This window comes from Vicugna pacos, unplaced genomic scaffold (genome assembly GCF_048564905.1).
Source record: "Vicugna pacos unplaced genomic scaffold, VicPac4 scaffold_20, whole genome shotgun sequence".
NCBI classification, from domain to species: Eukaryota; Metazoa; Chordata; class Mammalia; order Artiodactyla; family Camelidae; genus Vicugna; species Vicugna pacos.
In genome coordinates, this window is record NW_027328741.1 from 3,391,925 (window position 1) to 3,464,013 (window position 72,089).

Here is a 72,089-nt window from a genome sequence, read left to right on the forward strand (position 1 = left end):
CCATGTGTTGAAAATGGAGGTCAGGAAAACACTGAAGAACAAAAGGGTCTCAGAATCACAAAAGGCAGAATACCAGAAAAGGGGAAGAGAAAGTCTAAAGACGAGCCAAAAGATATCAGAAAACTCAGTGGATGTGATAATATCAGGGCTAAAATTCAGTCCTTAGCAGACTAGATAATGCAGAGGGACGCGTGAATGACTGTGAAGACAGGGGAACAGAAATCCCTCGGTCAGATTCGGACATAGGAAAGCAAGTGCAAAACAATGAAAATATTGCTGTTGTATCCTGGGTTAAGACAGGGCATGAAAGACTAGAATTCATAAGAGTCCCAGATGGAAAAGCAAGAGATAAAGAAATAAAATATGTCTGAAAATTTATCTGTAGAGATATCAGACTGAAACTTGTTGAAAGCCAAGAAAAAATCATCTATGCGAATTCAGGAATTACACAGCATCCAAAGGAGGTGGAATCCCAATAGACCTACCAGCAGCTGTATGATTCCAATCAACAAAGTTCACGAATATCACAGTGATTTAAAATGCACCTGGAGGAAACAACATAGTCACAAGGGATCCTCCAGAGGGGTTTCAGCTTATAACTCGGCAGCAATATTGCAGGACAGGGAGGAGTGCCAGGACACAGACCATATCCTGAAAGGCCAAATGCTGCCACCTAGGGTAGCCTATGCCACATGACCACCATTTCTAATAACGGTAGAGCTAGAGCAATCCACAGACCGGCAAATCATAAAAGAATTCAGCAGTTCAAAACTTCTTCTAAAAGGAAGGTTGAGAATTCTCCCTGGAATAGAAAAGCAGCAAGATGAAATGGAAAGAAGAAAACCATTATTGGAAATGCAAGAAGAGCATGAGTGGCAAAGAAGAAACAAGAAGAAGGCAAGGAGGACATCAAAACCTTAAAGATTGGAGAGGGAAGCAGGAAATCATAGGTGATTGGAAGCACTCTCTTAAGTGAATCAGCTTATTTGACTCTCTGTTTGAAGCGAAAGGAGAGATGCATGTCCTGACGTGTTTGCAAAACAAGCGAGAAGCAGACCAACAAAGAATCAAACCAACAAACATGCACCAAAATGGTACGGTTGGCTGACATATACCATGGGAAACATGATTATTCAAAAGAAATTACTCAAGGTGATGTCAAGGATCATTCAGCACGCATCGACCCAGTATTGCGGCTTGCATGTACTCAGCACACTTGTATTCGGAAATCAGAGGCGTGCATTCATATTCGTAAATATAGATTCATAAGAGCATATCGTGACCTCACCCAAATGCCGATTTGGAATCCAATGGTTTCCTATTCCGTGATGTAGCCTTGTATGTCTTCCAACAGGATGAAGGAATGCCATATTCTACGCTACGTAGAGAAGAATTGTAAGAAGCCTATAACAAAGGCAAGTAGCTCTGCCAAAGTGTACTAAGAGCAAAAGAGACAGACAGTAAAGTGCACATTGGGGTTGGTTTCATTTCTTGGAAATTCAGCCCCCATGAAACCAATAGATCCATGTCCTGAGAGTGTGGGTTTTTCAGCAGAAATCATGCGACGCATATGTAATCCGGTTGTAAGGATATTATAGGAACATAAGTCTCCTTTACTGGGTCTCTGTGTACTGTGAACTCTTAGAAAGTTTAAAGACGTGTGAAACCTTCAACTGAAAAGGGACACACTTCTCTCCATTGGTACTGTGCATACAGATCTGAACAAAAGGAAAGAGGGAAGAAGAAAGGCCCATGGGACGCTAGTGGGCAGAACCACATTTACTTTGGGAACCTCTCGTCGGATGCAGCCCCTCCCCCAACACTGACAAGATGCAGCAGCCATTGGGGATGGCAGTTACCGGTTGGATTCCAGGTGGAATGTTGGTGTGTTCCACGAGGCTTGTTGTGGCTGTTGGATCCTAGGTAACCGGGCCGAGTTCTGTGGGTGGATCAGTGTGATGGAGGGGCTGCAGGCCTCTGTGGAGCTTGGCTTAGGTGTTTGTTCCGGGAAGCTGTGTAAGTTCGAGATACTTCTGCTGCCCAAAGACCTGAGTTCACAGGTCAGTTTCCAGAACCTGAAAGGGCAGACAGTGGAAGATCTGCCTGTCATCAGCTTACTGGTGAGGCTCCGAGGTACTTTCAGACTTGCCCAGTCCTGGTGAAGTCGACTTTAGGGGAGTCACGAAGAGAAGCTGGCCGAAAAGCTGGCTGAACGGATTGAGGAGAGATGCGAACACATGGATGAGAGATGTTCTGCTACAATGGAGAATACAGGCGTGGAGACAGCTGTAGAGGATACCAGGCTCAAAAGACATTCAGGAGACATATTGAACCTCGCTGATACTGGCAGAAACATACGGAGTGCCAACGTGGACTTGAGGAAGTTCCTCAATTCTCTTCTCCAAGAACGGGTCCAAGGTCCCTGACGTGTGCAAGAGAAGAGATGGCAGAGATGAGCAAAACGCTCCTGTTCTTGGAAGAGGTCATGAGAATCCACACGTCCCAAGGGGCCTTCCCAAGCCATTCAGACCAAAATTCACCAAGCCCAGGTAAGCCTTTTCCCAGGTTTGGGCCTAGCTAGCAAGCACTTGCCCTTCCCTCCCCTCCACTCACGCATCCATTTTGAAGGTTCAGTACCTGAGCGGCAATGAAGCCATTAGGTGAAGGGCAAGTCCCTCCTAGAATCAGAGTTCCTCCAGCTTCACACTCTGTGAACAACAGTGAACTCCTTAAAGGTCAAATAGTCTCGGCTGAAATAGATAGGAATTGAATACTTAGCTCACACCTAGAAACGATGGCCTTCCGCTAGATTCAGCAAATGTTGTGTTTATGTCTTCCCTGGGGTGAAGGGAGTGTGGTAAGTGAGGGGAATCTTTGACTGAACTTGAATCTGTATTAGGCCTCAGTTTTTCAAGACAGTATAGGTAAATAGTACAAGTCAGAAAGTGAAGTGTACTGTAAAAGTCGCCAATGACATTAAAGACACAGCTTATGTGGATCGTCTTTCACTTGAGTCAAGCCCCCGGGGGCACTATATCATGTGGGTGCCGACTTGGTTGCGTTAAATGGCTTTACCCAACATGATCGGAAGATTAACTGTTCTCATCACTGATAGAAGAACACCTGGTTCTCCATAGACAAGCATAACTGCAGCAGGGTTCTCCTAGCTATAATGCCTCTAGGTGCTTTTGGATTCAAACCTAAATGTATATATTTGGTTTGTTTCCTCTTGTATTTTCCTAGAGAGGGATGTTACCCCTTGAAATGCCAACATTGGCCAGTAGGTGACAAATAGGACTAAAGGGCACCACATGCCCAAGTGTATCCAAGGTTGGGGGTTATTTCATGTTTCCAATAGTTATTTCATGGTTCCTGTTGGTCTCGGAGGCTTCAACCGTAAAGAGCTGACATGACCCCTTTAACAGTTTGGACTGCTAGTTTGCATTCTATCTGTCTAGGTTTTCCGTAGAGCTGACAAAATGTTACCAAAATTGACAAGTCTGGCTTCTAGGTCGATTTAGTGTGTTTCAAAAAATAACTTGATTTTCGTATAACTCCCAAAACATGGAAATGAATTCTGTTAAAATTCTTAAAGTCTGCAAATGAGATATCAACACATTGTCAAAAAAGATTTCTTTGTACAACCCCTCCCACCACGGCTGTATAGAAACCAAGAGCTAAGCAAATATCACAGTTCTGTGAAATGTATCTGGATAGTGTTGATTCATCGATGCCCAGTTGGCAGAGAAGAAGTGCAACCTGCACTCACGCGCTCCCTTTTACAGAGAAATGTAAAACTCCACTCACCCAGCCTTTGGCACAGGACACTTGCCGAAGAGAGTTCTGTTACTTCCAAAGACAGGATGAGGCCTCAGGACACCTGGAAGCAGGAGAAGGCAAAGCAGGGATTGGAAAACAGGGCAGGGTCTGACCAACAAGGGTGAAACCCTGTTTAACTTGGACACACCCTCTCAAGCGGACAGGAGACATGAGATTGAAGGTGATGTGCTGAGATTTACAAGAGTGCACAGCAGATGCTTGGCTGACAGAACTCAAAGAAACCAGCGCAAAATATCCCCACAGTTGATTCTGAGACCAAGATCCGTGATGCCAAATTACAGTTAGCAGGAGCATCGGTAAGTGAGGTATAGGGCTACGGTTGATGGCATACGCTGAGTCTCAGGGATCTGGAGTGCGTTGTGGGATGTGGTGGGTCTAATCAAGAGAGCAAACCGAACAGTGTACCAATGATAAATCAACCACACTGGTCGCGCGGTTGAGATTACCGATATTTCCCATGGCCACACCCAGTGCATCTGCAGGACCAGGGACCAATTGTGCATTTTGCCAATAGAGCATGTGTGGGGCTGAATCAGAGCTATCGTGCATCTGGTCTGAGGGATCCAGGGGGCCTTGGGTTTGAAATCAGATTGAAAAGCCTTAGGATCTGCTACATTCATAACCTGGGCTGGGATTATGGTTTGGTTTGAGGCACAGGATGCGCAACAGCTCTGTGGTGGCCTTCGTGCACCCGTGCCACAAGGATGATAGGACAAGGTAGAGTGGTCCAAGTCCACAGCGTGAGAAGAGGAAGCATTTCCTTCAGCACTATCTCCCAAAATCGGATGCTACATTTTGGATGGCACCGGCACGGTACGGCAGCGAGGACACCAAGGTCGGTCTGCGGGATCATTCCAGCAGGCCCTGATGTGTGACATCCATGGATGTGCTTCCACTGGTGTTTCAGTAGACAGAGAAGCTCTGGGAAGAACTGCTTTCATTGGGACATTCCCGTGGCACTACAAAGCACAAGCGCACTCTCAGTTTGCTGTTTTGGAAACACTCCAAAATGACATAGAGCAGAATGCAGAGCTGAGAACCTTTAGAATCCTCATTTCCACAAGAGGCCGTGTCCTGCGCACTTTCAGAATTGTGAGATAAGCGTAATCAAAATGAAGTTATGCTAATCGAAATAGTATGGGTTATTCATCACAACAAATGCAACACCAGCAATTGGAGATATACCAGACAACACACACAGGAACAGAATATGGCATCAATGTCTAGGAGAAATTGTCCTCACAGAAATCCCTTGGAATTGCGTAGAGAAAAGAGTCTAAAATTTTCACTTATCATAGCCCTAAAAATCTACATTAGATACCTGATATTACCTGACCAGTAGAGATGAAGAAGTACAGTAAAAGAAATAGGAAGTACCATTTTCAGTTCCAAAGATATTGAAGGCCCAAAAGATAAGCTTTCAAACAACTAGACTACAAAACGCTATGAAGTCCAAGTGTTGAAAATGGAGGTCAGGAAAACACTGAAGAACAAAAGGGTCTCAGAATCACAAAAGGCAGAATACCAGAAAAGGGGAAGAGAAAGTCTTAAGACGAGCCAAAAGATATCAGAAAACTCAGTGGATGTGATAATATCAGGGCTAAAATTCAGTCCTTAGCAGACTAGATAATGCAGAGGGACGCGTGAATGACTGTGAAGACAGGGGAACAGAAATCCCTCGGTCAGATTCGGACATAGGAAAGCAAGTGCAAAACAATGAAAATATTGCTGTTGTATCCTGGGTTAAGACAGGGCATGAAAGACTAGAATTCATAAGAGTCCCAGATGGAAAAGCAAGAGATAAAGAAATAAAATATGTCTGAAAATTTATCTGTAGAAATATCAGACTGAAACTTGTTGAAAGCCAAGACAAAATCACCTATGCGAATTCAGGAATTACACAGCATCCAAAGGAGGTGGAATCCCAATAGACCTACAAGCAGCTGTATGATTCCAATCAACAAAGTTCACGAATATCACAGTGATTTAAAATGCACCTGGAGGAAACAACATAGTCACAAGGGAACCTCAAGAGGGGTTTCAGCTTATAACTCGGCAGCAATATTGCAGGACAGGGAGGAGTGCCAGGACACAGACCATATACTGAATGGCCAAATGCTGCCACCTAGGGTAGCCTATGCCACATGACCACCATTTCTAATAACGGTAGAGCTAGAGCAATCCACAGACCGGCAAATCATAAAAGAATTCAGCAGTTCAAAACTTCTTCTAAAAGGAAGGTTGAGAACACTCCCCGGAATAGAAAAGCAGCAAGATGAAATGGAAAGAAGAAAACCATTATTGGAAATGCAAGAAGAGCATGAGTGGCAAAGAAGAAACAAGAAGAAGGCAAGGAGGACATCAAAACCTTAAAGATTGGAGAGGGAAGCAGGAAATCATAGGTGATTGGAAGCACTCTCTTAAGTGAATCAGCTTATTTGACTCTCTGTTTGAAGCGAAAGGAGAGATGCATGTCCTGACGTGTTTGCAAAACAAGCGAGAAGCAGACCAACAAAGAATCAAACCAACAAACATGCACCAAAATGGTACGGTTGGCTGACATATACCATGGGAAACATGATTATTCAAAAGAAAATACTCAAGGTGATGTCAAGGATCATTCAGCACGCATCGACCCAGTATTGCGGCTTGCATGTACTCAGCACACTTGTATTCGGAAATCAGAGGCGTGCATTCACATTCGTAAATATAGATTCATAAGAGCATATCGTGACCTCACCCAAATGCCGATTTGGAATCCAATGAATTCCTAGTCCGTGATGTAGTCTTGTATGTCTTCCAACAGGATGAAGGAATGCCATATTCTACGCTACGTAGAGAAGAATTGTAAGAAGCCTATAACAAAGACAAGTAGCTCTGCCAAAGTGTACTAAGAGCAAAAGAGACAGACTGTATAGTGCACATTGGGGTTGGTTTCATTTCTTGGAAATTCAGCCCCCATGAAACCAATAGATCCATGTCCTGAGAGTGTGGGTTTTTCAGCAGAAATCATGCGACGCATATGTATTCCGGTTGTACGGATATTATAGGAACATAAGTCTCCTTTACTGGGTCTCTGTGTACTGTGAACTCTTAGAAAGTTTAAAGACGTGTGAAACCTTCAACTGAAAAGGGACACACTTCTCTCCATTGGTACTGTGCATACAGATCTGAACAAAAGGAAAGAGGGAAGAAGAAAGGCCCATGGGACGCTAGTGGGCAGAACCACATTTACTTTAGGAACCTCTCGTCGGATGCAGCCCCTCCCCCAACACTGACAAGCTGCAGCAGCCATTGGGGATGGCAGTTACCGGTTGGATTCCAGGTGGAATGTTGGTGTGTTCCACGAGGCTTGTTGTGGCTGTTGGATCCTAGGTAACCGGGCCGAGTTCTGTGGGTGGATCAGTGTGATGGAGGGGCTGCAGGCCTCTGTGGAGCTTGGCTTAGGTGTTTGGTCCGGGAAGCTGTGTAAGTTCGAGATACTTCTGCTGCCCAAAGACCTGAGTTCACAGGTCAGTTTCCAGAACCTGAAAGGGCAGACAGTGGAAGATCTGCCTGTCATCAGCTTACTGGTGAGGCTCCGAGGTACTTTCAGACTTGCCCAGTCCTGCTGAAGTCGACTTTAGGGGAGTCACGAAGAGAAGCTGGCCGAAAAGCTGGCTGCACGGATTGAGGAGAGATGCGAACACATGGATGAGAGATGTTCTGCTACAATGGAGAATACTGGCGTGGAGACAGCTGTAGAGGATACCAGGCTCAAAAGACATTCAGGAGACATATTGAACCTCGCTGATACTGGCAGAAACATACGGAGTGCCAACGTGGACTTGAGGAAGTTCCTCAATTCTCTTCTCCAAGAACGGGTCCAAGGTCCCTGACGTGTGCAAGAGAAGAGATGGCAGAGATGATCAAAACGCTCCTGTTCTTGGAAGAGGTCGTGAGAATCCACACGTCCCAAGGGGCCTTCCCAAGCCATTCAGACCAAAATTCACCAAGCCCAGGTAAGCCTTTTCCCAGGTTTGGGCCTAGCTAGCAAGCACCTGCCCTTCCCTCCCCTCCACTCACGCATCCATTTTGAAGGTTCAGTACCTGAGTGGCAATGAAGTCATTAGGAGAAGGGCAAGTCCCTCCTAGAATCAGATTTCCTCCAGCTTCACACTCTGTGAACAACAGTGAACTCCTTAAAGGTCAAATAGTCTCGGCTGAAATAGATAGGAATTGAATACTTAGCTCACACCTAGAAACGATGGCCTTCCGCTAGATTCAGCAAATGTTGTGTTTATGTCTTCCCTGGGGTGAAGGGAGTGTGGTAAGTGAGGGGAATCTTTGACTGAACTTGAATCTGTATTAGGCCTCAGTTTTTCAAGACAGTATAGGTAAATAGTACAAGTCAGAAAGTGAAGTGTACTGTAAAAGTCGCCAATGACATTAAAGACACAGCTTATGTGGATCGTCTTTCACTTGAGTCAAGCCCCCGGGGGCACTATATCATGTGGGTGCAGACTTGGTTGCGTTAAATGGCTTTACCCAACATGATCGGAAGATTAACTGTTCTCATCACTGATAGAAGAACACCTGGTTCTCCATAGACAAGGATAAGTGCAGCAGGGTTCTCCTAGCTATAATGCCTCTAGGTGCTTTTGGATTCAAACCTAAATGTATATATTTGGTTTGTTTCCTCTTGTATTTTCCTAGAGAGGGATGTTACCCCTTGAAATGCCAACATTGGCCAGTAGGTGACAAATAGGACTAAAGGGCACCACATGCCCAAGTGTATCCAAGGTTGGGGGTTATTTCATGTTTCCAATAGTTATTCCATGGTTCCTGTTGGTCTCGGAGGCTTCAACCGTAAAGAGCTGACATGACCCCTTTAACAGTTTGGACTGCTAGTTTGCATTCTATCTGTCTAGGTTTTCCGTAGAGCTGACAAAATGTTACCAAAATTGACATGTCTGGCTTCTAGGTCGATTTAGTTTGTTTCAAAAAATAACTTCATTTTCGTATAACTCCCAAAACATGGAAATTAATTCTGTTAAAATTATAAAAGCCTGCAAATGAGATATCAACACAATGTCAAAACAGGTTTCTTTGGACAACCCCTCCCACCACGGTTGTATAGAAACCAAGAGCTAAGCAAATATCACAGTTCTGTGAAATGTATCTGGATAGTGTTGATTCATCGATGCCCAGTTGGCAGAGAAGAAGTGCAACCTGCACTCACGCGCTCCCTTGTACAGAGAAATGTAAAACTCCACTCACCCAGCCTTTGGCACAGGACACATGCCGAAGAGAGGTCTGTTACTTCCAAAGACAGGATGAGGCCTCAGGACACCTGGAAGCAGGAGAAGGCAAAGCAGGGAATGGAAAACAGGGCAGGGTCTGACCAACAAGGGTGAAACCCTGTTTAACTTGGACGCACCCTCTCAAGCGTACAGGAGACATGAGATTGAAAGTGATGTGCTGAGATTTACAAGAGTGCACAGCAGATGCTTGGCTGACAGAACTCAAAGAAACCAGCGCAAAATATCCCCACAGTTGATTCTGAGACCAAGATCCGTGATGCCAAATTACAGTTAGCAGGAGCATCGGTAAGTGAGGTATAGGGCTACGGTTGATGGCATACGCTGAGTCTCAGGGATCTGGAGTGCGTTGTGGGATGTGGTGGGTCTAATCAAGAGAGCAAACCGAACAGTGTACCAATGATAAATCAACCACACTGGTCGCGCGGTTGAGATTACCGATATGTCCCATGGCCACACCCAGTGCATCTGCAGGACCAGGGACCAACTGGGCATTTTGCCAATAGAGCACGTGTGGGGCTGAATCAGAGCTATCGTGCATCTGGTCTGAGGGATCCAGGGGGCCTTGGGTTTGAAATCAGATTGAAAAGCCTTAGGATCTGCTACATTCATAACCTGGGCTGGGATTATGGTTTGGTTTGAGGCACAGGATGCGCAACAGCTCTGTGGTGGCCTTCGTGCACCCGTGCCACAAGGATGATAGGACAAGGTAGAGTGGTCCAAGTCCACAGCGTGAGAAGAGGAAGCATTTCCTTCAGCACTATCTCCCAAAATCGGATGCTACATTTTGGATGGCACCGGCACGGTACGGCAGCGAGGACACCAAGGTCGGTCTGCGGGATCATTCCAGCAGGCCGTGATGTGTGACATCCATGGATGTGCTTCCACTTATGTTTCAGTAGACAGAGAAGCTCTGGGAAGTACTGCTTACATTGGGACATTCCCGTGGCACTACAAAGCACAAGCGCACTCTCAGTTTGCTGTTTTGGAAACACTCCAAAATGACATAGAGCAGAATGCAGAGCTGAGAACCTTTAGAATCCTCATTTCCACAAGAGGCCGTGTCCTGCGCACTTTCAGAATTGTGAGATAAGCGTAATCAAAATGAACTTATGCTAATCGAAATAGTATGGGTTATTCATCACAACAAATGCAACACCAGCAATTGGAGATATACCAGACAACACACAGGAACAGAATATGGCATCAATGTCTAGGAGAAATTGTCCTCACAGAAATCCCTTGGAATTGTGCAGAGACAAGAGTCTAAAATTTTCACTTAACATAGCCCTAAAAATCTACATTTGATACCTGATATTACCTGACCAGTAGAGATGAAGAAGTACAGTAAAAGAAATAGGAAGTACCATTTTCAGTTCCAAAGATATTGAAGGCCCAAAAGATAAGCTTTCAAACAACTAGACTGCAAAACGCTATGCAGTCCATGTGTTGAAAATGGAGGTCAGGAAAACACTGAAGAACAAAAGGGTCTCAGAATCACAAAAGGCAGAATACCAGAAAAGGGGAAGAGAAAGTCTAAAGACGAGCCAAAAGATATCAGAAAACTCAGTGGATGTGATAATATCAGGGCTAAAATTCAGTCCTTAGCAGACTAGATAATGCAGAGGGACGCGTGAATGACTGTGAAGACAGGGGAACAGAAATCCCTCGGTCAGATTCGGACATAGGAAAGCAAGTGCAAAACAATGAAAATATTGCTGTTGTATCCTGGGTTAAGACAGGGCATGAAAGACTAGAATTCATAAGAGTCCCAGATGGAAAAGCAAGAGATAAAGAAATAAAATATGTCTGAAAATTTATCTGTAGAGATATCAGACTGAAACTTGTTGAAAGCCAAGAAAAAATCATCTATGCGAATTCAGGAATTACACAGCATCCAAAGGAGGTGGAATCCCAATAGACCTACCAGCAGCTGTATGATTCCAATCAACAAAGTTCACGAATATCACAGTGATTTAAAATGCACCTGGAGGAAACAACATAGTCACAAGGGATCCTCCAGAGGGGTTTCAGCTTATAACTCGGCAGCAATATTGCAGGACAGGGAGGAGTGCCAGGACACAGACCATATCCTGAAAGGCCAAATGCTGCCACCTAGGGTAGCCTATGCCACATGACCACCATTTCTAATAACGGTAGATCTAGAGCAATCCACAGACCGGCAAATCAAAAAAGAATTCAGCAGTTCAAAACTTCTTCTAAAAGGAAGGTTGAGAATTCTCCCTGGAATAGAAAAGCAGCAAGATGAAATGGAAAGAAGAAAACCATTATTGGAAATGCAAGAAGAGCATGAGTGGCAAAGAAGAAACAAGAAGAAGGCAAGGAGGACATCAAAACCTTAAAGATTGGAGAGGGAAGCTGGAAATCATAGGTGATTGGAAGCACTCTCTTAAGTGAATCAGCTTATTTGACTCTCTGTTTGAAGCGAAAGGAGAGATGCATGTCCTGACGTGTTTGCAAAACAAGCGAGAAGCAGACCAACAAAGAATCAAACAACAAACATGCACCAAAATGGTACGGTTGGCTGACATAAACCATGGGAAACATGATTATTCAAAAGAAAATACTCAAGGTGATGTCAAGGATCATTCAGCACGCATCGACCCAGTATTGCGGCTTGCATGTACTCAGCACACTTGTATTCGGAAATCAGAGGCGTGCATTCATATTCGTAAATATAGATTCATAAGAGCATATCGTGACCTCACCCAAATGCCGATTTGGAATCCAATGGTTTCCTATTCCGTGATGTAGCCTTGTATGTCTTCCAACAGGATGAAGGAATGCCATATTCTACGCTACGTAGAGAAGAATTGTAAGAAGCCTATAACAAAGGCAAGTAGCTCTGCCAAAGTGTACTAAGAGCAAAAGACACAGAGAGTAAAGTGCACATTGGGGTTGGTTTCATTTCTTGGAAATTCAGCCCCCATGAAACCAATAGATCCATGTCCTGAGAGTGTGGGTTTTTCAGCAGAAATCATGCGACGCATATGTAATCCGGTTGTAAGGATATTATAGGAACATAAGTCTCCTTTACTGGGTCTCTGTGTACTGTGAACTCTTAGAAAGTTTAAAGACGTGTGAAACCTTCAACTGAAAAGGGACACACTTCTCTCCATTGGTACTGTGCATACAGATCATAACAAAAGAAAAGAGGGAAGAAGAAAGGCCCATGGGACGCTAGTGGGCAGAACCACATTTACTTTGGGAACCTCTCGTCGGATGCAGCCCCTCCCCCAACACTGACAAGATGCAGCAGCCATTGGGGATGGCAGTTACCGGTTGGATTCCAGGTGGAATGTTGGTGTGTTCCACGAGGCTTGTTGTGGCTGTTGGATCCTAGGTAACCGGGCCGAGTTCTGTGGGTGGATCAGTGTGATGGAGGGGCTGCAGGCCTCTGTGGAGCTTGGCTTAGGTGTTTGGTCCGGGAAGCTGTGTAAGTTCGAGATACTTCTGCTTCCCAAAGACCTGAGTTCACAGGTCAGTTTCCAGAACCTGAAAGGGCAGACAGTGGAAGATCTGCCTGTCATCAGCTTACTGGTGAGGCTCCGAGGTACTTTCAGACTTGCCCAGTCCTGGTGAAGTCGACTTTAGGGGAGTCACGAAGAGAAGCTGGCCGAAAAGCTGGCTGCACGGATTGAGGAGAGATGCGAAAACATGGATGAGAGATGTTCTGCTACAATGGAGAATACAGGCGTGGAGACAGCTGTAGAGGATACCAGGCTCAAAAGACATTCAGGAGACATATTGAACCTCGCTGATACTGGCAGAAACATACGGAGTGCCAACGTGGACTTGAGGAAGTTCCTCAATTCTCTTCTCCAAGAACGGGTCCAAGGTCCCTGACGTGTGCAAGAGAAGAGATGGCAGAGATGAGCAAAACGCTCCTGTTCTTGGAAGAGGTCATGAGAATCCACACGTCCCAAGGGGCCTTCCCAAGCCATTCAGACCAAAATTCACCAAGCCCAGGTAAGCCTTTTCCCAGGTTTGGGCCTAGCTATCAAGCACTTGCCCTTCCCTCCCCTCCACTCACGCATCCATTTTGAAGGTTCAGTACCTGAGCGGCAATGAAGCCATTAGGAGAAGGGCAAGTCCCTCCTAGAATCAGAGTTCCTCCAGCTTCACACTCTGTGAACAACAGTGAACTCCTTAAAGGTCAAATAGTCTCGGCTGAAATAGATAGGAATTGAATACTTAGCTCACACCTAGAAACGATGGCCTTCCGCTAGATTCAGCAAATGTTGTGTTTATGTCTTCCCTGGGGTGAAGGGAGTGTGGTAAGTGAGGGGAATCTTTGACTGAACTTGAATCTGTATTAGGCCTCAGTTTTTTAAGACAGTATAGGTAAATAGTACAAGTCAGAAAGTGAAGTGTACTGTAAAAGTCGCCAATGACATTAAAGACACAGCTTATGTGGATCGTCTTTCACTTGAGTCAAGCCCCCGGGGGCACTATATCATGTGGGTGCCGACTTGGTTGCGTTAAATGGCTTTACCCAACATGATCGGAAGATTAACTGTTCTCATCACTGATAGAAGAACACCTGGTTCTCCATAGACAAGCATAACTGCAGCAGGGTTCTCCTAACTATAATGCCTCTAGGTGCTTTTGGATTCAAACCTAAATGTATATATTTGGTTTGTTTCCTCTTGTATTTTCCTAGAGAGGGATGTTACCCCTTGAAATGCCAACATTGGCCAGTAGGTGACAAATAGGACTAAAGGGCACCACATGCCCAAGTGTATCCAAGGTTGGGGGTTATTTCATGTTTCCAATAGTTATTTCATGGTTCCTGTTGTTCTCGGAGGCTTCAACCGTAAAGAGCTGACATGAACCCTTTAACAGTTTGGACTGCTAGTTTGCATTCTATCTGTCTAGGTTTTCCGTAGAGCTGACAAAATGTTACCAAAATTGACAAGTCTGGCTTCTAGGTCGATTTAGTGTGTTTCAAAAAATAACTTCATTTTCGTATAACTCCCAAAACATGGAAATGAATTCTGATAAAATTCTTAAAGACTGCAAATGAGATATCAACACAATGTCAAAACAGGTTTCTTTGGACAACCCCTCCCACCACGGCTGTATAGAAACCAAGAGCTAAGCAAATATCACATTTCTGTGAAATATATCTGGATAGTGTTGATTCATCGATGCCCAGTTGGCAGAGAAGAAGTGCAACCTGCACTCCCGCGCTCCCTTGTACAGAGAAATTTAAAATTCCACTCACCCAGCCTTTGGCACAGGACACTTGCCGAAGAGAGTTCTGTTACTTCCAAAGACAGGATGAGGCCTCAAGACACCTGGAAGCAGGAGAAGGCAAAGCAGGGAATGGAAACCAGTGCAGGTTCTGACCAACAAGGGTGAAACCCTGTTTAACTTGGACGCACCCTCTCAAGCGGACAGGAGACATGAGATTGAAGGTGATGTGCTGAGATTTACAAGAGTGCACAGCAGATGCTTGGCTGACAGAACTCAAAGAAACCAGCGCAAAATATCCCCACAGTTGATTCTGAGACCAAGATCCGTGATGCCAAATTACAGTTAGCAGGGGCATCGGTAAGTGAGGTATAGGGCTACGGTTGATGGCATACGCTGAGTCTCAGGGATCTGGAATGCGTTGTGGGATGTGGTGGGTCTAATCAAGAGAGCAAACCGAACAGTGTACAAATGATAAATCAACCACACTGGTCACGCAGTTGAGATTACCGATATGTCCCATGGCCACACCCAGTGCATCTGCAGGACCAGGGACCAATTGGGCATTTTGCCAATAGAGCACGTGTGGGGCTGAATCAGAGCTATCGTGCATCTGGTCTGAGGGATCCAGGGGGCCTTGGGTTTGAAATCAAAATGAAAATCCTTAGGATCTGCTACATTCATATCCTGGGCTGGGATTATGGTTTCGTTTGAGGCACAGGATGCGCAACAGCTCTGTGGTGGCCTTCGTGCACCCGTGCCACAAGGATGATAGGACAAGCTAGAGTGGTCCAAGTCCATAGCGTGAGAAGAGGAAGCATTTCCTTCAGCACTATCTCCCAAAAGCGGATGCTACATTTTGGATGGCACCGGCACGGTACGGCAGCGAGGACACCAAGGTCGGTCTGCGGGATCATTCCAGCAGGCCCTGATTTGTGACATCCATGGATGTGCTTCCACTGGTGTTTCAGTAGACAGAGAAGCTCTGGGAAGAACTGCTTTCATTGGGACATTCCCGTGGCACTACAAAGCACAAGCGCACTCTCAGTTTGCTGTTTTGGAAACACTCCAAAATGACATAGAGCAGAATGCAGAGCTGAGAACCTTTAGAATCCTCATTTCCACAAGAGGCCGTGTCCTGCGCACTTTCAGAATTGTGAGATAAGCGTAATCAAAATGAAGTTATGCTAATCGAAATAGTATGGGTTGTTCATCACAACAAATGCAACACCAGCAATTGGAGATATACCAGACAACACACACAGGAACAGAATATGGCATCAATGTCTAGGAGAAATTGTCCTCACAGAAATCCCTTGGAATTGGGTAGAGACAAGAGTCTAAAATTTTCACTTAACATAGCCCTAAAAATCTACATTAGATACCTGATATTACCTGACCAGTAGAGATGAAGAAGTACAGTAAAAGAAATAGGAAGAACCATTTTCAGTTCCAAAGATATTGAAGGCCCAAAAGATAAGCTTTCAAACAACTAGACTGCAAAAGGCTATGCAGACCACGTGTTGAAAATGGAGTCAGGAAAACACTGAAGAACCAAAGGGTCTCAGAATCACAAAAGGCAGAATACCAGAAAAGGGGAAGAGAAAGTCTAAAGACGAGCCAAAAGATATCAGAAAACTCAGTGGATGTGATAATATCAGGGCTAAACTTCAGTCCTTAGCAGACTAGATAATGAAGAGGGACGCGTGAATGACTGTGAAGACAGGGGAACAGAAATCCCTCGGTCAGATCCGGACATAGGAAAGCAAGTGCAAAACAATGAAAATATTGCTGTTGTATCCTGGGTTAAGACAGGGCATGAAAGACTAGAATTCATAAGAGTCCCAGATGGAAAAGCAAGAGATAAAGAAATAAAATATGTCTGAAAATTTATCTGTAGAAATATCAGACTGAAACTTGTTGAAAGCCAAGAAAAAATCATCTATGCGTATTCAGGAATTACACAGCATCCAAGGGAGGTGGAATCCCAATTGACCAACCAGCAGATGTATGATTCCAATCAACAAAGTTCACGAATATCACAGTGACATAAAATGCACCTGGAGGTAACAACATAGTCACAAGGGAACCTCCAGAGGGGATTCAGCTTATAACTCGGCAGCCATATTGCAGGATAGGGAAGAGTGCCAGGACACAGACCATATCCTGAATGGCCAAATGCTGCCACCTAGGGTAGCCTATGCCACATGACCAACATTTCTAATAACGGTAGAGCTAGAGCAATCCACAGACCGGCAAATCATAAAAGAATTCAGCAGTTCAAACTTCTTCTAAAAGGAAGGTTGAGAATACTCCCCGGAATAGAAAAGCAGCAAGATGAAATGGAAAGAAGAAAACCATTATTGGAAATGCAAAAAGAGCATGAGTGGCAAAAAAGAAACAAGAAGGCAAGGAGGACATCAAAACCTTAAAGATTGGAGAGGGAAGCAGGAAATCATAGGTGATTGGAAGCACTCTCTTAAGTGAATCAGCTTATTTGACTCTCTGTTTGAAGCGAAAGGAGAGATGCATGCCCTGACGTGTTTGCAAAACAAGCGAGAAGCAGACCAACAAAGAATCAAACCAACAAACATGCACCAAAATGGTACGGTTGGCTGACATATACCATGGGAAACATGATTATTCAAAAGAAAATACTCAAGGTGATGTCAAGGATCATTCAGCACGCATCGACCCAGTATTGCGGCTTGCATGTACTCAGCACACTTGTATTCGGAAATCAGAGGCGTGCATTCATATTCGTAAATATATGTTCATAAGAGCATATCGTGACCTCACCCAAATGCCGATTTGGATTCCAATGGATTCCTAGTCCGTGATGTAGTCTTGTATGTCTTCCAACAGGATGAAGGAATGCCATATTCTACGCTACGTAGAGAAGAATAGTAAGAAGCCTATAACAAAGGCAAGTAGCTCTGCCAAAGTGTCCTAAGAGCAAAAGAGACAGACAGTAAAGTGCACATTGGGGTTGGTTTCATTTCTTGGAAATTCAGCCCCCATGAAACCAATAGATCCATGTCCTGAGAGTGTGGGTTTTTCAGCAGAAATCATGCGACGCATATGTATTCCGGTTGTACGGATATTATAGGAACATAAGTCTCCTTTACTGGGTCTCTGTGTACTGTGAACTCTTAGAAAGTTTAAAGACGTGTGAAACCTTCAACTGAAAAGGGACACACTTCTCTCCATTGGTACTGTGCATACAGATCTGAACAAAAGGAAAGAGGGAAGAAGAAAGGCCCATGGGACGCTAGTGGGCCGAACCACATTTACTTTAGGAACCTCTCGTCGGATGTAGCCCCTCCCCCAACACTGACAAGATGCAGCAGCCATTGGGGATGGCAGTTACCGGATGGATTCCAGGTGGAATGTTGGTGTGTTCCACGAGGCTTGTTGTGGCTGTTGGATCCTAGGTAACCGGGCCGAGTTCTGTGGGTGGATCAGTGTGATGGAGGGGCTGCAGGCCTCTGTGGAGCTTGGCTTAGGTGTTTGGTCCGGGAAACTGTGTAAGTTCGAGATACTTCTGCTGCCCAAAGACCTGAGTTCACAGGTCAGTTTCCAGAACCTGAAAGGGCAGACAGTGGAAGATCTGCCTGTCATCAGCTTACTGGTGAGGCTCCGAGGTACTTTCAGACTTGCCCAGTCCTGGTGAAGTCGACTTTAGGGGAGTCACGAAGAGAAACTGGCCGAAAAGCTGGCTGCACGGATTGAGGAGAGATGCGAACACATGGATGAGAGATGTTCTGCTACAATGGAGAATACTGGCGTGGAGACAGCTGTAGAGGATACCAGGCTCTAAAGACATTCAGGAGACATATTGAACCTCGCTGATACTGGCAGAAACATACGGAGTGCCAACGTGGACTTGAGGAAGTTCCTCAATTCTCTTCTCCAAGAACGGGTCCAAGGTCCCTGACGTGTGCAAGAGAAGAGATGGCAGAGATGATCAAAACGCTCCTGTTCTTCGAAGAGGTCGTGAGAATCCACACGTCCCAAGGGGCCTTCTCAAGCCATTCAGACCAAAATTCACCAAGCCCAGGTAAGCCTTTTCCCAGGTTTGGGCCTAGCTAGCAAGCACTTGCCCTTCCCTCCCCTCCACTCACGCATCCATTTTGAAGGTTCAGTACCTGAGCGGCAATGAAGCCATTAGGAGAAGGGCAAGTCCCTCCTAGAATCAGAGTTCCTCCAGCTTCACACTCTGTGAACAACAGTGAACTCCTTAAAGGTCAAATAGTCTCGGCTGAAATAGATAGGAATTGAATACTTAGCTCACACCTAGAAACGATGGCCTTCCGCTAGATTCAGCAAATGTTGTGTTTATGTCTTCCCTGGGGTGAAGGGAGAGTGGTAAGTGAGGGGAATATTTGACTGAACTTGAATCTGTATTAGGCCTCAGTTTTTCAAGACAGTATAGGTAAATAGTACAAGTCAGAAAGTGAACTTTACTGTAAAAGTCGCCAATGACATAAATGACACAGTTTATGTGGATCGTCGTTCAAGTGAGTCAAGCCCACGGGGGCACTATATCATGTGGGTGCAGACTTGGTTGCGTTAAATGGCTTTACCCAACATGATCGGAAGATTAACTGTTCTCATCACTGATACAAGAACACCTGGTTCTCCATAGACAAGCATAACTGCAGCAGGGTTCTCCTAGATATAATGCATCTAGGTCCTTTTGGATTCAAACCTAAATGTATATATTTGGTTTGTTTCCTCTTGTATTTTCCTAGAGAGGGATGTTACCCCTTGAAATGCCGACATTGACCAGTAGGTGACAAATAGGACTAAAGGGCACCACATGCCCTATTGTATCCAAGGTTGGGGGTTATTTCATGTTTCCAATAGTTATTTCATGGTTCCTGTTGGTCTCGGAGGCTTCAACCATAAAGAGATGACATGACCCCTTTAAAAGTTTGGACTGCTAGTTTGCATTCTATTTGTCTAGGTTTTCCGTAGAGCTGACAAAATGTTACCAAAATTGACAAGTCTGGCTTCTAGGTCGATTTAGTGTGTTTCAAAAAATAACTTCATTTTCGTATAACTCCCAAAACATGGAAATGAATTCTGTTAAAATTCTTAAAGACTGCAAATGAGATATCAACACAATGTCAAAAGAGATTTCTTTGGACAACCACTCCCACCACGGCTGTATAGAAACCAAGAGCTAAGCAAATATCACATTTCTGTGAAATGTATCTGGATAGTGTTGATTCATCGATGCCCAGTTGGCAGAGAAGAAGTGCAACCTGCACTCACGCGATCCCTTGTACAGAGAAATGTAAAACTCCACTCACCCAGCCTTTGGCACAGGACACTTACCGAAGACAGGTCTGTTACTTCCAAAGACAGGATGAGGCCTCAGGACACTGGAAGCAGGAGAAGGCAAAGCAGGTAATGGAAACCAGGGCAGGGTCTGACCAAAAAGGGTGAAACCCTGTTTAACGTGGACGCACCCTCTCAAGCGGACAGGAGACATGAGATTGAAGGTGATGTGCTGAGATTTACAAGAGTGCACAGCAGATGCTTGGCTGACAGAACTCAAAGAAACCAGCGCAAAATATCCCCACAGTTGATTCTGAGACCAAGATCCGTGATGCCAAATTACAGTTAGCAGGAGCATCGGTAAGTGAGGTATAGGGCTACGGTTGATGGCATACGCTGAGTCTCAGGGATCTGGAGTTCGTTGTGGGATGTGGTGGGTCTAATCAAGAGAGCAAACCGAACAGTGTACCAATGATAAATCAACCACACTGGTCGCGCGGTTGAGATTACCGATATATCCCATGGCCACACCCAGTGCATCTGCAGGACCAGGGACCAATTGGGCATTTTGCCAATAGAGCACGTGTGGGGCTGAATCAGAGCTATTGTACATATGGTCTGAGGGATCCAGGGGGCCTTGTGTTTGAAATCAGAATGAAAAGCCTTAGGATCTGCTACATTCATAACCTGGGCTGGGATTATGGTTTGGTTTGAGGCACAGGATGCGCAACAGCTCTGTGGTGGCCTTCGTGCACCCGTGCCACAAGGTTGATAGGACAAGGTAGAGTGGTCCAAGTCCACAGCGTGAGAAAAGGAAGCATTACCTTCAGCACTATCTCCCAAAATCGGATGCTACATTTTGGATGGCACCGGCACGGTACGGCAGCGAGGACACCAAGGTCGGTCTGCGGGATCATTCCAGCAGGCCCTGATTTGTGACATCCATGGATGTGCTTCCACTGGTGTTTCAGTAGACAGAGAAGCTCTGGGAAGAACTGCTTTCATTGGGACATTCCCGTGGCACTACAAAGCACAAGCGCACTCTCAGTTTGCTGTTTTGGAAACACTCCAAAATGACATAGAGCAGAATGCAGAGCTGAGAACCTTTAGAATCCTCATTTCCACAAGAGGCCATGTCCTGCGCACTTTCAGAATTGTGAGATAAGCGTATTCAAAATGAAGATATGCTAATGGAAATAGTATGGGTTGTTCATCACAACAAATGCAACACCAGCAATTGGAGATATACCAGACAACACACACAGGAACAGAATATGGCATCAATGTCTAGGAGAAATTGTCCTCACAGAAATCCCTTGGAATTGCGTAGAGACAAGAGTCTAAAATTTTCACTTAACATAGCCCTAAAAATCTACATTAGATACCTGATATTACCTGACCAGTAGAGATGAAGAAGTACAGTAAAAGAAATAGTAAGTACCATTTTCAGTTCCAAAGATATTGAAGGCCCAAAAGATAAGCTTTCAAACAACTAGACTGCAAAACGCTATGCAGTCCAAGTGTTGAAAATGGAGGTCAGGAAAACACTGAAGAACAAAAGGGTCTCAGAATCACAAAAGGCAGAATACCAGAAAAGGGGAAGAGAAAGTCTAAAGACGAGCCAAAAGATATCAGAAAACTCAGTGGATGTGATAATATCAGGGCTAAAATTCAGTCCTTAGCAGACTAGATAATGCAGAGGGACGCGTGAATGACTGTGAAGACAGGGGAACAGAAATCCCTCGGTCAGATTCGGACATAGGAAAGCAAGTGCAAAACAATGAAAATATTGCTGTTGTATCCTGGGTTAAGACAGGGCATGAAAGACTAGAATTCATAAGAGTCCCAGATGGAAAAGCAAGAGATAAAGAAATAAAATATGTCTGAAAATTTATCTGTAGAAATATCAGACTGAAACTTGTTGAAAGCCAAGACAAAATCATCTATGCGAATTCAGGAATTACACAGCATCCAAAGGAGGTGGAATCCCAATAGACCTACAAGCAGCTGTATGATTCCAATCAACAAAGTTCACGAATATCACAGTGATTTAAAATGCACCTGGAGGAAACAACATAGTCACAAGGGAACCTCCAGAGGGGTTTCAGCTTATAACTCGGCAGCAATATTGCAGGACAGGGAGGAGTACCAGGACACAGACCATATCCTGAATGGCCAAAGGCTGCCACCTAGGGTAGCCTATGCCACATGACCACCATTTCTAATAACGGCAGAGCTAGAGCAATCCACAGACCGGCAAATCATAAAAGAATTCAGCAGTTCAAAACTTCTTCTAAAAGGAAGGTTGAGAACACTCCCCGGAATAGAAAAGCAGCAAGATGAAATGGAAAGAAGAAAACCATTATTGGAAATGCAAGAAGAGCATGAGTGGCAAAGAAGAAACAAGAAGAAGGCAAGGAGGACATCAAAACCTTAAAGATTGGAGAGGGAAGCAGGAAATCATAGGTGATTGGAAGCACTTTCTTAAGTGAATCAGATTATTTGACTCTCTGTTTGAAGCGAAAGGAGAGATGCATGTCCTGACGTGTTTGCAAAACAAGCGAGAAGCAGACCAACAAAGAATCAAACCAACAAACATGCACCAAAATGGTACGGTTGGCTGACATATACCATGGGAAACATGATTATTAAAAAGAAAATACTCAAGGTGATGTCAAGGATCATTCAGCACGCATCGACCCAGTATTGCGGCTTGCATGTACTCAGCACACTTGTATTCGGAAATCAGAGGCGTGCATTCATATTCGTAAATATAGATTCATAAGAGCATATCGTGACCTCACCCAAATGCCGATTTGGAATCCAATGGATTCCTAGTCCGTGATGTAGTCTTGTATGTCTTCCAACAGGAGGAAGGAATGCCATATTCTACGCTACGTAGAGAAGAATTGTAAGAAGCCTATAACAAAGGCAAGTAGCTCTGCCAAAGTGTACTAAGAGCAAAAGAGACAGACAGTAAAGTGCACATTGGGGTTGGTTTCATTTCTTGGAAATTCAGCCCCCATGAAACCAACAGATCCATATCCTGGGAGTGTGGGTTTTTCAGCAGAAATCATGCGACGCATATGTATTCCGGTTGTACGGATATTATAGGAACATAAGTCTCCTTTACTGGGTCTCTGTGTACTGTGAACTCTTAGAAAGTTTAAAGACGTGTGAAACCTTCAACTGAAAAGGGACACACTTCTCTCCATTGGTACTGTGCATACAGATCTGAACAAAAGGAAAGAGGGAAGAAGTAAGGCCCATGGGACGCTAGTGGGCAGAACCACATTTACTTTAGGAATCTCTCTTCGGATGCAGCCCCTCCCCCAACAATGACAAGATGCAGCAGCCATTGGGGATGGCAGTTACCGGTTGGATTCCAGGTGGAATGTTGGTGTGTTTCACGAGGCTTGTTGTGGCTGTTGGATCCTAGGTAACCGGGCCGAGTTCTGTGGGTGGATCAGTGTGATGGAGGGGCTGCAGGCCTCTGTGAAGCTTGGCTTAGTTGTTTGATCCGGGAAGCTGTGTAAGTTCGAGATACTTCTGCTGCCCAAAGACCTGAGTTCACAGGTCAGTTTCCAGAACCTGAAAGGGCAGACAGTGGAAGATCTGCCTGTCATCAGCTTACTGGTGAGGCTCCGAGGTACTTTCAGACTTGCCCAGTCCTGGTGAAGTCGACTTTAGGGGAGTCACGAAGAGAAGCTGGCCGAAAAGGTGGCTGCACGGATTGAGGAGAGATGCGAACACATGGATGAGAGATGTTCTGCTACAATGGAGAATACTGGCGTGGAGACAGGTGTAGAGGATACCAGGCTCAAAAGACATTCAGTAGACATATTGAACCTCGCTGATACTGGCAGAAACATACGGAGTGCCAACGTGGACTTGAGGAAGTTCCTCAATTCTCTTCTCCAAGAACGGGTCCAAGGTCCCTGACGTGTGCAAGAGAAGAGATGGCAGAGATGATCAAAACGCTCCTGTTCTTGGAAGAGGTCGTGAGGATCCACACGTCCCAAGGGGCCTTCCCAAGCCATTCAGACCAAAATTCACCAAGCCCAGGTAAGCCTTTTCCCAGGTTTGGGCCTAGCTAGCAAGCACTTGCCCTTCCCTCCCCTCCACTCACGCATCCATTTTGAAGGTTCAGTACCTGAGCGGCAATGAAGCCATTAGGAGAAGGGCAAGTCCCTCCTAGAATCAGAGTTCCTCCAGCTTCACACTCTGTGAACAACAGTGAACTCCTTAAAGGTCAAATAGTCTCGGCTGATATAGATAGGAATTGAATACTTAGCTCACACCTTGAAACGATGACCTTCCGCTAGATTCAGCAAATGTTGTGTTTATGTCTTCCCTGGGGTGAAGGGAGTGTTGTAAGTGAGGGGAATCTTTGACTGAACTTGAATCTGTATTAGGCCTCAGTTTTTCAAGACAGTATAGGTAAATAGTACAAGTCAGAAAGTGAAGTGTACTGTAAAAGTCGCCAATGACATTAAAGACACAGCTTATGTGGATCGCCTTTCACTTGAGTCAAGCCGCCGGGGGCACTATATCATGTGGGTGCAGACTTGGTTGCGTTAAATGTCTTTACCCAACATGATCGGAAGATTAACTCTTCTCATCACTGATAGAAGAACAGCTGTTTCTCCATAGACAAGCATAACTGCAGCAGGGTTCTCCTAGCTATAATGCCTATAGGTGCCTCTGGATTCAAACCTAAATATATATATTTGGTTTGTTTCCTCTTGTATTTTCCTAGAGAGGGATGTTACCCCTTGAAATGCCAACATTGGCCAGTAGGTGACAAATAGGACTAAAGGGCACCACATGCCCAAGTGTATCCAAGGTTGGGGGTTATTTCATGTTTCCAATAGTTAATTCATGGTTCCAGTTGGTCTCGGAGGCTTCAACCGTAAAGAGCTGACATGAACCCTTTAACAGTTTGGACTGCTAATTTGCATTCTATCTGTCTAGGTTTTCCGTAGAGCTGACAAAATGTTACCAAAATTGACAAGTCTGGCTTCTAGGTCGATTTAGTGTGTTTCAAAAAATAACTTCATTTTCGTATAACTCCCAAAACATGGAAATGAATTCTGTTAAAATTCTTAAAGACAGCAAATGAGATATCAACACAATGTCAAAAGAGATTTCTTTGGACAACCCCTCCCACCACGGCTGTATAGAAACCAAGAGCTAAGCAAATATCACATTTCTGTGAAATGTATCTGGATAGTGTTGATTCATCGATGCCCAGTTGGCAGAGAAGAAGTGCAACCTGCACTCACGCGCTCCCTTGTACAGAGAAATGTAAAACTCCACTCACCCAGTCTTTGGCACAGGACACTTGCCGAAGAGAGGTCTGTTACTTCCAAAGACAGGATGAGGCCTCAGGACACCTGGAAGCAGGAGAAGGCAAAGCAGGGAATGGAAACCAGGGCAGGGTCTGACCAACAAGGGTGAAACCCTGTTTAACTTGGACGCACCCTCTCTAGCGGACAGGAGACATGAGATTGAAGGTGATATGCTGAGATTTACAAGAGTGCACAGCAGATGCTTGGCTGACAGAACTCCAAGAAACCAGCGCAAAATATCCCCACAGTTGATTCTGAGACCAAGATCCGTGATGCCAAATTACAGTTAGCAGGAGCATCGGTAAGTGAGGTATAGGGCTACGGTTGATGGCATACGCTGAGTCTCAGGGATCTGGAGTGCGTTGTGGGATGTGGTGGGTCTAATCAAGAGAGCAAACCGAACAGTGTACCAATGATAAATCAACCACACTGGTCGCGCGGTTGAGATTACCGATATGTCCCATGGCCACACCCAGTGCATCTGCAGGACCAGGGACCAATTGGGCATTTTGCCAATAGAGCACGTGTGGGGCTGAATCAGAGCTATTGTGCATCTGGTCTGAGGGATCCAGGGGGCCTTGTGTTTGAAATCAGAATGAAAAGCCTTAGGATCTGCTACATTCATAACCTGGGCTGGGATTATTGTTTGGTTTGAGGCACAGGATGCGCAACAGCTCTGTGGTGGCCTTCGTGCACCCGTGCCACAAGGATGATAGGACAAGGTAGAGTGGTCCAAGTCCACAGCGTGAGAAGAGGAAGCATTTCCTTCAGCACTATCTCCCAAAATCGGATGCTACATTTTGGATGGCACCGGCACGGTACGGCAGCGAGGACACCAAGGTCGGTCTGCGGGATCATTCCAGCAGGCCCTGATTTGTGACATAAATGGATGTGTTTCCACTGGTGTTTCAGTAGACAGAGAAGCTCTGGGAAGAACTGCTTTCATTGGGACATTCCCGTGGCACTACAAAGCACAAGCACACTCTCAGTTTGCTGTTTTGGAAACACTACAAAATGACATAGAGAAGAATGCAGAGCTAAGAAACTTTAGAATCCTCATTTCCACAAGAGGCCGTGTCCTGCGCACTTTCAGAATTGTGAGATAAGCGTAATCAAAATGAAGTTATGTTAATCGAAATAGTATGGGTTATTCATCACAACAAATGCAACACCAGCAATTGGAGATATACCAGACAACACACACAGGAACAGAATATGGCATCAATGTCTAGGAGAAATTGTCCTCACAGAAATCCCTTGGAATTGCGTAGAGACAAGAGTCTAAAATTTTCACTTAACATAGCCCTAAAATTCTACACTATATACCTGATATTACCTGACCAGAAGAGATGAAGAAGTACAGTATAAGAAACAGGAAGTACCATTTTCAGTTCCAAAGATATTGAAGGCCCAAAAGAGAAGCTTTCAAACAACTAGACTGCAAAACGCTATGCAGTCCAAGTGTTGAAAATGGAGGTCAGGAAAACACTGAAGAACAAAAGGGTCTCAGAATCACAAAAGGCAGAATACCAGAAAAGGGGAAGTGAAAGTCTAAAGACGAGCCAAAAAATATCAGAAAACTCAGTGGATGTGATAATATCAGGGCTAAAAATCAGTCCCTAGCAGACTAGATAATGCAGAGGGACGCGTGAATGACTGTGAAGACAGGGGAACAGAAATCCCTCGGTCAGATTCGGACATAGGAAAGCAAGTGCAAAACAATGAAAATATTGCTGTTGTATCCTGGGTTAAGACAGGGCATGAAAGACTAGAATTCATAAGAGTCCCAGATGGAAAAGCAAGAGATAAAGAAATAAAATATGTCTGAAAATTTATCTGTAGAAATATCAGACTGAAACTTGTTGAAAGCCAAGAAAAAATCATCTATGCGAATTCAGGAATTACACAGCATCAAAAGGAGGTGGAATCCCAAAAGACCTACAAGCAGCTGTATGATTCCAATCAACAAAGTTCACGAATATCACAGTGATTTAAAATGCACCTGGAGGAAACAACATAGTCACAAGGGAACCTCCAGAGGGGTTTCAGCTTATAACTCGGCAGCAATATTGCAGGACAGGGAGGAGTGCCAGGACACAGACCATAACCTGAATGGCCAAATGCTGCCACCTAGGGTAGCCTATGCCACATGACCACCATTTCTAATAACGGCAGAACTAGAGCAATCCACAGACCGGCAAATCATAAAAGAATTCAGCAGTGCAAAACTTCTTCTAAAAGGAAGGTTGAGAATACACCCCGGAATAGAAAAGCAGCAAGATGAAGTGGAAAGAAGAAAACCATTATTGGAAATGCAAGAAGAGCATGAGTGGCAAAGAAGAAACAAGAAGAAGGCAAGGAGGACATCAAAACCTTAAAGATTGGAGAGGGAAGCAGGAAATCATAGGTGATTGGAAGCAGTCTCTTAAGTGAATCAGCTTATTTGACTCTCTGTTTGAAGCGAAAAGAGAGATGCATGTCCTGACGTGTTTGCAAAACAAGCGAGAAGCAGACCAACAAAGAATCAAACCAACAAACATGCTCCAAAATGGTACGGTTGGCTGACATATACCATGGGAAACATGATTATTCAAAAGAAAATACTCAAGGTGATGTAAAGGATCATTCAGCACGCATCGACCCAGTATTGCGGCTTGCATGTACTCAGCACACTTGTATTCGGAAATCAGAGGCGTGCATTCATATTCGTAAATATAGATTCATAAGAGCATATCGTGACCTCACCCAAATGCCGATTTGGAATCCAATGGATTCCTAGTCCGTGATGTAGTCTTGTATGTCTTCCAACAGGACGAAGGAATGCCATATTCTACGCTACGTAGAGAAGAATTGTAAGAAGCCTATAACAAAGGCAAGTAGCTCTGCCAAAGTGTACTAAGAGCAAAAGAGACAGACAGTAAAGTGCACATTGGGGTTGGTTTCATTTCTTGGAAATTCAGCCCCCATGAAAGTAATAGATCCATGTCCTGAGAGTGTGGGTTTTTCAGCAGAAATCATGCGACGCATATGTATTCCGGTTGTACGGATATTATAGGAACATAAGTCTCCTTTACTGGGTCTCTGTGTACTGTGAACTCTTAGAAAGTTTAAAGACGTGTGAAACCTTCAACTGAAAAGGGACACACTTCTCTCCATTGGTACTGTGCATACAGATCTGAACAAAAGGAAAGAGGGAAGAAGAAAGGCCCATGGGACTCTAGTGGGCAGAACCACATTTACTTTAGGAACCTCTCGTCGGATGCAGCCCCTCCCCCAACACTGACAAGATGCAGCAGCCATTGGGGATGGCAGTTACCGGTTGGATTCCAGGTGGAATGTTGGTGTGTTCCACTAGGCTTGTTGTGGCTGTTGGATCCTAGGTAACCGGGCCGAGTTCTGTGGGTGGATCAGTGTGATGGAGGGGCTGCAGGCCTCTGTGGAGCTTGGATTAGGTGTTTGTTCCGGGAAGCTGTGTAAGTTCGAGATACTTCTGCTGCCCAAAGACCTGAGTTCACAGGTCAGTTTCCAGAACCTGAAAGGGCAGACAGTGGAAGATCTGCCTGTCATCAGCTTACTGGTGAGGCTCCGAGGTACTTTCAGACTTGCCCAGTCCTGGTGAAGTCGACTTTATGGGAATCACGAAGAGAAGCTGGCCGAAAAGCTGGCTGCACGGATTGAGGAGAGATGCGAACACATGGATGAGAGATGTTCTGCTACAATGGAGAATACTGTCGTGGAGACAGCTGTAGAGGATACCAGGCTCAAAAGACATTCAGGAGACATATTGAACCTCGCTGATACTGGCAGAAACATACGGAGTGCCAACGTGGACTTGAGGAAGTTCCTCAATTCTCTTCTCCAAGAAGGGGTCCAAGGTCCCTGACGTGTGCAAGAGAAGAGATGGCAGAGATGATCAAAACGCCCCTGTTCTTGGAAGAGGTCGTGAGAATCCACACGTCATAAGGGGCCTTCCCAAGCCATTCAGACCAAAATTCACCAAGCCCAGGTAAGCCTTTTCCCAGGTTTGGGCCTAGCTAGCAAGCACTTGCCCATCCCTCCCCTCCACTCACGCATCCATTTTGAAGGTTCAGTACCTGAGCGGCAATGAAGCCATTAGGAGAAGGACAAGTCCCTCCTAGAATCAGAGTTCCTCCAGCTTCACACTCTGTGAACAACAGTGAACTCCTTAAAGGTCAAATATTCTCGGCTGAAATAGATAGGAATTGAATACTTAGCTCAAACCTAGAAATGATGGCCTTCCGCTAGATTCAGCAGATGTTGTGTTTATGTCTTCCCTGGGGTGAAGGGAGTGTGGTAAGTGAGGGGAATCTTTGACTGAACTTGAATCTGTATTAGGCCTCAGTTTTTCAAGACAGTATAGGTAAATAGTACAAGTCAGAAAGTGAAGTGTACTGTAAAAGTCGCCAATGACATTAAAGACACAGCTTATGTGGATCGTCTTTCACTTGAGTCAAGCCCCCGGGGGCACTATATCATGTGGGTGCAGACATGGTTGCGTTAAATGGCTTTACCCATCATGATCGGAAGATTAACTGTTCTCATCACTGATAGAAGAACACCTGGTTCTCCATAGACAAGCATAACTGCAGCAGGGTTCTCCTAGCTACAATGCCTCTAGGTGCTTTTGGATTCAAACCTAAATGTATTTATTTGGTTTGTTTCCTCTTGTATTTTCCTAGAGAGGGATGTTACCCCTTGAAATGCCAACATTGGCCAGTAGGTGACAAATAGGACTAAAGGGCACCACATGCCCAAGTGTATCCAAGGTTGGGGGTTATTTCATGTTTCCAATAGTTATTTCATGGTTCCTGTTGGTCTCGGAGGCTTCAACCGTAAAGAGCTGACATGACCCCTTTAACAGTTTGTTCTGCTAGTTTGCATTCTATCTATCTAGGTTTTCCGTAGAGCTGACACAATGTTACCAAAATTGACAAGTCTGGCTTCTAGGTCGATTTAGTGTGTTTCAAAAAATAACTTCATTTTCGTATAACTCCCAAAACATGGAAATGAATTCTGTTAAAATTCTTAAAGACTGCAAATGAGATATCAACACAATGTCAAAACAGGTTTCTTTGGACAACCCCTCCCACCACGGCTGTATAGAAACCAAGAGCTAAGCAAGTATCACATTTCTGTGAAATGTATCTGGATAGTGTTGATTCATCGATGCCCAGTTGGCAGAGAAGAAGTGCAACCTGCACTCACGCGCTCCATTGTACAGAGAAATGTAAAACCCCACTCACCCAGCCTTTGGCACAGGACACTTGCCGAAGAGAGTTCTGTTACTTCCAAAGACAGGATGAGGCCTCAGGACACCTGGAAGCAGGAGAAGGCAAAGGAGGGAATGGAAACCAGTGCAGGGTCTGACCAACAAGGGTGAAACCCTGTTTAACTTGGACGCACCCTCTCAAGCGGACAGGAGGCATGAGATTGAAGGTGATGTGCTGAGATTTACAAGAGTGCACAGCAGATGCTTGGCTGACAGAACTCAAAGAAACCAGCGCAAAGTATCCCCACAGTTGATTCTGAGACCAAGATCCGTGATGCCAAATTACAGTTAGCAGGGGCATCGGTAAGTGAGGTATAGGGCTACGGTTGATGGCATACGCTGAGTCTCAGGGATCTGGAGTGCGTTGTGGGATGTGGTGTGTGTAATCAAGAGAGCAAACTGAACAGTGTACCAATGATAAATCAACCACACTGGTCGCGCGGTTGAGATTACCGATATTTCCCAAGGCCACACCCAGTGCATCTGCAGGACCAGGGACCAATTTGGCATTTTGCCAATAGAGCACTTGTGGGGCTGAATCAGAGCTATCGTGCATCTGGTCTGAGGGATCCAGGGGGCCTTGGGTTTGAAATCAGAATGAAAAGCCTTAGGATCTGCTATATTCATAACCTGGGCTGGGATTATGGTTTGGTTTGAGGCACAGGATGCGCAACAGCTCTGTGGTGGCCTTCGTGCACCCGTGCCACAAGGATGATAGGACAAGGTAGAGTGGTCCAAGTCCACAGCGTGAGAAGAGGAAGCATTTCCTTCAGCACTATCTCCCAAAATCGGATGCTACATTTTGGATGGCACCGGCACGGTACGGCAGCGAGGACACCAAGGTCGGTCTGCGGGATCATTCCAGCAGGCCCTGATTTGTGACATCCATGGATGTGCTTCCACTGGTGTTTCAGTAGACAGAGAAGCTCTGGGAAGAACTGTTTTCATTGGGACATTCCCGTGGCACTACAAAGCACAAGCGCACTCTCAGTTTGCTGGTTTGGAAACACTCCAAAATGACATAGAGCAGAATGCAGAGCTGAGAACCTTTAGAATCCTCATTTCCACAAGAGGCCGTGTCCTGCGCACTTTCAGAATTGTGAGATAAGCGTAATCAAAATGAAGTTATGCTAATCGAAATAGTATGGGTTGTTCATCACAACAAATGCAACACCAGCAATTGGAGATATACCAGACAACACACACAGGAACAGAATATGGCATCAATGTCTAGGAGAAATTGTCCTCACAGAAATCCCTTGGAATTGCGTAGAGACAAGAGTCTAAAATTTTCACTTAACATAGCCCTAAAAATCTACATTAGATTCCTGATATTACCTGACCAGTAGAGATGAAGAAGTACAGTAAAAGAAATAGGAAGTACCATTTTCAGTTCCAAAGATATTGAAGGCCCAATATATAAGCTTTCAAACAACTAGACTGCAAAACGCTATGCAGTCCAAGTGTTGAAAATGGAGGTCAGGGAAACACTGAAGAACAAAAGGGTCTCAGAATCACAAAAGGCAGAATACCAGAAAAGGGGAAGAGAAAGTCTAAAGACGAGCCAAAAGATATCAGAAAACTCAGTGAATGTGATAATATCAGGGCTAAAATTCAGTCCTTAGCAGACTAGATAATGCAGAGGGACGCGTGAATGACTGTGAAGACAGGGGAACAGAAATCCCTCGGTCAGATTCGGACATAGGAAAGCAAGTGCAAAACAATGAAAATATTGCTGTTGTATCCTGGGTTAAGACAGGGCATGAAAGACTAGAATTCATAAGAGTCCCAGATGGAAAAGCAAGAGATAATGAAATAAAATATGTCTGAAAATTTATCTGTAGAAATATCAGACTGAAACTTGTTGAAAGCCAAGAAAAAATCATCTATGCGAATTCAGGAATTACACAGCATCCAAAGGAGGTGGAATCCCAATAGACCTACAAGCAGCTGTATGATTCCAATCAACAAAGTTCACGAATATCACAGTGATTTAAAATGCACCTGGAGGAAACAACATAGTCACAAGGGAACCTCCAGAGGGGTTTCAGCTTATAACTCGGCAGCAATATTGCAGGACAGGGAGGAGTGCCAGGACACAGACCATATCCTGAATGGCCAAAGGCTGCCACCTAGGGTAGCCTATGCCACATGACCACCATTTCTAATAACGGTAGAGCTAGAGCAATCCACAGACCGGCAAATCATAAAAGAATTCAGCAGTTCAAAACTTCTTCTAAAAGGAAGGTTTAGAAATAATCCCCGGAATAGAAAAGCAGCAAGATGAAATGGAAAGAAGAAAACCATTATTGGAAATGCAAGAAGAGCATGAGTGGCAAAGAAGAAACAAGAAGAAGGCAAGGAGGACATCAAAACCTTAAATATTGGAGAGGGAAGCAGGAAATCATAGGTGATTGGAAGCACTCTCTTAAGTGAATCAGCTTATTTGACTCTCTGTTTGAAGCGAAAGGAGAGATGCATGTCCTGACGTGTTTGCAAAACAAGCGAGAAGCAGACCAACAAAGAATCAAACCAACAAACATGCAGCAAAATGGTACGGTTGGCTGACATATACCATGGGAAACATGATTATTCAAAAGAAAATACTCAAGGTGATGTCAAGGATCATTCAGCACGCATCGACCCAGTATTGCGGCTTGCATGTACTCAGCACACTTGTATTCGGAAATCAGAGGCGTGCATTCATATTCGTAAATATAGATTCATAAGAGCATATCGTGACCTCACCCAAATGCCGATTTGGAATCCAATGGATTCCTAGTCCGTGATGTAGTCTTGTATGTCTTCCAACAGGAGGAAGGAATGCCATATTCTACGCTACGTAGAGAAGAATTGTAAGAAGCCTATAACAAAGGCAAGTAGCTCTGCCAAAGTGTACTAAGAGCAAAAGAGACAGACAGTAACGTGCACATTGGGGTTGGTTTCATTTCTTGGAAGTTCAGCCCCCATGAAACCAATAGATCCATGTCCTGAGAGTGTGGGTTTTTCAGCAGAAATCATGCGACGCATATGTATTCCGGTTGTACGGATATTATAGGAACATAAGTCTCCTTTACTGGGTCTCTGTGTACTGTGAACTCTTAGAAAGTTTAAAGACGTGTGAAACCTTCAACTGAAAAGGGACACACTTCTCTCCATTGGTACTGTGCATACAGATCTGAACAAAAGGAAAGAGGGAAGAAGAAAGGCCCATGGGACGCTAGTGGGCAGAACCACATTTACTTTAGGAACCTCTCGTCGGATGCAGCCCCTCCCCCAACACTGACAAGATGCAGCAGCCATTGGGGATGGCAGTTACCGGTTGGATTCCAGGTGGAATGTTGGTGTGTTCCACGAGGCTTGTTGTGGCTGTTGGATCCTAGGTAACCGGGCCGAGTTCTGTGGGTGGATCAGTGTGATGGAGGGGCTGCAGGCCTCTGTGGAGCTTGGCTTAGGTGTTTGGTCCGGGAAGCTGTGTAAGTTCGAGATACTTCTGCTGCCCAAAGACCTGAGTTCACAGGTCAGTTTCCAGAACCTGAAAGGGCAGACAGTGGAAGATCTGCCTGTCATCAGCTTACTGGTGAGGCTCCGAGGTACTTTCAGACTTGCCCAGTCCTGGTGAAGTCGACTTTAGGGGAGTCACGAAGAGAAGCTGGCCGAAAAGCTGGCTGCACGCATTGAGGAGAGATGCGAACACATGGATGAGAGATGTTCTGCTACAATGGAGAATACTGGCGTGGAGACAGCTGTAGAGGATACCAGGCTCAAAAGACATTCAGGAGATATATTGAACCTCGCTGATACTGGCAGAAACATACGGAGTGCCAACGTGGACTTGAGGAAGTTCCTCAATTCTCTTCTCCAAGAACGGGTCCAAGGTCCCTGACGTGTGCAAGAGAAAAGATGGCAGAGATGATCAAAACGCTCCTGTTCTTGGAAGAGGTCGTGAGAATCCACACGTCCCAAGGGGCCTTCCCAAGCCATTCAGACCAAAATTCACCAAGCCCAGGTAAGCCTTTTCCCAGGTTTGGGCCTAGCTAGCAAGCACTTGCCCTTCCCTCCCCCACACTCACGCATCCATTTTGAAGGTTCAGTACCTGAGCGGCAATGAAGCCATTAGGAGAAGGGCAAGTCCCTCCTAGAATCAGAGTTCCTCCAGCTTCACACTCTGTGAACAACAGTGAAGTCCTTAAAGGTCAAATAGTCTCGGCTGAAATAGATAGGGATTGAATAATTAGCTCACACCTAGAAACTATGGCCTTCCGCTAGATTCAGCAAATGTTGTGTTTATGTCTTCCCTGGGGTGAAGTGAGTGTGGTAAGTGAGGGGAATCTTTGACTGAACTTGAATCTGTATTAGGCCTCAGGTTTTCAAGACAGTATAGGTAAATAGTACAAGTCAGAAAGTGAAGTGTACTGTAAAAGTCGACAATGACATTAAAGACACAGCTTATGTGGATCGTCTTTCACTTGAGTCAAGCCCCCGGGGGCACTATATCATGTGGGTGCAGACTTGGTTGCGTTAAATGGCTTTACACAACATGATCGGAAGATTAACTGTTCTCATCACTGATAGAAGAACACCTGGTTCTAAATAGACAAGCATAACTGCAGCAGGGTTCTCCTAGCTATAATGCCTCTAGGTGCTTTTGGATTCAAACCTAAATGTATATATTTGGTTTGTTTCCTCTTGTATTTTCCTAGAGAGTGATGTTACCCCTTGAAATGCCAACATTGGCCAGTAGGTGACAAATAGGACTAAAGGTCACCACATGGCCAAGTGTATCCAAGGTTGGGGGTTATTTCATGTTTCCAATAGTTATTTCATGGTTCCTGTTGGTCTCGGAGGCTTCAACCGTAAAGAGCTGACATGACCCCTTTAACAGTTTGGACTGCTAGTTTGCATTCTATCTGTCTAGGTTTTCCGTAGAGCTGACAAAATGTTACCAAAATTGACAAGTCTGGCTTCTAGGTCGTTTTAGTGTGTTTCAAAAAATAACTTCATTTTCGTATAACTCCCAAAACATGGAAATGAATTCTGTTAAAATTCTTAAAGACTGCAAATGAGATATCAACACAATGTCAAAACAGGTTTCTTTGGACAACCCCTCCCACCACGGCTGTATAGAAACCAAGAGCTAAGCAAATATCACATTTCTGTGAAATGTATCTGGATAGTGTTGATTCATCGATGCCCAGTTGGCAGAGAAGAAGTGCAACCTGCACTCACGCGCTCACTTGTACAGAGAAATATAAAACTCCACTCACCCAGCCTTTGGCACAGGACACTTGCCGAAGAGAGGTCTGTTACTTCCAAAGACAGGATGAGGCCTCAGGACACCTGGAAGCAGGAGAAGGCAAAGCAGGGAATGGAAACCAGTGCAGGGTCTGACCAACAAGGGTGAAACCCTGTTTAACTTGGACGCACCCTCTCAAGCGGACAGGAGGCATGAGATTGAAGGTGATGTGCTGAGATTTACAAGAGTGCACAGCAGATGCTTGGCTGACAGAACTCAAAGAAACCAGCGCAAAATATCCCCACAGTTGATTCTGAGACCAAGATCCGTGATGCCAAATTACAGTTAGCAGGGGCATCGGTAAGTGAGGTATAGGGCTACGGTTGATGGCATACGCTGAGTCTCAGGGATCTGGAGTGCGTTGTGGGATGTGGTGGTTCTAATCAAGAGAGCAAACCGAACAGTGTACCAATGATAAATCAAACACACTGGTCGCGCGGTTGAGATTACCGATATGTCCCATGGCCACACCCAGTGCATCTGCAGGACCAGGGACCAATTGGGCATTTTGCCAATAGAGCACGTGTGGGGCTGAATCAGAGCTATCGTGCATCTGGTCTGAGGGATCCAGGGGGCCTTGGGTTTGAAATCAGAATGAAAAGCCTTAGGATCTGCTACATTCATAACCTGGGCTGGGATTATGGTTTGGTTTGAGGCACAGGATGCGCAACAGTTCTGTGGTGGCCTTCGTGCACCCGTGCCACAAGGATGATAGGACAATGTAGAGTGGTCCAAGTCCACAGCGTGAGAAGAGGAAGCATTTCCTTCAGCACTATCTCCCAAAATCGGATGCTACATTTTGGATGGCACCGGCACGGTACGGCAGCGAGGACACCAAGGTCGGTCTGCGGGATCATTCCAGCAGGCCCTGATTTGTGACATTCATGGATGTGCTTCCACTGGTGTTTCAGTAGACAGAGAAGCTCTGGGAAGAACTGCTTTCATTGGGACATTCCCGTGGCACTACAAAGCACAAGCGCACTCTCAGTTTGCTGTTTTGGAAACACTCCAAAATGACATAGAGCAGAATGCAGAGCTGAGAACCTTTAGAATCCTCATTTCCACAAGAGGCCGTGTCCTGCGCACTTTCAGAATTGTGAGATAAGCGTAATCAAAATGAAGTTATGCTAATCGAAATAGTATGGGTTGTTCATCACAACAAATGCAACACCAGCAATTGGAGATATACCAGACAACACACACAGGAACAGAATATGGCATCAATGTCTAGGAGAAATTGTCCTCACAGAAATCCCTTGGAATTGCGTAGAGACAAGAGTCTAAAATTTTCACTTAAAATAGCCCTAAAAATCTACATTAGATACCTGATATTACCTGACCAGTAGAGATGAAGAAGTACAGTAAAAGAAATAGGAAGTACCATTTTCAGTTCCAAAGATATTGAAGGCCCAATATATAAGCTTTCAAACAACTAGAGTGCAAAACACTATGCAGTCCAAGTGTTGAAAATGGAGGTCAGGAAAACACTGAAGAACAAAAGGGTCTCAGAATCACAAAAGGCAGAATACCAGAAAAGGGGAAGAGAAAGTCTAAAGACGAGCCAAAAGATATCAGAAATCTCAGTGGATGTGATAATATCAGGGCTAAATTTCAGTCCTTAGCAGACTAGATAATGCAAAGGGACGCGTGAATGACTGTGAAGACAGGGGAACAGAAATCCCTCGGTCAGATTCGGACATAGGAAAGCAAGTGCAAAACAATGAAAATATTGCTGTTGTATCCTGGGTTAAGACAGGGCATGAAAGACTAGAATTCATAAGAGTCCCAGATGGAAAAGCAAGAGATAAAGAAATAAATTATGTCTGAAAATTTATCTGTAGAAATATCAGACTGAAACTTGTTGAAAGCCAAGAAAATATCATCTATGCGAATTCAGGAATTACACAGCATCCAAAGGAGGTGGAATCCCAAGAGACCTACAAGCAGCTGTATGATTCCAATCAACAAAGTTCACGAATATCACAGTGATTTAAAATGCACCTGGAGGAAACAACATAGTCACAAGGGAACCTCCAGAGGGGTTTCAGCTTATAACTCGGCAGCAATATTGCAGGACAGGGAGGAGTGCCAGGACACAGTCCATACCTGAACGGCCAAATGCTGCTACCTAGGGTAGCCTAAGCCACATGACCACCATTTCTAATTACGGCAGAGCTAGAGCAATCCACAGACCGGCAAATCATAAAAGAATTCAGCAGTTCAAAACTTCTTCTAAAAGGAAGGTTGAGAATACTCCCCGGAATAGAAAAGCAGCAAGATGAAATGGAAAGAAGAAAACCATTATTGGAAATGCAAGAAGAGCATGAGTGGCAAAGAAGAAACAAGAAGAAGGCAAGGAGGACATCAAAACCTTAAAGATTGGAGAGGGAAGCAGGAAATCATAGGTGATTGGAAGCACTCTCTTAAGTGAATCAGCTAATTTGACTCTCTGTTTGAAGCGAAAGGAGAGATGCATGTCCTGACGGGTTTGCAAAACAAGCGAGAAGCAGACCAACAAAGAATCAAACCAACAAACATGCACCAAAATGGTACGGTTGGCTGACATATACCATGGGAAACATGATTATTCAAAAGAAAATACTCAAGGTGATGTCAAGGATCATTCAGCACGCATCGACCCAGTATTGCGGCTTGCATGTACTCAGCACACTTGTATTCGGAAATCAGAGGCGTGCATTCATATTCGTAAATATAGATTCATAAGAGCATATCGTGACCTCACCCAAATGCCGATTTGGAATCCAATGGATTCCTAGTCCGTGATGTAGTCTTGTATGTCTTCCAACAGGATGAAGGAATGATATATACTACGCTACGTAGAGAAGAACTGTAAGAAGCCTATAACAAAGGCAAGTAGCTCTGCCAAAGTGTACTAAGAGCAAAAGAGACAGACAGTAAAGTGCACATTGGGGTTGGTTTCATTTCTTGGAAATTCAGCCCCCATGAAACCAATAGTTCCATGTCCTGAGAGTGTGGGTTTTTCAGCAGAAATCATGCGACGCATATGTATTCCGGTTGTACGGATATTATAGGAACATAAGTCTCCTTTACTGGGTCTCTGTGTACTGTGAACTCTTAGAAAGTTTAAAGACGTGTGAAACCTTCAACTGAAAAGGGACACACTTCTCTCCATTGGTACTGTGCATACAGATCTGAACAAAAGGAAAGAGTGAAGAAGAAAGGCCCATGGGACGCTAGTTGGCAGAACCACATTTAATTTAGGAACCTCTCGTCGGATGCAGCCCCTCCCCCAACACTGACAAGATGCAGCAGCCATTGGAGATGGCAGTTACCGGATGGATTCCAGGTGGAATGTTGGTGTGTTCCACGAGGCTTGTTGTGGCTGTTGGATCCTAGGTAACCGGGCCGAGTTCTGTGGGTGGATCAGTGTGATGGAGGGGCTGCAGGCCTCTGTGGAGCTTGGCTTAGGTGTTTGGTCCGGGAAGCTGTGTAAGTTCGAGATACTTCTGCTGCCCAAAGACCTGAGTTCACAGGTCAGTTTCCAGAACCTGAAAGGGCAGACAGTGGAAGATCTGCCTGTCATCAGCTTACTGGTGAGGCTCCGAGGTACTTTCAGACTTGCCCAGTCCTGGTGAAGTCGACTTTAGGGGAGTCACGAAGAGAAGCTGGCCGAAAAGCTGGCTGCACGGATTGAGGAGAGATGCGAACACATGGATGAGAGATGTTCTGCTACAATGGAGAATACTGGCGTGGAGACAGCTGTAGAGGATACCAGGCTCAAAAGACATTCAGGAGACATATTGAACCTCGCTGATACTGGCAGAAACATACGGAGTGCCAACGTGGACTTGAGGAAGTTCCTCAATTCTCTTCTCCAAGAACGGGTCCAAGGTCCCTGACGTGTGCAAGAGAAGAGATGGCAGAGATGATCAAAACGCTCCTGTTCTTGGAAGAGGTCGTGAGAATCCACACGTCCCAAGGGGCCTTCCCAAGCCATTCAGACCAAAATTCACCAAGCCCAGGTAAGCCTTTTCCCAGGTTTGGGCCTAGCTAGCAAGCACTTGCCCTTCCCTCCCCTCCACTCACGCATCCATTTTGAAGGTTCAGTACCTGAGCGGCAATGAAGCCATTAGGAGAAGGGCAAGTCCCTCCTAGAATCAGAGTTCCTCCAGCTTCACACTCTGTGAACAACAGTGAACTCCTTAAAGGTCAAATAGTCTCGGCTGAAATAGATAGGAATTGAATATTTAGCTCACACCTAGAAACGATGGCCTTCCGCTAGATTCAGCAAATGTTGTGTTTATGTCTTCCCTGGGGTGAAGGGAGAGTGGTAAGTGAGGGGAATCTTTGACTGAACTTGAATCTGTATTAGGCCTCAGTTTTTCAAGACAGTATAGGTAAATAGTACAAGTCAGAAAGTGAAGTGTACTGTAAAAGTCGCCAATGACATTAAAGACACAGCTTATGTGGATCGTCTTTCACTTGAGTCAAGCCCCCGGGGGCACTATATCATGTGGGTGCAGACTTGGTTGCGTTAAATGGCTTTACCCAACATGATCGGAAGATTAACTGTTCTCATCACTGATAGAAGAACACCTGGTTCTCCATAGACAAGCATAAGTGCAGCAGGGTTCTCCTAGCTATAATGCCTCTAGGTGCTTTTGGATTCAAACCTAAATGTATATATTTGGTTTGTTTCCTGTTGTATTTTCCTAGAGAGGGATGTTACCCCTTGAAATGCCAACATTGGCCAGTAGGTTACAAATAGGACTAAAGGGCACCACATGCCCAAGTGTATCCAAGGTTGGGGGTTATTTCATGTTTCCAATAGTTATTTCATGGTTCCTGTTGGTCTCGGAGGCTTCAACCGTAAAGAGCTGACATGACCCCTTTAACAGTTTGGACTGCTTGTTTGCATTCTATCTGTCTAGGTTTTCCGTAGAGCTGACAAAATGTTACCAAAATTGACAAGTCTGGCTTCTAGGTCGATTTAGTGTGTTTCAAAAAATAACTTCATTTTCGTATAACTCCCAAAACATGGAAATGAATTCTGTTAAAATTCTTAAAGACTGCAAATGAGATATCAACACAATGTCAAAAAAGCTTTCTTTGGACAACCCCTCCCACCACGGCTGTATAGAAACCAAGAGCTAAGCAAATATCACATTTCTGTGAAATGTATCTGGATAGTGTTGATTCATCGATGCCCAGTTGGCAGAGAAGAAGTGCAACCTGCACTCACGCGCTCCCTTGTACAGAGAAATGTAAAATTCCACTCACCCAGCCTTTGGCACAGGACACTTGCCGAAGATAGGTCTGTTACTTCCAAAGACAGGATGAGGCCTCAAGACACCTGGAAGCAGGAGAAGGCAAAGCAGGGAATGGAAACCAGGGTAGGATCTGACCAACAAGGGTGAAACCCTGTTTAACTTGGACGCAACCTCTGAAGCGGACAGGAGACATGAGATTGAAGGTGATGTGCTGAGATTTACAAGAGTGCACAGCAGATGCTTGGCTGACAGAACTCAAAGAAACCAGCGCAAAATATCCCCACAGTTGATTCTGAGACCAAGATCCGTGATGCCAATTTACAGTTAGCAGGAGCATCGGTAAGTGAGGTATAGGGCTACGGTTGATGGCATACACTGAGTCTCAGGGTTCTGGAGTGCGTTGTGGGAATTGGTGGGTCTTATCAAGAGAGCAAACCGAACAGTGTACCAATGATAAATCAACCACACTGGTCGCGCGGTTGAGATTACCGATATGTCCCATGGGCACACCCAGTGCATCTGCAGGACCAGGGACCAATTGGGCATTTTGCCAATAGAGCACGTGTGGGGCTGAATCAGAGCTATCGTGCAACAGTTCTCAGGGATCCAGGGGGCCTTGGGTTTGAAATCAGAATGAAAAGCCTTAGGATCTGCTACATTCATAACCTGGGCTGGGATTATGGTTTGGTTTGAGGCACAGGATGCGCAACATCTCTGTGGTGGCCTTCGTGCACCCGTGCCACAAGGATGATAGGACAAGGTAGAGTGGTCCAAGTCCACAGCGTGAGAAGAGGAAGCATTTCCTTCAGCACTATCTCCCAAAATCGGATGTTACATTTTGGATGGCACCGGCACGGTACGGCAGCGAGGACACCAAGGTCGGTCTGCGGGATCATTCCAGCAGGCCCTGATTTGTGACATCCATGGATGTGCTTCCACTGGTGTTTCAGTAGACAGAGAAGCTCTGGGAAGAACTGCTTTCATTGGGACATTCCCGTGGCACTACAAAGCACAAGCGCACTCTCAGTTTGCTGTTTTGGAAACACTCCAAAATGACATAGAGCAGAATGCAGAGCTGAGAACCTTTAGAATCCTCATTTCCACAAGAGGCCGTGTCCTGCGCACTTTCAGAATTGTGAGATAAGCGTAATCAAAATGAAGTTATGCTAATCGAAATAGTATGGGTTGTTCATCACAACAAATGCAACACCAGCAATTGGAGATATACCAGACAACACACACAGGAACAGAATATGGCATCAATGTCTAGGAGAAATTGTCCTCACAGAAATCCCTTGGAATTGCGTAGAGACAAGAGTCTAAAATTTTCACATAACATAGCCCTAAAAATCTACATTAGATACCTGATATTACCTGACCAGTAGAGATGAAGAAGTACAGTAAAAGAAATAGGAAGTACCATTTTCAGTTCCAAAGATATTGAAGGCCCAAAAGATAAGCTTTCAAACAACTAGACTGCAAAAGGCTATGCAGTCCACGTGTTGAAAATGGAGTCAGGAAAACACTGAAGAACAAAAGGGTCTCAGAATCACAAAAGGCAGAATACCAGAAAAGGGGAAGAGAAAGTCTAAAGACGAGCCAAAAGATATCAGAAATCTCAGTGGATGTGATAATATCAGGGCTAAATTTCAGTCCTTAGCAGACTAGATAATGCAAAGGGACGCGTGAATGACTGTGAAGACAGGGGAACAGAAATCCCTCGGTCAGATTCGGACATAGGAAAGCAAGTGCAAAACAATGAAAATATTGCTGTTGTATCCTGGGTTAAGACAGGGCATGAAAGACTAGAATTCATAAGAGTCCCAGATGGAAAAGCAAGAGATAAAGAAATAAATTATGTCTGAAAATTTATCTGTAGAAATATCAGACTGAAACTTGTTGAAAGCCAAGAAAATATCATCTATGCGAATTCAGGAATTACACAGCATCCAAAGGAGGTGGAATCCCAAGAGACCTACAAGCAGCTGTATCATTCCAATCAACAAAGTTCACGAATATCACAGTGATTTAAAATGCACCTGGAGGAAACAACATAGTCACAAGGGAACCTCCAGAGGGGTTTCAGCTTATAACTCGGCAGCAATATTGCAGGACAGGGAGGAGTGCCAGGACACAGTCCATACCTGAACGGCCAAATGCTGCTACCTAGGGTAGCCTAAGCCACATGACCACCATTTCTAATTACGGCAGAGCTAGAGCAATCCACAGACCGGCAAATCATAAAAGAATTCAGCAGTTCAAAACTTCTTCTAAAAGGAAGGTTGAGAATACTCCCCGGAATAGAAAAGCAGCAAGATGAAATGGAAAGAAGAAAACCATTATTGGAAATGCAAGAAGAGCATGAGTGGCAAAGAAGAAACAAGAAGAAGGCAAGGAGGACATCAAAACCTTAAAGATTGGAGAGGGAAGCAGGAAATCATAGGTGATTGGAAGCACTCTCTTAAGTGAATCAGCTAATTTGACTCTCTGTTTGAAGCGAAAGGAGAGATGCATGTCCTGACGGGTTTGCAAAACAAGCGAGAAGCAGACCAACAAAGAATCAAACCAACAAACATGCACCAAAATGGTACGGTTGGCTGACATATACCATGGGAAACATGATTATTCAAAAGAAAATACTCAAGGTGATGTCAAGGATCATTCAGCACGCATCGACCCAGTATTGCGGCTTGCATATACTCAGCACACTTGTATTCGGAAATCAGAGGCGTGCATTCATATTCGTAAATATAGATTCATAAGAGCATATCGTGACCTCACCCAAATGCCGATTTGGAATCCAATGGATTCCTAGTCCGTGATGTAGTCTTGTATGTCTTCCAACAGGACGAAGGAATGCCATATTCTACGCTACGTAGAGAAGAATTGTAAGAAGCCTATAACAAAGGCAAGTAGCTCTTCCAAAGTGTACTAAGAGCAAAAGAGACAGACAGTAAAGTGCACGTTGGGGTTGGTTTCATTTCTTGGAAATTCAGCCCCCATGAAACCAATAGATCCATGTCCTGAGAGTGTGGGTTTTTCAGCAAAAATCATGCGACGCTTATGTCTTCCGGTTGTACGGATATTATAGGAACATAAGTCTCCTTTACTGGGTCTCTGTGTACTGTGAACTCTTAGAAAGTTTAAAGAAGTGTGAGACCTTCACCGGAAAAGGGACACACTTCTCTCCATTGGTACTGTGCATAGAGATCTGAACAAAAGGAAAGAGGGAAGAAGAAATGCCCATGGGACGCTAGTGGGCAGAACCACATTTACTTTAGGAACCTCTCGTCGGATGCAGCCCCTCCCCCAACACTGACAAGATGCAGCAGCCATTGGGGATGGCAGTTACCGGTTGGATTCCAGGTGGAATGTTGGTGTGTTCCACGAGGCTTGTTGTGGCTGTTGGATCCTAGGTAACCGGGCCGAGTTCTGTGGGTGGATCAGTGTGATGGAGGGGCTGCAGGCCTCTGTGGAGCTTGGCTTAGGTGTTTGGTCCGGGAAGCTGTGTAAGTTCGAGATACTTCTGCTGCCCAAAGACCTGAGTTCACAGGTCAGTTTCCAGAACCTGAAAGGGCAGACAGTGGAAGATCTGCCTGTCATCAGCTTACTGGTGAGGCTCCGAGGTACTTTCAGACTTGCCCAGTCCTGGTGAAGTCGACTTTAGGGGAGTCACGAAGAGAAGCTGGCCGAAAAGCTGGCTGCACGCATTGAGGAGAGATGCGAACACATGGATGAGAGATGTTCTGCTACAATGGAGAATACAGGCGTGGAGACAGCTGTAGAGGATACCAGGCTCAAAAGACATTCAGGAGACATATTGAACCTCGCTGATACTGGCAGAAACATACGGAGTGCCAACGTGGACTTGAGGAAGTTCCTCAATTCTCTTCTCCAAGAACGGGTCCAAGGTCCCTGACGTGTGCAAGAGAAGAGATGGCAGAGATGATCAAAACGCTCCTGTTCTTGGAAGAGGTCGTGAGAATCCACACGTCCCAAGGGGCCTTCCCAAGCCATTCAGACCAAAATTCACCAAGCCCAGGTAAGCCTTTTCCCAGGTTTGGGCCTAGCTAGCAAGCACTTGCCCTTCCCTCCCCTCCACTCACGCATCCATTTTGAAGGTTCAGTACCTGAGCGGCAATGAAGCCATTAGGAGAAGGGCAAGTCCCTCCTAGAATCAGAGTTCCTCCAGCTTCACACTCTGTGAACAACAGTGAAATCCTTAAAGATCAAATAGTCTCGGCTGAAATAGATAGGAATTGAATACTTAGCTCACACCTAGAAACGATGGCCTTCCGCTAGATTCAGCAAATGTTGTGTTTATGTCTTCCCTGGGGTGAAGGGAGTGTGGTAAGTGAGGGGAATCTTTGACTGAACTTGATTCTGTATTAGGCCTCAGTTTTTCAAGACAGTATAGGTAAATAGTACAAGTCAGAAAGTGAAGTGTACTGTAAAAGTCGCCAATGACATTAAAGACACAGCTTATGTGGATCGTCTTTCACTTGAGTCAAGCCCCCGGGGGCACTATATCATGTGGGTGCAGACTTGGTTGCGTTAAATGGCTTTACCCAACATGATCGGAAGATTAACTGTTCTCATCACTGATAGAAGAACACCTGGTTCTCCATAGACAAGCATAACTGCAGCAGGGTTCTCCTAGCTATAATGCCTCTAGGTGCTTTTGGATTCAAACCTAAATGTATATATTTGGTTTGTTTCCTCTTGTATTTTCCTAGAGAGGGATGTTACCCCTTGAAATGCCAACATTGGCCAGTAGGTGACAAATAGGACTAAAGGGCACCACATGCCCAAGTGTATCCAAGGTTGGGGGTTATTTCATGTTTCCAATAGTTATTTCATGGTTCCTGTTGGTCTCGGAGGCTTCAACCGTAAAGAGCTGACATGACCCCTTTAACAGTTTGGACTGCTAGTTTGCATTGTATCTGTCTAGGTTTTCCGTAGTGCTGACAAAATTTTACCAAAATTGACAAGTCTGGCTTGTAGGTCGATTTAGTGTGTTTCAAAAAATAACTTCATTTTCGTATAACTCCCAAAACATGGAAATGAATTCTGTTAAAATTCTTAAAGATTGCAAATGAGATATCAACACAATGTCAAAACAGGTTTCTTTGGACAACCACTCCCACCACGGCTGTATAGAAACCAAGAGCTAAGCAAATATCACATTTCTGTGAAATGTATCTGGATAGTGTTGATTCATCGATGCCCAGTTGGCAGAGAAGAAGTGCAACCTGCACTCACGCGCTCGCTTGTACAGAGAAATGTAAAACTCCACTCACCCAGCCTTTGGCACAGGACACTTGCCGAAGAGAGGTCTGTTAATTCCAAAGACAGGATGAGGCCTCAGGACACCTGGAAGCAGGAGAAGGCAAAGCAGGGAGTGGAAACCAGTGCAGGGTCTGACCAACAAGGTTGAAACCCTGTTTAACTTGGACGCACCCTCTCAAGCGGACAGGAGACATGAGATTGAAAGAGATGTGCTGAGATTTACAAGAGAGCACAGCAGATGCTTGGCTGACAGAACTCAAAGAAACCAGCGCAAAATATCCCCACAGTTGATTCTGAGACCAAGATCCGTGATGCCAAATTACAGTTAGCAGGGGCATCGGTAAGTGAGGTATAGGGCTACGGTTGATGGCATACGCTGAGTCTCAGGGATCTGGAGTGCGTTGTGGGATGTGGTGGGTCTAATCAAGAGAGCAAACCGAACAGTGTACCAATGATAAATCAACCACACTGGTCGCGCGGTTGAGATTACCGATATGTCCCATGGCCACACCCAGTGCATCTGCAGGACCAGGGACCAATTGGGCATTTTGCCAATAGAGCACGTGTGGGGCTGAATCAGAGCTATCGTGCATCTGGTCTGAGGGATCCAGGGGGCCTTGGGTTTGAAATCAGAATGAAAAGCCTTACGATCTGCTACATTCATAACCTGGGCTGGGATTATGGTTTGGTTTGAGGCACAGGATGCGCAACAGCTCTGTGGTCGCCTTCGTGCATCCGTGCCACAAGGATGATAGGACAAGGTAGAGTGGTCCAAGTCCACAGCGTGAGAAGAGGAAGCATTTCCTTCAGCACTATCTCCCAAAATCGGATGCTACATTTTGGATGGCACCGGCTCGGTACGGCAGCGAGGACACCAAGGTCGGTCAGCGGGATCATTCCAGGAGGCCCTGATGTGTGACATCCATGGATGTGCTTCCAATGGTGTTTCAGTAGACAGAGAAGCTCTGGGAAGAACTGCTTTCATTGGGACATTCCCGTGGCACTACAAAGCACAACCGCACTCTCAGTTTGCTGGTTTGGAAACATTCCAAAATGACATAGAGCAGAATGCAGAGCTGAGAACCTTTAGAATCCTCATTTCCACAAGAGGCCATGTCCTGCGCACTTTCAGAATTGTGAGATAAGCGTAATTAAAATGAAGTTATGCTAATCGAAATAGTATGGGTTGTTCATCACAACAAATGCAACACCAGCAATTGGAGATATACCAGACAACACACACAGGAACAGAATATGGCATCAATGTCTAGGAGAAATTGTCCTCACAGAAATCCCTTGGAATTGCGTAGAGACAAGAGTCTAAAATTTTCACTTAACATAGCCCTAAAAATCTACATTAGATACCTGATATTACCTGACCAGTAGAGATGAAGAAGTACAGTAAAAGAAATAGGAAGTACCATTTTCAGTTCCAAAGATATTGAAGGCCCAAAAGATAAGCTTTCTAACAACTAGACTGCAAAACGCTATGCAGTCCAAGTGTTGAAAATGGAGGTCAGGAAAACACTGAAGAACAAAAGGGTCTCAGAATCACAAAAGGCAGTATACCAGAAAAGGGGAAGAGAAAGTCTAAAGACGAGCCAAAAGATATCAGAAAACTCAGTGTATGTGATAATATCAGGGCTAAAATTCAGTCCTTAGCCGGCTAGATAATGCAGAAGGACGCGTGAATGACTGTGAAGACAGGGGAACAGAAATCCCTCGGTCAGATTCGGACATAGGAAAGCAAGTGCAAAACAATGAAAATATTGCTGTTGTATCCTGGGTTAAGACAGGGCATGAAAGACTAGAATTCATAAGAGTCCCAGATGGAAAAGCAAGAGATAAAGAAATAAAATATGTCTGAAAATTTATCTGTAGAAATATCAGACTGAAACTTGTTGAAAGCCAAGAAAAAATCATCTATGCGAATTCAGGATTTACACAGCATCCAAAGGAGGTGGAATCCCAATAGACCTACCAGCAGCTGTATGATTCCAATCAACAAAGTTCACGAATATCACAGTGATTTAAAATGCACCTGGAGGAAACAACATAGTCACAAGGGAACCTCCAGAGGGGTTTCAGCTTATAACTCGGCAGCATTATTGCAGGACAGGGAGGAGTGCCAGGACACAGACCATATCCTGAATGGCCAAAGGCTGCCACCTAGGGTAGCCTATGCCACATGACCACCATTTCTAATAACGGCAGAGCTAGAGCAATCCACAGACCGGCAAATCATAAAAGAATTCAGCAGTTCAAAACTTCTTCTAAAAGGAAGGTTGAGAATACTCCCCGGAATAGAAAAGCAGCAAGATGAAATGGAAAGAAGAAAACCATTATTGGAAATGCAAGAAGAGCATGAGTGGCAAAGAAGAAACAAGAAGAAGGCAAGGAGGACATCAAAACCTTAAAGATTGGAGAGGGAAGCAGGAAATCATAGGTGATTGGAAGCACTCTCTTAAGTGAATCAGCTTATTTGACTCTCTGTTTGAAGCGAAAGGAGAGATGCATGTCCTGACGTGTTTGCAAAACAAGCGAGAAGCAGACCAACAAAGAATCAAACCAACAAACATGCACCAAAATGGTACGGTTGGCTGACATATACCATGGGAAACATGATTATTCAAAAGAAAATACTCAAGGTGATGTCAAGGATCATTCAGCACGCATCGACCCAGTATTGCGGCTTGCATGTACTCAGCACACTTGTATTCGGAAATCAGAGGCGTGCATTCATATTCGTAAATATAGATTCATAAGAGCATATCGTGACCTCACCCAAATGCCGATTTGGAATCCAATGGATTCCTAGTCCTTGATGTAGTCTTGTATGTCTTCCAACAGGATGAAGGAATGCCATATTCTACGCTACGTAGAGAAGAATTGTAAGAAGCCTATAACAAAGGCAAGTAGCTCTGCCAAAGTGTACTAAGAGCAAAAGAGACAGACAGTAAAGTGCACATTGTGGTTGGTTTAATTTCTTGGAAATTCAGCCCCCATGAAACCAATAGATCCATGTCCTGAGAGTGTGGGTTTTTCAGCAGAAATCATGCGACGCATATGTATTCCGGTTGTACGGATATTATAGGAACATAAGTCTCCTTTACTGGGTCTCTCTGTACTGTGAACTCTTAGAAAGTTTAAAGACGTGTGAAACCTTCAACTGAAAAGGGACACACTTCTCTCCATTGGTACTGTGCATACAGATCTGAACAAAAGGAAAGAGGGAAGAAGAAAGGCCCATGGGACGCTAGTGGGCAGACCACATTTACTTTAGGAACCTCTCGTCGGATGCAGCCCCTCCCCCAACACTGACAAGATGCAGCAGCCATTGGGGATGGCAGTTACCGGTTGGATTCCAGGTGGAATGTTGGTGTGTTCCACGAGGCTTGTTGTGGCTGTTGGATCCTAGGTAACCGGGCCGAGTTCTGTGGGTGGATCAGTGTGATGGAGGGGCTGCAGGCCTCTGTGGAGCTTGGCTTAGGTGTTTGGTCCGGGAAGCTGTGTAAGTTCGAGATACTTCTGCTGCCCAAAGACCTGAGTTCACAGGTCAGTTTCCAGAACCTGAAAGGGCAGACAGTGGAAGATCTGCCTGTCATCAGCTTACTGGTGAGGCTCCGAGGTACTTTCAGACTTGCCCAGTCCTGGTGAAGTCGACTTTAGGGGAGTCACGAAGAGAAGCTGGCCGAAAAGCTGGCTGCAAGGATTGAGGAGAGATGCGAACACATGGATGAGAGATGTTCTGCTACAATGGAGAATACTGGCGTGGAGACAGCTGTAGAGGATACCAGGCTCAAAAGACATTCAGGAGACATATTGAACCTCGCTGATACTGGCAGAAACATACGGAGTGCCAACGTGGACTTGAGGAAGTTCCTCAATTCTCTTCTCCAAGAACGGGTCCAAGGTCCCTGACGTGTGCAAGAGAAGAGATGGCAGAGATGATCAAAACGCTCCTGTTCTTGGAAGAGGTCGTGAGAATCCACACGTCCCAAGGGGCCTTCCCAAGCCATTCAGACCAAAATTCACCAAGCCCAGGTAAGCCTTTTCCCAGGTTTGGGCCTAGCTAGCAAGCACTTGCCCTTCCCTCCCCTCCACTCACGCATCCATTTTGAAGGTTCAGTACCTGAGCGGCAATGAAGCCATTAGGAGAAGGGCAAGTCCCTCCTAGAATCAGAGTTCCTCCAGCTTCACACTCTGTGAACAACAGTGAACTCCTTAAAGGTCAAATAGTCTCGGCTGAAATAGATAGGGATTGAATACATAGCTCACACCTAGAAACGATGGCCTTCCGCTAGATTCAGCAAATGTTGTGTTTATGTCTTCCCTGGTGTGAAGGGAGTGTGGTAAGTGAGGGGAATCTTTGACTGAACTTGAATCTGTATTAGGCCTCAGTTTTTCAAGACAGTATAGGTAAATAGTACAAGTCAGAAAGTGAACTGTACTGTAAAAGTCGCCAATGACATTAAAGACACAGCTTATGTGGATCGTCTTTCACTTGAGTCAAGACCCCGGGGGCACTATATCATGTGGGTGCAGACTTGGTTGCGTTAAATGGCTTTACCCAACATGATCGGAAGATTAACTGTTCTCATCACTGATAGAAGAACACCTGGTTCTCCATAGACAAGCATAAGTGCAGCAGGGTTCTCCTAGCTATAATGCCTCTAGGTGCTTTTGGATTCAAACCTAAATGTATATATTTGGTTTGTTTCCTCTTGTATTTTCCTAGAGAGGGATGTTACCCCTTGAAATGCCAACATTGGCCAGTCGGTGACAAATAGGACTAAAGGGCACCACATGCCCAAGTGTATCCAAGGTTGGGGGTTATTTCATGTTTCCAATAGTTATTTCATGGTTCCTGTTGGTCTCGGAGGCTTCAACCGTAAAGAGCTGACATGACCCCTTTAACAGTTTGGACTGCTAGTTTGCATTCTATCTGTCTAGGTTTTCCGTAGAGCTGACAAAATGTTACCAAAATTGACAAGTCTGGCTTCTAGGTCGATTTAGTGTGTTTCAAAAAATAACTTCATTTTCGTATAACTCCCAAAACATGGAAATGAATTCTGTTAAAATTCTTAAAGACTGCAAATGAGATATCAACACAATGTCAAAACAGGTTTCTTTGGACAACCCCTCCCACCACGGCTGTATAGAAACCAAGAGCTAAGCAAATATCACATTTCTGTGAAATGTATCTGGATAGTGTTGATTCATCAATGCCCAGTTGGCAGAGAAGAAGTGCAACCTGCACTCACGCGCTCCCTTGTACAGAGAAATGTAAAACTCCACTCACCCAGCCTTTGGCACAGGACACTTGCCGAAGAGAGGTCTGTTACTTCCAAAGACAGGATGAGGCCTCAGGACACCTGGAAGCAGGAGAAGGCAAAGCAGGGAATGGAAACCAGTGCAGGGTCTGACCAAAAATTGATACCCTGTTTAACTTGGACGCACCCTCTCAAGCGGACAGGAGACATGAGATTGAAGGTGATGTGCTGAGATTTACAAGAGTGCACAGCAGATGCTTGGCTGACAGAACTCAAAGAAACCAGCGCAAAATATCCCCACAGTTGATTCTGAGACCAAGATCCGTGATGCCAAAATACAGTTAGCAGGGGCATCGGTAAGTGAGGTATAGGGCTACGGTTGATGGCATACGCTGAGTCTCAGGGATCTGGAGTGCGTTGTGGGATGTGGTGGGTCTAATCAAGAGAGCAAACCGAACAGTGTACCAATGATAAATCAACCACACTGGTCGCGCGGTTGAGATTACCGATCTGTCCCATGGCCACACCCAGTGCATCTGCAGGACCAGGGACCAATTGGGCATTTTGCCAATAGAGCACGTGTGGGGCTGAATCAGAGCTATCGTGCATCTGGTCTGAGGGATCCAGGGGGCCTTGGGTTTGAAATCAGAATGAAAAGCCTTAGGATCTGCTACATTCATAACCTGGGCTGGGATTATGGTTTGGTTTGAGGCACAGGATGCGCAACAGCTCTGTGGTGGCCTTCGTGCACCCGTGCCACAAGGATGATAGGACAAGCTAGAGTGGTCCAAGTCCACAGCGTGAGAAGAGGAAGCATTACCTTCAGCACTATCTCCCAAAATCGGATGCTACATTTTTGATGGCACCGGCACGGTACGGCAGCGAGGACACCAAGGTCGGTCTGCGGGATCATTCCAGCAGGCCCTGATGTGTGACATCCATGGATGTGCTTCCACTGGTGTTTCAGTAGACAGAGAAGCTCTGGGAAGGACTGCTTTCATTGGGACATTCCCGTGGCACTACAAAGCACAAGCGCACTCTCATTTTGCTGTTTGGAAACACTCCAAAATGACATAGAGCAGAATGCAGAGCTGAGAACCTTTAGAATCCTCATTTCCACAAGAGGCCGTGTCCTGCACACTTTCAGAATTGTGAGATAAGCCTAATCAAAATGAAGTTATGCTAATCGAAATAGTATGGGTTGTTCATCTCAACAAATGCAACACCAGCAATTGGAGATATACCAGACAACACACACAGGAACAGAATATGGCATCAATGTCTAGGAGAAATTGTCCTCACAGAAATCCCTTGGAATTGTATAGAGACAAGAGTCTAAAATTTTCACTTAACATAGCCCTAAAAATCTACATTAGATACCTGATATTACCTGACCAGTAGAGATGAAGACGTACAGTAAAAGAAACAGGAAGTACCATTTTCAGTTCCAAAGATATTGAAGGCCCAAAAGATAAGCTTTCAAACAACTAGACTGCAAAACGCTATGCAGTCCAAGTGTTGAAAATGGAGGTCAGGAAAACACTGAAGAACAAAAGGGTCTCAGAATCACAAAAGGCAGAATACCAGAAAAGGGGAAGAGAAAGTCTAAAGACGAGCCAAAAGATATCAGAAAACTCAGTGGATGTGATAATATCAGGGCTAAAATTCAGTCCTTAGCAGACTAGATAATGCAGAGGGACGCGTGAATGACTGTGAAGACAGGGGAACAGAAATCCCTCGGTCAGATTCGGACATAGGAAAACAAGTGCAAAACAATGAAAATATTGCTGTTGTATCCTGGGTTAAGACAGGGCATGAAAGACTAGAATTCATAAGAGTCCCAGATGGAAAAGCAAGAGATAAAGAAATAAAATATGTCTGAAAATTTATCTGTAGAAATATCAGACTGAAACTTGTTGAAAGCCAAGAAAAAATCATCTATGCGAATTCAGGAATTACACAGCATCCAAAGGAGGTGGAATCCCAATAGACCTACCAGCAGCTGTATGATTCCAATCAACAAAGTTCACGAATATCACAGTGATTTAAAATGCACCTGGAGGAAACAACATAGTCACAAGGGAACCTCCAGAGGGGTTTCAGCTTATAACTCGGCAGCAATATTGCAGGACAGGGAGGAGTGCCAGGACACAGACCATATCCTGAATGGCCAAAGGCTGCCACCTAGGGTAGCCTATGCCACATGACCACCATTTCTAATAACGGCAGAGCTAGAGCAATCCACAGACCGGCAAATCATAAAAGAATTCAGCAGTTCAAAACTTCTTCTAAAAGGAAGGTTGAGAATACTCCCCGGAATAGAAAAGCAGCAAGATGAAATGGAAAGAAGAAAACCATTATTGGAAATGCAAGAAGAGCATGAGTGGCAAAGAAGAAACAAGAAGAAGGCAAGGAGGACATCAAAACCTTAAAGATTGGAGAGGGAAGCAGGAAATCATAGGTGATTGGAAGCACTCTCTTAAGTGAATCAGCTTATTTGACTCTCTGTTTGAAGCGAAAGGAGAGATGCATGTCCTGACGTGTTTGCAAAACAAGCGAGAAGCAGACCAACAAAGAATCAAACCAACAAACATGCAGCAAAATGGTACGGTTGGCTGACATATACCATGGGAAACATGATTATTCAAAAGAAAATACTCAAGGTGATGTCAAGGATCATTCAGCACGCATCGACCCAGTATTGCGGCTTGCATGTACTCAGCACACTTGTATTCGGAAATCAGAGGCGTGCATTCATATTCGTAAATATAGATTCATAAGAGCATATCGGGACCTCACCCAAATGCCGATTTGGAATCCACTGGATTCCTAGTCCGTGATGTAGTCTTGTATGTCTTCCAACAGGATGAAGGAATGCCATATTCTACGCTACGTAGAGAAGAATTGTAAGAAGCCTATAACAAAGGCAAGTAGCTCTGCCAAAGTGTACTAAGAGCAAAAGAGACAGACAGTAAAGTGCACATTGGGGTTGGTTTCATTTCTTGGAAATTCAGCCCCCATGAAACCAATAGATCCATGTCCTGAGAGTGTGGGTTTTTCAGCAGAAATCATGCGACGCATATGTATTCCGGTTGTACGGATATTATAGGAACATAAGTCTCCTTTACTGGGTCTCTGTGTTCTGTGAACTCTTAGAAAGTTTAAAGACGTGTGAAACCTTCAACTGAAAAGGGACACACTTCTCTCCATTGGTACTGTGCATACAGATCTGAACAAAAGGAAAGAGGGAAGAAGAAAGGCCCATGGGACGCTAGTGGGCAGAACCACATTTACTTTGGGAACCTCTCGTCGGATGCAGCCCCTCCCCCAACACTGACAAGATGCAGCAGCCATTGGGGATGGCAGTTACCGGTTGGATTCCAGGTGGAATGTTGGTGTGTTCCACGAGGCTTGTTGTGGCTGTTGGATCCTAGGTAACCGGGCCGAGTTCTGTGGGTGGATCAGTGTGATGGAGGGGCTGCAGGCCTCTGTGGAGCTTGGCTTAGGTGTTTGGTCCGGGAAGCTGTGTAAGTTCGAGATACTTCTGCTGCCCAAAGACCTGAGTTCACAGGTCAGTTTCCAGAACCTGAAAGGGCAGACAGTGGAAGATCTGCCTGTCATCAGCTTACTGGTGAGGCTCCGAGGTACTTTCAGACTTGCCCAGTCCTGGTGAAGTCGACTTTAGGGGAGTCACGAAGAGAAGCTGGCCGAAAAGCTGGCTGCACGGATTGAGGAGAGATGCGAACACATGGATGAGAGATGTTCTGCTACAATGGAGAATACTGGCGTGGAGACAGCTGTAGAGGATACCAGGCTCAAAAGGCATTCAGGAGACATATTGAACCTCGCTGATACTGGCAGAAACATACGGAGTGCCAACGTGGACTTGAGGAAGTTCCTCAATTCTCTTCTCCAAGAACGGGTCCAAGGTCCCTGACGTGTGCAAGAGAAGAGATGGCAGAGATGATCAAAACGCTCCTGTTCTTGGAAGAGGTCGTGAGAATCCACACGTCCCAAGGGGCCTTCCCAAGCCATTCAGACCAAAATTCACCAAGCCCAGGTAAGCCTTTTCCCAGGTTTGGGCCTAGCTAGCAAGCACTTGCCCTTCCCTCCCCTCCACTCACGCATCCATTTTGAAGGTTCAGTACCTGAGCGGCAATGAAGCCATTAGGAGAAGGGCAAGTCCCTCCTAGAATCAGAGTTCCTCCAGCTTCACACTCTGTGAACAACAGTGAACTCCTTAAAGGTCAAATAGTCTCGGCTGAAATAGATAGGAATTGAATACATAGCTCACACCTAGAAACGATGGCCTTCCGCTAGATTCAGCAAATGTTGTGTTTATGTCTTCCCTGGGGTGAAGGGAGTGTGGTAAGTGAGGGGAATCTTTGACTGAACTTGAATCTGTATTAGGCCTCAGTTTTTCAAGACAGTATAGGTAAATAGTACAAGTCAGAAAGTGAAGTGTACTGTAAAAGTCGCCAATGTCATTAAAGAAACAGCTTATGTGGATCGTCTTTCACTTGAGTCAAGCCCCCGGGGGCACTATATCATGTGGGTGCAGACTTGGTTGCGTTAAATGGCTTTACCCAACATGATCGGAAGATGAACTGTTCTCATCACTGATAGAAGAACACCTGGTTCTCCATAGACAAGCATAAGTGCAGGAGGGTTCTCCTAGCTATAATGCCTCTAGGTGCTTTTGGATTCAAACCTAAATGTATATATTTGGTTTGTTTCCTCTTGTATTTTCCTAGAGAGGGATGTTAGCCTTGAAATGCCAACATTGGCCAGTCGTTGACAAATAGGACTAAAGGGCACCACATGCCCAAGTGTATCCAAGGTTGGGGGTTATTTCATGTTTCCAATAGTTATTTCATGTTTCCTGTTGGTCTCGGAGGCTTCAACCGTAAAGAGCTGACATGACCCCTTTAGCAGTTTGGACTGCTTGTTTGCATTCTATCTGTCTAGGTTTTCCGTAGAGCTGACAAAATGTTACCAAAATTGACAAGTCTGGCTTCTAGGTCGATTTAGTGTGTTTCAAAAAATAACTTCACTTTCGTATAACTCCCAAAACATGGAAATGAATTCTGTTAAAATTCTTAAAGACTGCAAATGAGATATCAACACAATGTCAAAACAGGTTTCTTTGGACAACCCCTCCCACCACGGCTGTATAGAAACCAAGAGCTAAGCAAATATCACATTTCTGTGAAATGTATCTGGATAGTGTTGATTCATCGATGCCCAGTTGGCAGAGAAGAAGTGCAACCTGCACTCACGCGCTCCCTTGTACAGAGAAATGTAAAACTCCACTCACCCAGCCTTTGGCACAGGACACTTGCCGAAGAGAGGTCTGTTAATTCCAAAGACAGGATGAGGCCTCAGGACACCTGGAAGCAGGAGAAGGCAAAGCAGGGAATGGAAACCAGTGCAAGGTCTGACCAACAAGGGTGAAACCCTTTTTGACTTGGACGCACCCTCTCAAGCGGACAGGAGACATGAGATTGAAGGTGATGTGCTGAGATTTACAAGAGTGCACAGCAGATGCTTGGCTGACAGAACTCAAAGAAACCAGCGCAAAATATCCCCACAGTTGATTCTGAGACCAAGATCCGTGATGCCAAATTACAGTTAGCAGGAACATCGGTAAGTGAGGTATAGGGCTACGGTTGATGGCATACGCTGAGTCTCAGGGATCTGGAGTGCGTTGTGGGATGTGGTGGGTCTAAACAAGAGAGCAAACCGAAAAGTGTACCAATGATAAATCAACCACACTGGTCACGCGGTTGAGATTACCGATATGTCCCATGGCCACACCCAGTGCATCTGCAGGACCAGGGACCAATTGTGCATTTTGCCAATAGAGCACGTGTGGGGCTGAATCAGAGCTATCGTGCATCTGGTCTGAGGGATCCAGGGGGCCTTGGGTTTGAAATCAGAATGAAAAGCCTTAGGATCTGCTACATTCATAACCTGGGCTGGGATTATGGTTTGGTTTGAGGCACAGGATGCGCAACAGCTCTGTGGTGGCCTTCGTGCACCCGTGCCACAAGGATGATAGGACAAGCTAGAGTGGTCCAAGTCCACAGCGTGAGAAGAGGAAGCATTTCCTTCAGCACTATCTCCCAAAATCGGATGCTACATTTTGGATGGCACCGGCACGGTACGGCAGCGAGGACACCAAGGTCGGTCTGCGGGATCATTCCAGCAGGCCCTGATGTGTGACATCCATGGATGTGCTTCCACTGGTGTTTCAGTAGACAGAGAAGCTCTGGGAAGAACTGCTTTCATTGGGACATTCCCGTGGCACTACAAAGCACAAGCGCACTCTCAGTTTGCTGTTTTGGAAACACTCCAAAATGACATAGAGCAGAATGCAGAGCTGAGAACCTTTAGAATCCTCATATCCACAAGAGGCCGTGTCCTGCGCACTTTCAGAATTGTGAGATAAGCGTAATCAAAATGAAGTTATGCTAATCGAAATAGTATGGGTTGTTCATCACAACAAATGCAACACCAGCAATTGGAGATATACCAGACAACACACACAGGAACAGAATAGGGCATCAATGTCTAGGAGAAATTGTCCTCACAGAAATCCCTTGGAATTGCGTAGAGACAAGAGTCTAAAATTTTCACTTAACATAGCCCTAAAAATCTACATTAGATACCTGATATTACCTGACCAGTAGAGATGAAGAATTACAGTAAAAGAAATAGGAAGTACCATTTTCAGTTCCAAAGATATTGAAGGCCCAAAAGATAAGCTTTCAAACAACTAGACTGCAAAACGCTATGCAGTCCAAGTGTTGAAAATGGAGGTCAGGAAAACACTGAAGAACCAAAGGGTCTCAGAATCACAAAAGGCAGAATACCAGAAAAGGGGAAGAGAAAGTCTAAAGACGAGCCAAAAGATATCAGAAAACTCAGTGGATGTGATAATATCAGGGCTAAAATACAGTCCTTAGCAGACTAGATAATGCAGAGGGACGCGTGAATGACTGTGAAGACAGGGGAACAGAAATCCCTCGGTCAGATTCGGACATAGGAAAGCAAGTGCAAAACAATGAAAATATTGCTGTTGTATCCTGGGTTAAGACAGGGCATGAAAGACTAGAATTCATAAGAGTCCCAGATGGAAAAGCAAGAGATAAAGAAATAAAATATGTCTGAAAATTTATCTGTAGAAATATCAGACTGAAACTTGTTGAAAGCCAAGAAAAAATCATCTATGCGAATTCAGGAATTACACAGCATCCAAAGGAGGTGGAATCCCAATAGACCTACCAGCAGCTGTATGATTCCAATCAACAAAGTTCACGAATATCACAGTGATTTAAAATGCACCTGGAGGAAACAACATAGTCACAAGGGAACCTCCAGAGGGGTTTCAGCTTATAACTCGGCAGCAATATTGCAGGACAGGGAGGAGTGCCAGGACACAGACCATATCCTGAATGGCCAAAGGCTGCCACCTAGGGTAGCCTATGCCACATGACCACCATTTCTAATAACGGCAGAGCTAGAGCAATCCACAGACCGGCAAATCATAAAAGAATTCAGCAGTTCAAAACTTCTTCTAAAAGGAAGGTTGAGAATACTCCCCGGAATAGAAAAGCAGCAAGATGAAATGGAAAGAAGAAAACCATTATTGGAAATGCAAGAAGAGCATGAGTGGCAAAGAAGAAACAAGAAGAAGGCAAGGAGGACATCAAAACCTTAAAGATTGGAGAGGGAAGCAGGAAATCATAGGTGATTGGAAGCACTCTCTTAAGTGAATCAGCTAATTTGACTCTCTGTTTGAAGCGAAAGGAGAGATGCATGTCCTGACGTGTTTGCAAAACAAGCGAGAAGCAGACCAACAAAGAATCAAACCAACAAACATGCAGCAAAATGGTACGGTTGGCTGACATATACCATGGGAAACATGATTATTCAAAAGAAAATACTCAAGGTGATGTCAAGGATCATTCAGCACGCATCGACCCAGTATTGCGGCTTGCATGTACTCAGCACACTTGTATTCGGAAATCAGAGGCGTGCATTCATATTCGTAAATATAGATTCATAAGAGCATATCGGGACCTCACCCAAATGCCGATTTGGAATCCACTGGATTCCTAGTCCGTGATGTAGTCTTGTATGTCTTCCAACAGGATGAAGGAATGCCATATTCTACGCTACGTAGAGAAGAATTGTAAGAAGCCTATAACAAAGGCAAGTAGCTCTGCCAAAGTGTACTAAGAGCAAAAGAGACAGACAGTAAAGTGCACATTGGGGTTGGTTTCATTTCTTGGAAATTCAGCCCCCATGAAACCAATAGATCCATGTCCTGAGAGTGTGGGTTTTTCAGCAGAAATCATGCGACGCATATGTATTCCGGTTGTACGGATATTATAGGAACATAAGTCTCCTTTACTGGGTCTCTGTGTACTGTGAACTCTTAGAAAGTTTAAAGACGTGTGAAACCTTCAACTGAAAAGGGACACACTTCTCTCCATTGGTACTGTGCATACAGATCTGAACAAAAGGAAAGAGGGAAGAAGAAAGGCCCATGGGACGCTAGTGGGCAGAACCACATTTACTTTGGGAACCTCTCGTCGGATGCAGCCCCTCCCCCAACACTGACAAGATGCAGCAGCCATTGGGGATGGCAGTTACCGGTTGGATTCCAGGTGGAATGTTGGTGTGTTCCACGAGGCTTGTTGTGGCTGTTGGATCCTAGGTAACCGGGCCGAGTTCTGTGGGTGGATCAGTGTGATGGAGGGGCTGCAGGCCTCTGTGGAGCTTGGCTTAGGTGTTTGTTCCGGGAAGCTGTGTAAGTTCGAGATACTTCTGCTGCCCAAAGACCTGAGTTCACAGGTCAGTTTCCAGAACCTGAAAGGGCAGACAGTGGAAGATCTGCCTGTCATCAGCTTACTGGTGAGGCTCCGAGGTACTTTCAGACTTGCCCAGTCCTGGTGAAGTCGACTTTAGGGGAGTCACGAAGAGAAGCTGGCCGAAAAGCTGGCTGCACGGATTGAGGAGAGATGCGAACACATGGATGAGAGATGTTCTGCTACAATGGAGAATACTGGCGTGGAGACAGCTGTAGAGGATACCAGGCTCAAAAGGCATTCAGGAGACATATTGAACCTCGCTGATACTGGCAGAAACATACGGAGTGCCAACGTGGACTTGAGGAAGTTCCTCAATTCTCTTCTCCAAGAACGGGTCCAAGGTCCCTGACGTGTGCAAGAGAAGAGATGGCAGAGATGATCAAAACGCTCCTGTTCTTGGAAGAGGTCGTGAGAATCCACACGTCCCAAGGGGCCTTCCCAAGCCATTCAGACCAAAATTCACCAAGCCCAGGTAAGCCTTTTCCCAGGTTTGGGCCTAGCTAGCAAGCACTTGCCCTTCCCTCCCCTCCACTCACGCATCCATTTTGAAGGTTCAGTACCTGAGCGGCAATGAAGCCATTAGGAGAAGGGCAAGTCCCTCCTAGAATCAGAGTTCCTCCAGCTTCACACTCTGTGAACAACAGTGAACTCCTTAAAGGTCAAATAGTCTCGGCTGAAATAGATAGGAATTGAATACATAGCTCACACCTAGAAACGATGGCCTTCCGCTAGATTCAGCAAATGTTGTGTTTATGTCTTCCCTGGGGTGAAGGGAGTGTGGTAAGTGAGGGGAATCTTTGACTGAACTTGAATCTGTATTAGGCCTCAGTTTTTCAAGACAGTATAGGTAAATAGTACAAGTCAGAAAGTGAAGTGTACTGTAAAAGTCGCCAATGTCATTAAAGAAACAGCTTATGTGGATCGTCTTTCACTTGAGTCAAGCCCCCGGGGGCACTATATCATGTGGGTGCAGACTTGGTTGCGTTAAATGGCTTTACCCAACATGATCGGAAGATTAACTGTTCTCATCACTGATAGAAGAACACCTGGTTCTCCATAGACAAGCATAAGTGCAGCAGGGTTCTCCTAGCTATAATGCCTCTAGGTGCTTTTGGATTCAAACCTAAATGTATATATTTGGTTTGTTTCCTCTTGTATTTTCCTAGAGAGGGATGTTAGCCTTGAAATGCCAACATTGGCCAGTCGTTGACAAATAGGACTAAAGGGCACCACATGCCCAAGTGTATCCAAGGTTGGGGGTTATTTCATGTTTCCAATAGTTATTTCATGTTTCCTGTTGGTCTCGGAGGCTTCAACCGTAAAGAGCTGACATGACCCCTTTAGCAGTTTGGACTGCTAGTTTGCATTCTATCTGTCTAGGTTTTCCGTAGAGCTGACAAAATGTTACCAAAATTGACAAGTCTGGCTTCTAGGTCGATTTAGTGTGTTTCAAAAAATAACTTCACTTTCGTATAACTCCCAAAACATGGAAATGAATTCTGTTAAAATTCTTAAAGACTGCAAATGAGAGATCAACACAATGTCAAAACAGGTTTCTTTGGACAACCCCTCCCACCACGGCTGTATAGAAACCAAGAGCTAAGCAAATATCACATTTCTGTGAAATGTATCTGGATAGTGTTGATTCATCGATCCCCAGTTGGCAGAGAAGAAGTGCAACCTGCACTCACGCGCTCCCTTGTACAGAGAAATGTAAAACTCCACTCACCCATCCTTTGGCACAGGACACTTGCCGAAGAGAGGTCTGTTACTTCCAAAGACAGGATGAGGCCTCAGGACACCTGGAAGCAGGAGAAGGCAAAGCAGGGAATGGAAACCAGTGCAAGGTCTAACCAACAAGGGTGAAACCCTGTTTGACTTGAACGCACCCTCTCAAGCGGACAGGAGACATGAGATTGAAGGTGATGTGCTGAGATTTACAAGAGTGCACAGCAGATGCTTGGCTGACAGAACTCAAAGAAACCAGCGCAAAATATCCCCACAGTTGATTCTGAGACCAAGATCCGTGATGCCAAATTACAGTTAGCAGGAGCATCGGTAAGTGAGGTATAGGGCTACGGTTGATGGCATACGCTGAGTCTCAGGGATCTGGAGTGCGTTGTGGGATGTGGTGGGTCTAAACAAGAGAGCAAACCGAACAGTGTACCAATGATAAATCAACCACACTGGTCACGCGGTTGAGATTACCGATATGTCCCATGGCCACACCCAGTGCATCTGCAGGACCAGGGACCAATTGTGCATTTTGCCAATAGAGCACGTGTGGGGCTGAATCAGAGCTATCGTGCATCTGGTCTGAGGGATCCAGGGGGCCTTGGGTTTGAAATCAGAATGAAAAGCCTTAGGATCTGCTACATTCATAACCTGGGCTGGGATTATGGTTTGGTTTGAGGCACAGGATGCGCAACAGCTCTGTGGTGGCCTTCGTGCACCCGTGCCACAAGGATGATAGGACAAGCTAGAGTGGTCCAAGTCCACAGCGTGAGAAGAGGAAGCATTTCCTTCAGCACTATCTCCCAAAATCGGATGCTACATTTTGGGTGGCACCGGCACGGTACGGCAGCGAGGACACCAAGGTCGGTCTGCGGGATCATTCCAGCAGGCCCTGATGTGTGACATCCATGGATGTGCTTCCACTGGTGTTTCAGTAGACAGAGAAGCTCTGGGAAGAACTGCTTTCATTGGGACATTCCCGTGGCACTACAAAGCACAAGCGCACTCTCAGTTTGCTGTTTTGGAAACACTCCAAAATGACATAGAGCAGAATGCAGAGCTGAGAACCTTTAGAATCCTCATTTCCACAAGAGGCCGTGTCCTGCGCACTTTCAGAATTGTGAGATAAGCGTAATCAAAATGAAGTTATGCTAATCGAAATAGTATGGGTTGTTCATCACAACAAATGCAACACCAGCAATTGGAGATATACCAGACAACACACACAGGAACAGAATATGGCATCAATGTCTAGGAGAAATTGTCCTCACAGAAATCCCTTGGAATTGCGTAGAGACAAGAGTCTAAAATTTTCACTTAACATAGCCCTAAAAATCTACATTAGATACCTGATATTACCTGACCAGTAGATATGAAGAATTACAGTAAAAGAAATAGGAAGTACCATTTTCAGTTCCAAAGATATTGAAGGCCCAAAAGATAAGCTTTCAAACAACTAGACTGCAAAACGCTATGCAGTCCAAGTGTTGAAAATGGAGGTCAGGAAAACACTGAAGAACCAAAGGGTCTCAGAATCACAAAAGGCAGAATACCAGAAAAGGGGAAGAGAAAGTCTAAAGACGAGCCAAAAGATATCAGAAAACTCAGTGGATGTGATAATATCAGGGCTAAAATACAGTCCTTAGCAGACTAGATAATGCAGAGGGACGCGTGAATGACTGTGAAGACAGGGGAACAGAAATCCCTCGGTCAGATTCGGACATAGGAAAGCAAGTGCAAAACAATGAAAATATTGCTGTTGTATCCTGGGTTAAGACAGGGCATGAAAGACTAGAATTCATAAGAGTCCCAGATGGAAAAGCAAGAGATAAAGAAATAAAATATGTCTGAAAATTTATCTGTAGAAATATCAGACTGAAACTTGTTGAAAGCCAAGAAAAAATCATCTATGCGAATTCAGGAATTACACAGCATCCAAAGGAGGTGGAATCCCAATAGACCTACCAGCAGCTGTATGATTCCAATCAACAAAGTTCACGAATATCACAGTGATTTAAAATGCACCTGGAGGAAACAACATAGTCACAAGGGAACCTCCAGAGGGGTTTCAGCTTATAACTCGGCAGCAATATTGCAGGACAGGGAGGAGTGCCAGGACACAGACCATATCCTGAATGGCCAAAGGCTGCCACCTAGGGTAGCCTATGCCACATGACCACCATTTCTAATAACGGCAGAGCTAGAGCAATCCACAGACCGGCAAATCATAAAAGAATTCAGCAGTTCAAAACTTCTTCTAAAAGGAAGGTTGAGAATACTCCCCGGAATAGAAAAGCAGCAAGATGAAATGGAAAGAAGAAAACCATTATTGGAAATGCAAGAAGAGCATGAGTGGCAAAGAAGAAACAAGAAGAAGGCAAGGAGGACATCAAAACCTTAAAGATTGGAGAGGGAAGCAGGAAATCATAGGTGATTGGAAGCACTCTCTTAAGTGAATCAGCTAATTTGACTCTCTGTTTGAAGCGAAAGGAGAGATGCATGTCCTGACGTGTTTGCAAAACAAGCGAGAAGCAGACCAACAAAGAATCAAACCAACAAACATGCACCAAAATGGTACGGTTGGCTGACATATACCATGGGAAACATGATTATTCAAAAGAAAATACTCAAGGTGATGTCAAGGATCATTCAGCACGCATCGACCCAGTATTGCGGCTTGCATGTACTCAGCACAGTTGTATTCGGAAATCAGAGGCGTGCATTCATATTCGTAAATATAGATTCATAAGAGCATATCGGGACCTCACCCAAATGCCGATTTGGAATCCACTGGATTCCTAGTCCGTGATGTAGTCTTGTATGTCTTCCAACAGGATGAAGGAATGCCATATTCTACGCTACGTAGAGAAGAATTGTAAGAAGCCTATAACAAAGGCAAGTAGCTCTGCCAAAGTGTACTAAGAGCAAAAGAGACAGACAGTAAAGTGCACATTGGGGTTGGTTTCATTTCTTGGAAATTCAGCCCCCATGAAACCAATAGATCCATGTCCTGAGAGTGTGGGTTTTTCAGCAGAAATCATGCGACGCATATGTATTCCGGTTGTACGGATATTATAGGAACATAAGTCTCCTTTACTGGGTCTCTGTGTACTGTGAACTCTTAGAAAGTTTAAAGACGTGTGAAACCTTCAACTGAAAAGGGACACACTTCTCTCCATTGGTACTGTGCATACAGATCTGAACAAAAGGAAAGAGGGAAGAAGAAAGGCCCATGGGACGCTAGTGGGCAGAACCACATTTACTTTAGGAACCTCTCGTCGGATGCAGCCCCTCCCCCAACACTGACAAGATGCAGCAGCCATTGGGGATGGCAGTTACCGGTTGGATTCCAGGTGGAATGTTGGTGTGTTCCACGAGGCTTGTTGTGGCTGTTGGATCCTAGGTAACCGGGCCGAGTTCTGTGGGTGGATCAGTGTGATGGAGGGGCTGCAGGCCTCTGTGGAGCTTGGCTTAGGTGTTTGGTCCGGGAAGCTGTGTAAGTTCGAGATACTTCTGCTGCCCAAAGACCTGAGTTCACAGGTCAGTTTCCAGAACCTGAAAGGGCAGACAGTGGAAGATCTGCCTGTCATCAGCTTACTGGTGAGGCTCCGAGGTACTTTCAGACTTGCCCAGTCCTGGTGAAGTCGACTTTATGGGAGTCACGGAGAGAAGCTGGCCGAAAAGCTGGCTGCACGCATTGAGGAGAGATGCGAACACATGGATGAGAGATGTTCTGCTACAATGGAGAATACAGGCGTGGAGACAGCTGTAGAGGATACCAGGCTCAAAAGACATTCAGGAGACATATTGAACCTCGCTGATACTGGCAGAAACATACGGAGTGCCAACGTGGACTTGAGGAAGTTCCTCAATTCTCTTCTCCAAGAACGGGTCAAAGGTCCCTGACGTGTGCAAGAGAAGAGATGGCAGAGATGATCAATACGTTCCTGTTCTTGGAAGAGGTCTTGAGAATCCACACGTCCCAAGGGGCCTTCCCAAGCCATTCAGACCAAAATTCACCAAGCCCAGGTAAGCCTTTTCCCAGGTTTGGGCCTAGCTAGCAAGCACTTGCCCTTCCCTCCCCTCCACTCACGCATCCATTTTGAAGGTTCAGTACCTGAGCGGCAATGAAGCCATTAGGAGAAGGGCAAGTCCCTCCTAGAATCAGAGTTCCTCCAGCTTCACACTCTGTGAACAACAGTGAACTCCTTAAAGTTCAAATAGTCTCGGCTGAAATAGATAGGAATTGAATACATAGCTCACACCTAGAAACGATGGCCTTCTGCTAGATTCAGCAAATGTTGTGTTTATGTCTTCCCGGGGGTGAAGGGAGTGTGGTAAGTGAGGGGAATCTTTGACTGAACTTGAATCTGTATTAGGCCTCAGTTTTTCAAGACAGTATAGGAAAATAGTACAAGTCAGAAAGTGAAGTTTACTGTAAAAGTCGCCAATGACATTAAAGACACAGCTTATGTGGATCGTCTTTCACTTGAGTCAAGCCCCCGGGGGCACTATATCATGTGGGTGCAGACTTGGTTGCGTTAAATGGCTTTACCCAACATGATCGGAAGATTAACTGTTCTCATCACTGATAGAAGAACACCTGGTTCTCCATAGACAAGCATAAGTGCAGCAGGGTTCTCCTAGCTATAATGCCTCTAGGTGCTTTTGGATTCAAACCTAAATGTATATATTTGGTTTGTTTCCTCTTGTATTTTCCGAGAGAGGGATGTTACCCCTTGAAATGCCAACATTGGCCAGTCGGTGACAAATAGGACTAAAGGGCACCACATGCCCAAGTGTATCCAAGGTTGGGGGTTATTTCATGTTTCCAATAGTTATTTCATGGTTCCTGTTGGTCTCGGAGGCTTCAACCGTAAAGAGCTGACATGACCCCTTTAACAGTTTGGACTGCTAGTTTGCATTCTATCTGTCTAGGTTTTCCGTAGAGCTGACAAAATGTTACCAAAATTGACAAGTCTGGCTTCTAGGTCGATTTAGTGTGTTTCAAAAAATAACTTCATTTTCGTAAAACTTCCAAAACATGGAAATGAATTCTGTTAAAATTCTTAAAGACTGCAAATGAGATATCAACACAATGTCAAAACAGGTTTCTTTGGACAACCCCTCCCACCACGGCTGTATAGAAACCAAGAGCTAAGCAAATATCACATTTCTGTGAAATGTATCTGGATAGTGTTGATTCATCGATGCCCAGTTGGCAGAGAAGAAGTGCAACCTGCACTCACGCGCTCCCTTGTACAGAGAAATGTAAAACTCCACTCACCCAGCCTTTGGCACAGGACACTTGCCGAAGAGAGGTCTGTTACTTCCAAAGACAGGATGAGGCCTCAGGACACCTGGAAGCAGGAGAAGGCAAACAGGGAATGGAAACCAGTGCAGGGTCTGACCAACAATGGTGAAACCCTGTTTGACTTGGACGCACCCTCTCAAGCGGACAGGAGACATGAGGTTGAAGGTGATGTGCTGAGATTTACAAGAGTGCACAGCAGATGCTTGGCTGACAGAACTCAAAGAAACCAGCGCAAAATATCCCCACAGTTGATTCTGAGACCAAGATCCGTGATGCCAAATTACAGATAGCAGGAGCATCGGTAAGTGAGGTATAGGGCTACGGTTGATGGCATACGCTGAGTCTCAGGGATCTGGTGTGCGTTGTGGGATGTGGTGGGTCTAATCATGAGAGCAAACCGAACAGTGTACCAATGATAAATCCACCACACTGGTCGCGCGGTTGAGATTACCGATATGTCCCATGGCCACACCCAGTGCATCTGCAGGACCAGGGACCAATTGGGCATTTTGCCAATAGAGCACGTGTGGGGCTGAATCAGAGCTATCGTGCATCTGGTCTGAGGGATCCAGGGGGCCTTGGGTTTGAAATCAGAATGAAAAGCCTTAGGATCTGCTACATTCAAAACCTGGGCTGGGATTATGGTTTGGTTTGAGGCACAGGATGCGCAACAGCTCTGTGGTGGCCTTCGTGCACCCGTGCCACAAGGATGATAGGACAAGCTAGAGTGGTCCAAGTCCACAGCGTGAGAAGAGGAAGCATTTCCTTCAGCACTATCTCCCAAAATCGGATGCTACATTTTGGATGGCACCGGCACGGTACGGCAGCGAGGACACCAAGGTCGGTCTGCGGGATCATTCCAGCAGGCCCTGATGTGTGACATCCATGGATGTGCTTCCACTGGTGTTTCAGTAGACAGAGAAGCTCTGGGAAGAACTGCTTTCATTGGGACATTCCCGTGGCACTACAAAGCACAAGCGCACTCTCAGTTTGCTGTTTTGGAAACACTCCAAAATGACATAGAGAAGAATGCAGAGCTGAGAACCTTTAGAAACCTCATTTCCACAAGAGACCGTGTCCTGCGCACTTTCAGAATTGTGAGATAAGCGTAATCATAATGAAGTTATGCTAATCGAAATAGTATGGGTTGTTCATCACAACAAATGCAACACCAGCAATTGGAGATATACCAGACAACACACACAGGAACAGAATATGGCATCAATGTCTAGGAGAAATTGTCCTCACAGAAATCCCTTGGAATTGCGTAGAGACAAAAGTCTAAAATTTTCACTTAACATAGCCCTAAAATTCTACATTAGATACCTGATATTACCTGACCAGTAGAGATGAAGAAGTACATTAAAAGAAATACGAAGTACCATTTTCAGTTCCAAAGATATTGAAGGCCCAAAAGATAAGCTTTCAAACAACTAGACTGCAAAACGCTATGCAGACCAAGTGTTGAAAATGGAGGTCAGGAAATCACTGAAGGACAAAAGGGTCTCAGAATCACAAAAGGCAGAATACCAGAAAAGGGGAAGAGAAAGTCTAAAGACGAGCCAAAAAATATCAGAAATCTCAGTGGATGTGATAATATCAGGGCTAAAATTCAATCCTTAGCAGACTAGATAATGCAGAGGGACGCGTGAATGACTGTGAAGACAGGGGAACAGAAATCCCTCGGTCAGATTCGGACATAGGAAAGCAAGTGCAATACAATGGAAATATTGCTGTTGTATCCTGGGTTAAGACAGGGCATGAAAGACTAGAATTCATAAGAGTCCCAGATGGAAAAGCAAGAGATAAAGAAATAAAATATGTCTGAAAATTTATCTGTAGAAATATCAGACTGAAACTTGTTGAAAGCCAAGAAAAATCATCTATGCGAATTCAGGAATTACACAGCATCCAAAGGAGGTGGAATCCCAATAGACCTACAAGCAGCTGTATGATTCCAATCAACAAAGTTCACGAATATCACAGTGATTTAAAATGCACCTGGAGGAAACAACATAGTCACAAGGGAACCTCCAGAGGGGTTTCAGCTTATAACTCGGCAGCAATATTTCAGGACAGCTAGGAGTGCCAGGACACAGACCATATCCTGAAAGGCCAAATGCTGCCACATAAGGGTAGCCTATGCCACATGACCACCATTTCTAATAACGGCAGAGCTAGAGCAATCCACAGACCGGCAAAACATAAAAGAATTCAGCAGTTCAAAACTTCTTCTAAAAGGAAGGTTGAGAATACTCCCTGGAATAGAAAAGCAGCAAGATGAAATGGAAAGAAGAAAACCATTATTGGAAATGCAAGTAGAGCATGAGTGGCAAAGAAGAAACAAGAAGAAGGCAAGGAGGACATCAAAACCTTAAAGATTGGAGAGGGAAGCAGGAAATCATAGGTGATTGGAAGCACTCTCTTAAGTGAATCAGCTAATTTGACTCTCTGTTTGAAGCGAAAGGAGAGATGCATGTCCTGACGTGTTTGCAAAACAAGCGAGAAGCAGACAAACAAAGAATCAAACCAACAAACATGCACCAAAATGGTACGGTTGGCTGACATATACCATGGGAAACATGATTATTCAAAAGAAAATACTCAAGGTGATGTCAAGGATCATTCAGCACGCATCGACCCAGTATTGCGGCTTGCATGTACTCAGCACACTTGTATTCGGAAATCAGAGGCGTGCATTCATATTCGTAAATATAGATTCATAAGAGCATATCGTGACCTCACCCAAATGCCGATTTGGTATCCAATGGATTCCTAGTCCGTGATGTAGTCTTGTATGTCTTCCAACAGGATGAAGGAATGCCATATTCTACGCTACATAGAGAAGAATTTTAAGAAGCCTATAACAAAGGCAAGTAGCTCTGCCAAAGTGTACTAAGAGCAAAAGAGACAGACAGTAAAGTGCACATTGGGGTTGGTTTCATTTCTTGGAAATTCAGCCCCCATGAAACCAATAGATCCATGTCCTGAGAGTGTGGGTTTTTCAGCAGAAATCATGCGACGCATATGTATTCCGGTTGTACGGATATTATAGGAACATAAGTCTCCTTAACTGGGTCTCTGTGTACTGTGAACTCTTAGAAAGTTTAAAGACGTGTGAAACCTTCAACTGAAAAGGGACATACTTCTCTCCATTGGTACTGTGCATACAGATCTGAACAAAAGGAAAGAGGGAAGAAGAAAGGCCCATGGGACGCTAGTGGGCAGAACCACATTTACTTTAGGAACCTCTCGTTGGATGCAGCCCCTCCCCCAACACTGACAAGATGCAGCAGCCATTGGGGATGGCAGTTACCGGTTGGATTCAAGATGGAATGTTGGTGTGTTCCACGAGGCTTGTTGTGGCTGTTGGATCCTAGGTAAACGGGCCGAGTTCTGTGGGTGGATCAGTTTGATGGAGGGGCTGCAGGCCTCTGTGGAGCTTGGCTTAGGTGTTTGGTCCGGGAAACTGTGTAAGTTCGAGATACTTGTGCTGCCCAAAGACCTGAGTTCACAGGTCAGTTTCCAGAAACTGAAAGGGCAGACAGTGGAAGATCTGCCTGTCATCAGCTTACTGGTGAGGCTCCGAGGTTCTTTCAGACTTGCCCATTCCTGGTGAAGTCGCCTTTAGGGGAGTCACGAAGAGAAGCTGGCCGAAAAGCTGGCGGCACGGATTGAGGAGAGATGCGAACACATGGATGAGAGATGTTCTGCTACAATGGAGAATACTGGCGTGGAAACAATGTAGAGGATACCAGGCTCAAAAGACATTCAGGAGACATATTGAACCTCACTGATACTGGCAGAAACATACGGAGTGCCAACGTGGACTTGAGGAAGTTCCTCAATTCTCTTCTACAAGAACGGGTCCAAGGACCCTGACGTGTGCAAGAGAAGAGATGGCAGACATGATCAAAACGCTCCTGTTCTTGGAAGAGGTCGTGAGGATCCACACGTCCCAAGGGCCTTCCCAAGCCATCCAGACCAAAATTCACCAAGCCCAGGTAAGCCTTTTCCCAGGTTTGGGCCTAGCTAGCAAGCACTTGCCCTTCCCTCCCCTCCACTCACGCATCCATTTTGAAGGTTCAGTACCTGAGCGGCAATGAAGCCATTAGGAGAAGGGCAAGTCCCTCCTAGAATCATAGTTCCTCCAGCTTCACACTCTGTGAACAACAGTGAACTCCTTAAAGGTCAAATAATCTCGGCTGAAATAGATAGGAATTGAATACTTAGCTCAAACCTAGAAACGATGGCCTTCCGCTAGATTCAGCAAATGTTGTGTTTATGTCTTCCCTGGGGTGAAGGGAGTGTGGTAAGTGAGGGGAATCTTTGACTGAACTTGAATCTGTATTAGGCCTCAGTTTTTCAAGACAGTATAGGTAAATAGTACAAGTCAGAAAGTGAAGTGTACTGTAAAAGTCGCCAATGACATTAAAGACACAGCTTATGTGGATCGTCTTTCATTTGAGTCAAGCCCCCAGGGGCACTATATCATGTGGGTGCAGACTTGGTTGCGTTAAATGGCTTTACCCAACATGATCGGAAGATTAACTGTTCTCATCACTGATAGAAGAACACCTGGTTCTCCATAGACAAGCATAAGTGCAGCAGGGTTCTCCTAGCTATAATGCTTCTAGGTGCTTTTGGATTCAAACCTAAATGTATATATTTGGTTTGTTTCCTCTTGTATTTTCCTAGAGAGGGATGTTACCCCTTGAAATGCCAACATTGGCCAGTAGGTGACAAATAGGACTAAAGGGGACCACAT